This window comes from Chanodichthys erythropterus, chromosome 16, assembly GCF_024489055.1.
Source record: "Chanodichthys erythropterus isolate Z2021 chromosome 16, ASM2448905v1, whole genome shotgun sequence".
Taxonomy (NCBI): Eukaryota; Metazoa; Chordata; class Actinopteri; order Cypriniformes; family Xenocyprididae; genus Chanodichthys; species Chanodichthys erythropterus.
This window is the reverse complement of record NC_090236.1, coordinates 1464683-1536771: the sequence shown is the minus strand read 5'-3', so window position 1 is coordinate 1536771 and position 72089 is coordinate 1464683. Positions and strand designations below refer to the sequence as shown.

Sequence of the window (72089 nt, the reverse complement as noted above, 5' to 3'; positions counted from 1 at the left end):
AAGTCGTCTTAGTTGGGTAAAATTCTATAGCGGTGAATGAGAGAACACATTAAATATATTTTTTGTGTTTCCATTTGCTCAAATAGCAAAAGAAAAACTCTACAACAGTGTTTTCACAACTTTCAAGAAGAGAAAAAATATAGAGAGCGATTGACAACGGCAGTCAGAAGAGAGAAAGATGTCATTTTTACCATCACTCCCATAGCGCTGTATTAGAAACACCCTCAAAGCGGTGTTAACTAGTTTTTTGTAATTTGATGGTAATATAATAGTTTTATTAATGTACATAAGTTTTAAAAAAAAATAAAACATAAAACACTTTGCTGGATTTACGATATTGATGACCGTTAAAACATGTCATCACAGTCTGTGAAAAGGGTCCATAATAGTTAATAGCTGATAATAATAGTGTTAATAATAGTTAACTAAGGTAAACACATTTTCATATATATGTGCTAATTTAATGATTTGAAAGCATTATTTCCCCGTAACTAATTAATTAACCCATTAATTAACCTACATAGTTCAACTTACATTTCATAGTTGATTTGTGACAAACATTAAACAGGGCAACAATTGCTGTTGCAGCCTATATAACGCAGTTAGAATGCCCCTAAAATTCAAGATATCAGGGCAAATGCCCCTGTATGAGTTTTTGTCTCATATGTATATAAGTTAAGCAATATCATACGAGTAACAAGCAACAAGAGTGATGTTTTTGTCTAGAATAGGATGAATGTGATATTGATTTTATAGTTCAATATAAGAAGTTAATATTATGTAATATTTTAGAAACAATGTTGTCCGCTTTTGCTCAGTTTTGCAAATGAAAATATTACTCATAAAGCCAGAGCAGAATTGTTGTGCGTCTCAGAGTTTGAATGAATCCACGTTCTGAGTGTATCAGTCAGGTGAACCTATGGCCATCTCTTTGTAAAGAGAGCCATTTACTTAATTCCTGAATGAATCAGCCATTTGAACGAATGAATGAATGAACGAATGAATGACTCACATTTACGGCCACCCACTAGCAGTTTTAGTTTCTTATTCAGATATCATTTCATTAAAAAAAAAAAATAATAATAATCTATTAAAGGTATCATTCAGAAATGAAAATTCTGTCATCACTCACCCTCATGGCTGTTGAAGCCTAAAAGTTTGTGTAATAAATTATATTTGGAATCAAATTTTTTTTTTTTTTAAAGCTACTTTTTGTAATGTCTATTTGATGCTTTTCTCATTTAATACAATAATGACTTAATGGTAATTTTTCCCCAAAAGAAAACAAACTTTAGATGCAAGTCTGTCTGACATTTTTATTTTAAATGAGCATTTCAATATTGACTAATAACCTTTTCATTGCCATTAAAGTGAAATTAATGAACCTAAACATAGGAGCCTGATAAAAATGGTCATTTAAAAGAAAAATGTCAGATGGACTTAGAGGTTTTTGCATCTGAAGTCTTCATATATAAATTAATTTTAAGAAACTTAGCTTATTCAGAAGAATTACTCAGACATAAATATACACTCTAAAAAAATGCTGGGTTAAAAACAACCCAAGTTGGGTTGAAAATGGACAAACCCAACGATTGGGTTGTTTTAACCCAACTGTTGGGTTAAATGTTTGCCCAACCTGCTGGGTAGTTTTATTTAACCCAACTATTGTTTGAAAATGACTATACACTCTAAAAAATGCTGGGTTGTTTCAACCCAATTTTGGGTCAAATATGGACAAACCCAACCGTTGGGTTAAAAAACGCATTTAAAAATTTAACCCAATGGTTGGGTTTGTCCATTTTTGACCCAAACTTGGGTTGAAACAACCCAGCATTTTTTAGAGTGTATGGCTGACTTAAAATGAATCTAAAATTAAATTAAAATGTTAATTTATTAAACATAATAAATGTTAATTTTCAATATATTTTGGGTTCATTTTAAGTAAGCAATACTGTAATTTTTAAACAATAGTTGAGTTAAGTAAAACTACCCAGCAGGTTGGGCAAACATTTAACCCAACTGCTGGGTTAAAACAACCCAATCGCTGGGTTTGTCCATTTTCAACCCAACTTGGGTTGTTTTTAACCGAGCATTTTTTAGAGTGTATACTGCACTTTGATTAAAATGAATAAATACCAAAGGCAAATATCGGACTTTAATAGCATGATTCATATCTTTTGCTCTCTCACCCGTGTGCTGTCAGGCTATTAGCGCTGCGTTCATGTTGATGCTCACGGTTTCATCCCCTCATACTGAGGCATGAGTTATGGAGTTGCAGAGTCTTTGGTGGTCTGCATACATCCCTCCTGGAGCTCAGGATTTGAAATCTGGGGTGTAAACACGGGCCACAGCACGCTGGGATAGACCCTGACCGTGGATCAGTTGAAAGCTCACTAAACATCAAGATTTTATGCACTGAGGTTTATGGGTGGTCAACTCTGAAATGTTTTTTCTGTTTTCTTTTTCATATTCCCTGGCTGCATTAAATGACACAATGTGTTATGGCACCATATTTTCTGCTCAGTCTCCACAGCGCTGAGCTCCACTGCTGAGTTTGCTTGATATTTGACCAAACAGACATCTGTGCAATTTTAGCACCCTGAAAGGTTGAAAGGTTTGGTGAAAAAAATATCTAATATACTGATTTGCTTCTCAAAAGACATTTCTTCTTATAATTATTATGAATGTTGCTTTATGTTTAATAATATATTTGTGGAAACTGTGTTACATTTTTTTTTTTTTTTTTTTTTGGTGTGTATGTAGATAGATAGATAGATAGATAGATAGATAGATAGATAGATAGATAGATAGATAGATAGATAGATAGATAGATAGATAGATAGATAGATAGATAGATAGATAGATAGATAGATAGATAGATAGATAGATAGATAGAAGAATGCAGTATATTTTGACTCTCACAGAAACCTTCATTTATATTTCATACTGTTCATACTTGTCCCTGATCATTTATATTTCAGCTACTTCAAAGTATATTTTAGCCTCTTCTCTTCGTAGGACATTTCATGGCACATAAAGATGCAATGCTATATAAAATGTTGACTGACCTACAGGTTTTAGATATGACTCTGATGCGGCTTTGGTTTAGTTTAAATATTGCATTAAACTTCGCCACTGTCATGATATTTTGTGTATTACATTTTCCATCAGCTGAACATGAGAATCAAAATCATTGTTTCCCACAATTGTGATTCCTGTATAAATACATTTATGCCACATCTGTGCCTCGTTATAAAGTAAATGATTTTCATTACATGCAGCCTGACCCCAACACATTTTCACCTCACTAAGAACATATTTCTATCTATGAAGTGGCTCTTTTTTCAAGAAACGGACAATTAAGTAACAGTCTACTCATGGAAATTACATGAATACATCTTTATATCTAAAAATATTTTTTTAGGATGCTCAGAGAAAAATGGAGAAATTAAGACTTTATTCTATTCTTTACACCAAGAGGTAAAATCAGCCTTTGGTCACAATTTATTTTGATGGTCCACTTTAGACATTAAAGTAACTTTGCAACTACATGTCAACTAACTCTCATTAGAGTATAAGTAGATTGTTTGGTTAGAGTTTGGGTTTGTAGAATAAGTTGACATGTAGTTGCTATAATAACTTATAGTCAGTAGAATGTCTATTTGGGAGCATTAAAATAAAATGTCAGCAGATATTAAGCAAACAGTCTGCTACTCTAATGCTAGCTGACATGTAAGTTACTTATAGTTAGTTCCATCTAAAGAGGACTATCGAAATAAAGTGTTACCCAGTGGGACGCTGAACAGTCATCATTCGGCGTCTCCTCTCAGACATAATCAGATCATATTTCAGACATAAGCTTGGTATGATACTGTGATAATGACTGTTGTCTGTCAGTAGCTGTTCGTATTAATTACAGTGACCGGTCCGCCGTCATTTGCTGCAGACTGCAGTGACTCTGTCAGTCAAGAACAGAAAAAGAAAGACAGAAAGGAAAAAGATCCCATGCTGTCAACCAGATAAAACACAGAACTTGGATAATTCATCAGAGTCACAGTACTGTGAAATATTAGAGTAACAGGTGATGACAGGAAGAAATGGGATCTACGTGAAAATATTTTAATGTATTTATTTTTCCAGTCGCTTTTCTGCCATAGGTATGACCACTGAAGTGCTAATTATTTTTGATGTTTAAAACCTGTCAGTTGAATTATTTATTTATTCTTTTTTTTTTTTGTAAAACAAAAACAAATCTAATAAATAATACATTTAAATAAATAATAAATTAATAAATCATTCATATCATCTTTAAATGTTTGAGAATATTAAAACCAGGGCAGTGCTTGATATTTTGAATACTTTATGACCAGTCATCACTGCTCAAAAACCAAAATCTAAAGAACAGACACAATGAAACAAAAATATTAAGCAAAATAGTTTCACTGTTGCATTCTTATCTGCTGCAAATGTTTAAAAATGTAAATGCGTTGTTTCATTGCTGCAAATGGATGTGGCAAATAATAGGAACTTCTTAAAGACTTAAGACTTACTAATTATGTATTGCCTTTATTGCTGTATGCTGTATGTTTATCAAATAAAAAGGTTCCTTGGAAGCAAGTACACTATGAATAGCTTTGAAAATGCAAACTGCTAAACGACAAGCAAAAGTACAAGACAATAACCTTAGAAACTACCCAGTTTACTTACCCTACATGGTAATAATATGTGCCAGAGGAATTTTTTTTTACATTCAGTGTACATTTCTGCTAATTTTAAAACTGGCCTCTGTAGCTGACCTCAAATCCAGTTAATGCAAACTAAGCAGCAAAATCTGCTTCGGGCAGCTTTTATGGGAGCGAAGCCTTGGTTTACAGTGGGATTGCCGTGAGTTTGGTAAAATCCAGCATACATCAGCCCACCACAGCAAAGTGTGTCTCTCTGTCTTGCAGAAACATTAATATGTTTTCCATATTCAGATACTAACTGTATACCTATCAAAAATGCATTTCAGGAGCCAATATTCATGAGAAGAGCTTTGCAAAAGGAAGAGAGAAAGTTTGTGTGGGAATTGTTTTGCTGGGAATTTTTCATGAAAATAACTGTTTAGTCTGCTAACCTGAAATCTGAACTATCTCAGACAATCATGTGTTTTATAAAGAGGATTTTATATATGTGAACCCATTTACATTTTAAGTCACATACTTTATACTATACAGATAGGCAATAGTGTCATTATTCAGATCAATAATAATAATAATAATATATTTTAATCTAAATAATATATATGTATATATATATATATATATATATATATATATATATATATATATATATATATATATATATATATATATATATACAATTTAAAATAACTGTTTTCTATTTGAATATATTTCACAAAGTAATTTATTCCTTTGATGGCAAAGCTGAATTTTCAGCATCATTACTCCAGTCTTCAGTGTCACATGATCCTTCAGAAATCATTCTAATATGCTGATCTGCTGCTCAAGAAACATTTAATGTGTACAATTGTACAAAATATTTGTGTTCAATTTTTTTTCAGGATTATTTGATGAATAGAAAGTTCAAAAGAACAGTGTTTATCTGAAATCTAATCTTTTGTAACATTATAAATATCTTTACTGCCACTTTTGATTGATTTAATGCATCCTTGCTGAATAAAAGTATTCATTTCTTTAATTTATTTTCAAAAAAATAAAAATAAAAATTTGTACTGACCCCAAACTTTTGAACGGTAGTGTATAATGCTACAGAAGCTTTGTATTTCAGATAAATGCTGTTCTTTTGAACTTTCTATTCATCAAGGTGTCACAGATCCCTTGTCTTCCTGGACTCCATATCCCATGATCCTCCTGTTTCATCACCTGCACTCACTTCCCTCGTCAGCTCCTCATCATCACAGATCACCTGCACCTGGACTCTATCATCTGCACTCCCTTTATAATGCACTCACTCCCTGCACTCCTTGTCCGTTCTCTGTTGTGTTACCGTGTATGTTTGGTGTTCCTGCCCAGTTTCTATTAAAGAAGTATCTATATTGTGGAAATCCGTATCTGCCTCATCTCTCTACACCAGCAACCGTAACAGAAGAACGGACCCAAACCGACCGGATTTCCACAGAAAATATGGAAGCTTTCTTCAGCTCCCGGGCTTCAGCTTCTCCCATGCCTCCCAAGACGATGACAGCGGCTGAGAAAATCATCGGGCTTCTTCAGGTTGGTCGTTCACTGGAGAGGTATGTGGAGGAGTTCGTTGAGCTGGCTTATCTGACTGACTGGCCCGATGCTAATTTAATCGCCCTGTTTTTGGACGGTCTGGATGACAACACTCTCCGTCTCCATGAACCTGATTATCGTCTCTCCTTAAGTGAAACTATCAATTTTGTTTTGTTTTTGAATAATTCCAAATTCTATGTGGATGAGTGTTGGTCTCCAGTCCGTCCAGAAACACGGTCGGCTGGGCCAGTTAGTCAGCCTCCGTATTCCTCCGCTTACCCCTCCAGTGAACGTCCTTCCTGCCCCACGTTGGATCCAGACTCTCCTGCTGGGTCCGGAAAGCGGAAGAGGAGGAAAAACCTGCTCCAGGGCCCGCTCCAGTGTCTCCAAAGCCCGCTCCAGTGTCTCCAGAGCCCGCTCCAGTGTCTCCAGAGCCCGCTCCAGTGTCTCCAGAGCCCGCTCCAGTGTCTCCAGAGCCCGCTCCAGTGTCTCCAGAGCCCGCTCCAGTGTCTCCAGAGCCCGCTCCAGTGTCTCCAGAGCCCGCTCCAGTGTCTCCAGAGCCCGCTCCAGTGTCTCCAGAGCCCGCTCCAGTGTCTCCAGAGCCCGCTCCAGTATCTCCAGAGCCCGCTCCAGTATCTCCAGAGCCCGCTCCAGTATCTCCAGAGCCCGCTCCAGTATCTCCAGAGCCCGCTCCAGTATCTCCAGAGCCCGCTCCAGTATCTCCAGAGCCCGCTCCAGTATCTCCAGAGCCCGCTCCAGTATCTCCAGAGCCAGCTCCAGTATCTCCAGAGCCAGCTCCAGTCCCCACAGAGCCAGCTCCAGTGCCTGTGGGGATTTTAATTGTATTTGAGGGGATGAAATGGCCCTCAACCCCAGTCTCCGCCGCGCCAAGTTCTCCAGCCTCCGCCGCCGAGCCAAGTTCTCCAGCCTCCGCCGCCGAGCCAAGTTCTCCAGCCTCCGCCGCCGAGCCAAGTTCTCCAGCCTCCGCCGCCGAGCCAAGTTCTCCAGCCTCCGCCGCCGAGCCAAGTTCTCCAGCCTCCGCCGCCGAGCCAAGTTCTCCAGCCTCCGCCGCCGAGCCAAGTTCTCCAGCCTCCGCCGCCGAGCCAAGTTCTCCAGCCTCCGCCGCCGAGCCAAGTTCTCCAGCCTCCGCCGCCGAGCCAAGTTCTCCAGCCTCCGCCGCCGAGCCAAGTTCTCCAGCCTCCGCCGCCGAGCCAAGTTCTCCAGCCTCCGCCGCCGAGCCAAGTTCTCCAGCCTCCGCCGCCGAGCCAAGTTCTCCAGCCTCCGCCGCCGAGCCAAGTTCTCCAGCCTCCGCCGCCGAGCCAAGTTCTCCAGCCTCCGCCGCCGAGCCAAGTTCTCCAGCCTCCGCCGCCGAGCCAAGTTCTCCAGCCTCCGCCGCCGAGCCAAGTTCTCCAGCCTCCCGCCGCCGAGCCAAGTTCTCCAGCCTCCGCCGCCGAGCAAAGTTCTCCAGTCTCCGCCGCCGAGCACAGGACTCCATACTCCGCCGCCGAGCAACGGACTCCAGTCTCCGCCGCCGAGCAAAGGTCTCCAGTCTCCGCCGCCGAGCAAAGTTCTCCAGTCTCCGCCGCCGAGCAAAGTTCTCCAGTCTCCGCCGCCGAGCAAAGTTCTCCAGTCTCCGCCGCCGCCGAGCCAGCCGCTCCAGCCGCCGCCGCCGAGCCAAGTTCTCCAGCCGCCGCCGCCGAGCCAGCCGCTCCAGCCGCCGCCGCCGAGCCAGCCGCTCCAGCCGCCGCCGCCGAGCCAGCCGCTCCAGCCGCCGCCGCCGAACCACCTGCTCCTAAGAACTGTGTTTTTGAACTCTCCAGCCCAAAGACTGTTTCCCTCCCTGCCTCCCTCTCCCGCCTCCGTCCATATGTCTCAGCACTGTACCTCCACCTCAAGCCCCTTCGCCCAGATCTCCACCTCGGACCTCTGGGCGATTACCTACACCCTGGCTCCAACCTCCCTCGTCTCCACCATGGCCCATCAGTCCACTAGTCTCACCAGTCTCCATCCTGCCCCCATTCACACCTTGTTCCTTCGTCAGCCTGCCCTCACTTCTGGACTGCACTCCTCCGTCTCTGCTCCGTCCCTCCGTCCCTCAGTTCCAGTTGGCCTCCTCACTCTCCCCGGTGTTCACTTTGTTGTATGTCGTCTGCCTTCTACTGCGGCTTTCTGGAGCCCGGCTGCGCTTCGGTCGGCGGAGCCGTGGATTCCGCCATCTCCCGCCGGTCCTTCAGCGCCGCCTGGGCTCGACGGCTTCAAGGCTTCGGCTCCCTGACCCTCCATGGCCGCCTTCGGCTCCTGACCCTCCATGGCCGCCTTCGGCCCCTGACCCTCCATGGCTGCCCACGGCTCCTGACCCTCCATGGCTGCCCACGACTCCTGACCCGCCATGGCTGCCCACGGCTCCTGACCCGCCATGGCTGCCCACGGCTCCTGACCCGCCATGGCTGCCCACGGCTCCTGACCCGCCATGGCTGCCCACGGCTCCTGACCCGCCATGGCTGCCCACGGCTCCTGACCCGCCATGGCTGCCCACGGCTCCTGACCCGCCATGGTTTTTGAGCCTGCCCTGGAGACCTCCACACCAGTCTACTCCTCCCCCTGCTCCGGTTTGAGGTCTCCAGGGCGCCCACCCCCCTCCCGGTTGTTACATCTACGGCGCGAGGACGCGCCTACCGGGAGGGGGAGGTACTGTCACAGATCCCTTGTCTTCCTGGACTCCATATCCCATGATCCTCCTGTTTCATCACCTGCACTCACTTCCCTCGTCAGCTCCTCATCATCACAGATCACCTGCACCTGGACTCTATCATCTGCACTCCCTTTATAATGCACTCACTCCCTGCACTCCTTGTCCGTTCTCTGTTGTGTTACCGTGTATGTTTGGTGTTCCTGCCCAGTTTCTATTAAAGAAGTATCTATATTGTGGAAATCCGTATCTGCCTCATCTCTCTACACCAGCAACCGTAACACAAGGAATCCTGAAAAAAAAGTACACAACTGTTTTCAACATTGAAAATAATCATAAATGTTTATTGAGCAGCAGATCAGCATATTAGAATGATTTCTGAAGGATCATGTGACACCGAAGACTGGAGTAACGATGCTGAAAATTCAGCTTTGCATCACAGGAATAAATTACTTCGTCAAATATATTTAAATAGTACAGTTATTTTAAATTGTAATAATATTACACAATATTACTGTTTTTTACTGTATTTTTAATTAAATAAATGTAGCCTTGGTGAGCAGACGAAACTTCTTTTAAAAACATTAAAAATCTTAGTCGTTCCAAACTTTTGGACTGTACTGTATATATATATATATATATATATATATATATATATATATATATATATATATATATATATATATATATATATATATATATATATATATGTGTGTAAATTTGAATAATTTTAACAAAATAAGAGGATATTTTTTATTTAGTACTGTCCTGAGTAAGATATTTTACATAAAAGATGTTTACATATAGTCCACCAGACAAAAAAAAAAAAAAAAAAAGAATCTGAATTTATTAAAACCCTGTTCAAAAGTTTGGAACCATTGGTTCTTAATACTGTGTGTGGTTACCTGGATGATCTACGACTGTTGTTGTTGTTGTTGTTGTTGTTGTTGTTAATGGTTGTTCATGAGTCTCTTGTTTGTTCTGAGCAGTTAAACTGAGCTCTGTTCTTTAGAAAAATCCCCCAGGTCCTGCCGATTCTTTAGTCTTCCAGCATCTTTTGCATATTTGAACCCTTTCCAGCAGTGACTGTATGATTTTGAGATCCATCTTTTCACACTGAGCACAACTGAGGGACTCAAACTCAACTATTAAAAAAGGTTCAAACATTCACTGATGCTCCAGAAGGAAACACGGTGCATTAAAACCCGGTGGGGTGAAAACTTTTTGAATTTGAAGATCAAGGTAAATTGTACTTAATTTGTCTTCTGGGAAACATGCAAGTATCTTCCGTTGCTTCCGAAGGACAGTACGAAAAAAAAAGAAAAAAAAAAAAAAGAAAAATGTTGACATCTTCATCCTGTTCAAAAGTTTTCAACCCCTGACTCTTAATCCATAAACTTAATTCAAGGGGAAAATAAGATTATTTTTCTGACTCCCATTGGCAGATATTTTTTCTTGTTCTAAGCACAAACTCACTTAATTTTGATGATTGTTGTCAGAAAACAACACTTAATATCTTATGTATTTTGTACCTTGATTTAGAGATGTTTAGATATTTGTACTTTTATGTGCTTTGTTATACAGTATACAGTACAAAACTGGTATTGTAATTCCTGGTGTGGTGAATTCGGTTCATATAGTCTGAGAATTCATTAATGAGGCCTACAGTATATGTGTGGCCAAGTCTACACACATACATACACACACACACACACACACACACACACACACACACACACACACACACACACACACACACACACACACATGCAGCACCAAGCATGAAAGTAGTCTAAACTGGCTCTGCTCTCTTTCACTGGACCCTTGAGTGAGATTCAATCCTGTATCCCCTCAGAGAGTCTGAGAGCAGGGTCACTGCTTATTGTGTGAGTGAGTGAGTGTGTGTGTGTGTGTGTAGCGAGAGAGTGATCCTGAAACAAGACAGCCAATAAATTATATTTCACCATTTGTGGAAGCTTTCCAGCATATTCCCTGAAGCATGAATTATATGAATTATGGTTTGGATGTACTCCTTGGTCTCACTGTAAATTTACATTTTACGCATATCTCTTGTGCATTTCGAAGCGTCCGGTGCTCATTTGTTAATGGCTGTTATTTGACCGCCAGCGGAGAAATATCTGCAGTGGACAGAAACTGGACAGAAATGTGCCACAAACTGTTCCATATGTCATATCAAAAACTAATGGCTCGTTTAGACTCGTTTAATACTGGTGTGTGAAATGTGCTGGATTACATATGTATATGGTTCCATGGAGTAACTAGATGCTGTCCTAACAACATACATTTTTGATGGTCATTAGGTGTGAAACTGCAAAACTTAAAACAAACAAACAAACAAACAAACAAACACGACTGCTGTTTTTGAACCTTTTTAGACACTATAAAAATGTTTTGTATCTTAAAATGATGTGGTAACAACTAAATCAACTAGTTTTAATAAAGCCAAGAACAATATTTGATATGACTGAATCAACCTGACTAATGTAGTTTACACCAATGAAAGTCAAGCAGAAATGGCTCCTTAAAGTAACAAATGCATGTTTGGACTTTCACAGTGCCGTTCACAGTTTGAATATATAAAGACATTAAAGACATTATATATTGTCACTAAATATGGTAACACTTTAGAATAATGGTCCGTCATTAATAGATAACTATGCAGGAAGTGATGAATAGTAGGCCTACATTAACACTTCAGCTACTATTTACTAATATGGAAACAAGCTTACAGTAACTTATCATGTAATATTACATTTAGGACTGAGATAGTTTCCTATTAGGTAATCAATAATTACTAAATGAGATTATCCTCATTAAGAACTATTAACCAACTATACCAAATTATAAAGAATTATCATAGTTACTAATCACAACATTAATATGTGTCTGAGAAGTGAGCAGTTGTCTTTTTTTAATGTGAATATTGTCATAAAATTACTCAAACGATACTGTTAAGTTTCAAATAAATGCTGTTTTTTTACTTTCTCATCAAACAATCATGAAAAAAGTGTCAGAGTTTCCACAAAAATATGAAGCAGCATAAATGTTTCAACACTGATAAAAATCAGAAATGTTTCTTGAGCAACAAATCAGCATATTAGATTGATTTCTGAAGGATCATGTGACACTGAAGACTGGAGTAATGATGCTGAAAATTCAGCTTTGTCACAGGAATAAGTTACATTTTACCATATTCACTTATAAAACAGTTATTTTAAATTGTAATAATATTTCACAATATTACCGTTTTACTGTATTTTTGATCAAATAAATTAAGCCTTGGTGAGCAGAAGAGACTTCTTTCAAAAAACATTACAAAATCTTACCAACTCCAAACTTTTGAATGTCATGAATTTCATTTTGTGTCATGGTAATACAGTAGAGGTCTCAGCAGTGGCCTATGCATTATTAATGTATTGTAAATGTGTCTCTATTCATTTTTCTTCTGTGTATCACAGTGACATGTTCCCAGCGGGTGGTGCACTGGTGCTGCTTTACTCTTCATATCTGCAGAGAGATATGAGCATAGTTCTGCTTCTCTGCTCGACTGTGAACTTTTAGTTCTGTGATTCAGTTATAGCTACTTAAAACATAAAGCCTCAAATACTGTATTTTTGAGTGTCCATCACATTTAATCTCCTACTGAATATTACATTTGAGTGAATCATTTAAACTTGTGATGTTCCAAGAAACAGAAACAACTCAAAGCCTCTTGTGTGAGAATGGTCACCTGTCAACAACTGCTTTTCTTGATCTTTGTCTTCCATAAACTTATATCAAAATATAATTAAAAAAGGTTGATTTAAAGATCAACCTCAGAAGCAAATATATCTTGGAAACAGTTTGTTTTGTTTATACATTTATGTTTATTATATTTATATGTTATTTTATATTATTATTTAACAAAATATAAATTCATAAACCTCAGTTAATGTCTTACTTATTTAATATTTTCTAGATTTTAAATTATTAATTAATTTATTTGTAATTAAAATTAAATAAATATTTAATATATTATTATTATTATTATTGTTATTGTTTATAAAACATAAACCTCTATATTTTCTATATTTTAATTATATTAAATTTTATTTTGTAATTAGAATTATATAAACATTAAATATATTGTCAAGTGATTTTTTTTTTTGTTTTTTATCGAATTAATTACACAATGTGGTGATAATTAATCTCACATCAAATTTGGCGAAGAAATTACCCCCAAAAAATAATTTAAAGTCATTATTTTGTTAAATGAGAAAAGCATCAGATAAACATTACAAAATGTAGCTTTAGAAAAATTAATTTGATTTAACCCTTTGATGCACAACATGGGTTAAAAATGACCCGGCTGAGTTCTTATTTTCTATATCTTTGCAAGAAATTATTTTAATCATTCAGTATTCCAGGTATTCCTCAATTAACTTGTTTTTGATCATCACAAATCCTCATTTTAATTTTTTCTTTCTTACTTTTTTAATAAAAATCATTTTTGTATCACTACCCTTCTAATGCGCAACATGGGTCAAAAATGACCCGTATTCATTTCCTATGTAATTTCAATCATGGTTGAGTGTTTCTTTGCTGAATCTTTAAAAGAAATGTATTTTATCATTCATTTATTCCAGGTATTCCTTAAATATCTTGTTTTTGATTGTAAAAAATCATTATGTTCATTTTTTCTTTCTTACTTTATAAACAAACACAGTTTTTGTCTGTCTACATCAATTTTACACACATGGGTCAAAAATGACCCGTATTCATTTCCTATGTAATTTCAGTCATGACTGAGTGTTTCTTCGCTGAATCTTTGAAAGAAATTTATTTTATCATTTATTTATTTCAGGTATTACTTAAATATCTTGTTTTTGATTTTCTACAAATAATTATGTTTATTTTTCTTTCTTACTTTATAAACAAACACAGTTTCTACATCAATTTTACACACATGGGTCAAAAATGACCCATATAGAAATCTTTAAGATTTGCAAATTTTTGCAAGTAGGAACATATTTACTGCAGACAACTGTTCATCTGCCACACATTTTACATCTTAACAAGGCTACTTTTGTATATTTGATGGATGTAAGTCTTATTATATTTAATATATTAGGCTATATATTTCATAATTTTTAATTTTTTGTCATAAATCAATGCAATTGGTCATCCTTTATGTCTGTCAGCGTTCCTGAAATGTAACAGTTTTGGACAAATACAACATGAGTCAAAAGTGACCCGAATTAGTTATTTTCTATATCGCATATATTACAATAAATTAATTTTATCATTCATTATTCCATCTATTACTCAATAACCAAATCCTTATTTTAATTTTTCCTTTCTTTTTGAATGAATTTTTTTGAATGTGTGTGTCATTACCTTTCTAAAGGCCAACGAATACTTCACTTTTTATGTGTACGTGAGGGTCAGCATACAGATTTTTGTAACTTTTTATAATTTCTGCCGGATTTCTGTAACTGTGTATGTGCAACCCTGCACATACACATTTAAATTGCATTTGACTGTTCGCAAAGTACACTTTCAGCTTTTTTACAGTGATGTCATCATCCACCTCAGTTCTGTTGAGGACCAGCCATTAACACTCTAGATAAAGAAATTCAAAATCACTGTTGATCGATACACTTATTATATATTTTCACTGTTGGACAGAAACCTTGTTCAAAACTGTTACTTTTCAGGAACACTGATAGATGTAAAAGGTGACCAGTAGCATTGGTTTATGACAAAAAATACAAATTATGAAATATAATATGTCTTTCATCCATCAAATATACAAAAGCAGCCATGTTGAGACATGAAATGTGTGGCGGATGAACAGTTGTCTGCAGTAAATATGTTCCTTCTTGCGAAAATTTGCAAAGGTTTCTATATGGGTAATTTTTGACCCATGTGTGTAAAATTGATGTAGAAATACAAAACCTGTGTTTGTTTATGAAAAAAAGAAAGAAAAAATAAACACAATGATTTGTTAAAATCAAAAACAAGATATTTAAGGAATACCTGGAATAAATAAATGACAAAATACATTTCTTTCAAAGATTCAGCGAAGAAACACTTAGTCATGATTGAAATTACATAGGAAATGAATACGGGTCATTTTTGACCCATGTGTGTAAAATTGATGTAGAAACTGTGTTTGTTTATAAAGTAAGAAAGAAAAATAAACATAATTATTTGTAGAAAATCAAAAACAAGATATTTAAGTAATACCTGAAATAAATAAATGATAAAATAAATTTCTTTCAAAGATTCAGCGAAGAAACACTCAGTCATGACAGAAATTACATAGGAAATGAATACGGGTCATTTTTGACCCATGTGTGTAAAATTGATGTAGACAGACAAAAACTGTGTTTGTTTATAAAGTAAGAAAGAAAAAATGAACATAATGATTTTTGTCAATCAAAAACAAGATATTTAAGGAATACCTGGAATAAATGAATGATAAAATACATTTCTTTCAAAGATTTAGCAAAGAAACACTCAACCATGATTGAAATTACATAGGAAATGAATACGGGTCATTTTTGACCCATGTTGCGCATTAGAAGGGGTTTTCATAGCTTGTGCATCAAAGGGTTAACATAGAATTTATTACATACAAACTTTTAGGCTATATTCAGTTTCAGTTTTTTTATTTTTAATTAATATGTAAATATGATATATATAAACTAAAACTGAAGGTGGCGGTATAATTAATAATTTTAATGTGTTATTTTCCCCCATAACTAATTAATTAAATGAGTGCATTATATCGACAGCCCTAATATAGATATATAAAAGCATAAACCTCTACTAATGTATTTAATTTTATATTTTCTATTTTTCAGTTATTTGTCTTTTTGTTTTATTTTATTTCGTTCTTGGATAGATTTCTACCTTAAATGAAGATACTAGTTATCAATACTGCAGAGTGATTGGTAAATTATATAGCATTGTACGTATTTTCCTGAAAAACTCTTTAATAATCAGAACTGAAATGAGGAATTTTGCATATAAGTTCATAATGTCTTTAAAGATCTTCATAATCTGAAGAAATTCAGATGTGCAAAAACTCAAACTCACAGCCCATCTCTCTCCATCTCTCTCGCACACATGTTTATGTAGCAGTATGAGGTTCTCTACCACCCATGAGCTCTGGGGGAGGGATCGCGTCTGACCTTTTGTCCTGTTGTGCTTTGACTGATGGCTGGTGTGGGAAAACCACCCAAGACTTCTGAGATGTTCTCTCGGGGACGCAAGTGACAGACAACGACTCCAAATCATCTGCCTGCTTGTCAAAGTGGACAGCGACAACAAAAGCCTCAAAAACATCTTCTTTTATTGCTGATTATTGACCTGCACTCCCTCCATTTATTTCAAAACAAACACAACCCTTTCTGATTATGATACATTTACAGGTTACTGTACAGGTAATACTAAATGAGCATTGATATGGTGAATGATATGTTAATGAGCTCATGAGTGTGATGTTTTTTGGGTTTTTTTTTACAGCTTAAAGTCAATACATAGTCATTTTGGACATTTTGAGTTCTAAGGACATGATATAGTATGAAGGAAAGAAAATACGTAATATGAGTAACACAGTAACGCAAAGTGTTTCCAGTTTCATTTCCCTTGTATGTATCTCACTGTATACTACTCAAAATATTCATAGTCAAATCACTCTGCACTACATTTCACTTTATTCCCTCAGCTTTGTCCTCCAAACTCAAACATTTTTGTAACCATTATTTCCCTAACTGTCTATTTTGGGAACGTTCAGACATTTGACACGTGAAGCTTCAGGTTCCACCTTATAAACTCTCTTAAGTACTTTCTTTGGCAGGTTTCTCCAGTGTTCGGTTGTGGCAGTGAAGCTTCTCCAAATTAAAACCATGGACTGCTTTTACTGGAGGAATCTACATGAGTGTCATCGCAAAAATGATGGGCCAATCCGGCCAATCCCATCAGCCTCTGGAACCTATTTGCATTCCGGAACATATCTGCTGTATTCTTTTTCAATCCTATTGTCATTTTTTTTTTTTTTTTTTTTTTTTTGCAGTGTCAACACACTGCTTATAAACACCATTGTGAGCATGATTTAGTTTGAGACAGCGATCTTAGAATGCACTGCAGTGCACTGAATGAAATATATTAATTAATTAATTAATTAATCACCCATGGCGGACTGAGTTTACAGAAATTATAAATTATAATTTTAAGTTATGATTATACATGCTGTAGATTGTATTAAATACAAAAACACAGCAATATACAATTTTTATTTATATATTTATTAAATAATACATTGAATTAATTTATAAGGTGTTAGGATAGAGCTCTAAAGTCTATATGTATGAAAAATTTTCTAAGAAAGTACTTTATTGAAAAGTAATTGTAGGCTGAACACATGTGCTCAGTTCAGTTGTACACTTTCTTATTTCTTATCTCATTTTTTTTTTCTTGTTTTCCAGTACCAAGATACATTTACTTGAGAAGCAAAATTACATTACAAGATATTAAACCTTGTTTCCTGAAAAAAAAAAAAAAAAAAAATCTAATAAAAATTAAAATTAATAAATAAATCAACAAACAAACAAACAAACAAACAAACAAATATATACATGACATATGTATTTTTTTGTTTTAAACATTACTTTTATACGTGGGAACATATTCCTATACTTACGTCATTATACATCTCAAGCAAATCTCTTAACTTAATTAAGTTTAGGGTTTTGTACTGGAAAAAAAAGATACAAAATATAATAAGAAAGTGTATTACAAAGTGTTTTTCTAATAAAAATGTACTCTTTATTAAAATATCAAATTTTTTAAACGATTAACGCAGAAGAAAAAGTGATAATAATGACAATTAATTAAACAACCTCAAAATTTAACAGCAAAATTGAAATCAGAGAGCTTATTTTTATCTTTTCTCAACTGGAAGTTGCATACCTTACCATCAGAGGTGGGTAGAGTATCCAAAAACTGTACTCAAGTAAAAGTACAAGTACTTATAGAAATATTTACTCAAAGTAAAAGTGAAAGTAATAATCCTAATAGTTACTTGAGTAAGAGTAAAAAAGTATCCAATAAAAATCTTACTCAAGTAGCTCGTTACTAGTTACTTTAATGATATATATATATATATATATATATATATATATATATATATATATATATATATATATATATATATATATATATATATATATATATATATATACACACACACACACAATAGCATGTTATTATTTAATGTTTATTATTTAAATAGATATTTAATTTATTATCATAATTAGATATCTTTGCAACAAACAAACAAACATAGAAGAGACTAGCATTATTTCTAGCATCTGTAACCCGAATGTATCATTACTATATTAATAACGTATACAGCTAACGTTACATTTTAAAGAAGAGAGAAAACTCTTTACATGTGCTTGCGCTCATATCTGAACTTGACACAAACAATGATCAAATACATATTGACGGATCTTCTTCGGTCTGTTCTCCAAAATGTAATCAAATTCTGCAGGCGCGTGTAACTGCTTAACTGTATCAACGCAAAGCGTTAATTTTCAAGACGAACAGGTCGCTGGCGCCGCCATTGCGCAATGGTATATGTATAAATTAATGTATAAATTAAGAAATATGCCCATAAAAACGCTAAAGAAATACTACATACTTTTGTTATAGTGACGTAATAATCTGTTTGGTTGTAAAATGTCGGCTATTGGCTGTATCATAAAGTAAAATCAAACGAAATTGATAGGCCTACCTGTGGAATTGTTAACAGACAGCATACGCAGCTCAACTAATAAAGGTCTTCATCGCTGGCAAACAATTTGATGCATTTGCAGATTTGCTTTTAATTGACTGTATGTCCACTGCCACTTCATCCGCTCCGAGTGAGAAACCGCTTCAGACGATTCAGCGCGTGCAGGAACTGAACAAATCATTCAAACTGATTCGCGAATCAATTTAGACAGATTTACCAACTTGTTTGAAGTCTTTGAAAAGAATCGACTCAAAAGAATGATTCATTTGTGAATGGGGCATCGTTCATGAAAAAGAGACAGCGCGCTTGGAACTACGCATTTCTTAACATTTACAGTATTGAATTAAAATAAAGTAACGAGAGGAACGTTGCCCATTGTAGCGAAGTAAAAGTACAGATTTTTCATTACAAATGTACTCAAGTTAAAGTAAAAGTACCCATATTTTAATCTACTCTAAAAAGTACAAATTTTCCAAAAAACTACTCAAGTACATGTAACGAAGTAAATGTACTTCGTTACTACCCACCTCTGCTTACCATAACACAGTGAACAAGAGAAAGATGTTTGGAACAGAACGTATACGTTGATGATGAACTGGCCTACTTAGCTCTCTGCTGGCCTAAATCGACTCATTCATATCAGATCTTTGATTTAGTCACTTTGTAAATCTTTCTTTTGTTTATCTCTCATCACATATATCCTCATCTGTAAATATGCCTTTTGCACAGTTTCTATGACTGGATAGAGGAGTATGCATCACTCCGGTCCCACTGAAGGCCGATTCTCCATGCGCTCCAAGTTCACTGAGCAGTCATATAAATCTCCTGCTGGGATCAGGGTTCGCTGTGTGGGCTGGAAACGACCAGGTTCCACAAGTAGAGAAAAGTGCACTGCAGTAGTTCTCCAGCCTCTGGTCCAGCTGGCCACAAGACCTGAAAGATGTGTTTGTTGTACAGTCGGTGTGGCCATCTGGGTATAGACCTCTGGTCACCGCTTTGCAGAAGTGAGCGTGGCGTCAGCTGCCAGAAAAAACACTAATAAAGCAAAAAGACCGTTCTATGGTCGCCTCTCCCCCTCAAAGATGGATTTCCTCGCTGTAATGATATTCGGGAGGGTGTGGGAGGGATTTGGAAGCAGTGGACATTCTCTCTTTTTAAATCTCTTGTCATGGTTTGTATGGCCATCTCCATAAAAGCAATATGTCCAAAGAGGCAGGGAGAAGAAAACGGAACGAAAACGAAAATAGGCTAATATGGAAGTTTGGGTCACACACAGGCAGTGGCACAGCGTATTCAATACCATCAACTGCCAATTTACCAGTCCAACTCTGCTATAACCCTCAAAAACGTAGGATTATTATTATTATTGCCTGACAGGGCTACCAGTAAACTCAAGACTTTCATTCAGTGTTTTAAAATTCATTAATAAGGTGTTCATGTGGAACATGATTTGACCCCCCTGGTCCACATACTGTACACATTTGAGCTATATATCCACCTTGCAAAAACAAAACATAAACAACACTGCAAAGTGCATGTTTACACATTTATAAACATAATCAACACTGTAAAATAAGTGAGTGAACAAACAAACAAACAAAACAAATAAAACAACATTTATTGGTGTACATTTTACAATAAAACATGGTCCCACTTTATATTAAAGAGGTGGTTGATCATGATTTTACTTTTTTTAACTTTAGTTAGTGTGTAATGTTGCTGTTAGAGCAAAAACAACATCTGCAAAGTTACTACACTCAAAGTTCAAAGCAAAGGGAGACATTTTCTTTTGAAGTGCCCCTATTATGCCTTTTTTAAGGTTCCTGATATTGTTTTGGGAGTCTCCTACAACAGGCTTACATGCATTCAAGTTCAAAAAACACTTTCATTTTCTCATAATATATATTTAATTTCACCTCAGTTCACCAAAGATTGGTAAACGATTCGTTTGAAGCAGTTCAATGAATCAGTCTTTCTAAATCCCTCCTTTCCATGAGCCTACACTGCTCTGATTGGCCAGATGGCCCAATCCTTTGTGGTTGGTCTACTGTGTGCACCGCACACCCATTGATATAACTGAATGACAGCTATCAATTCGCAAGACATTGTGTACAATTTACGAACAGAAAAAAAAAATAGCATTGATTTTACTATATCAATTCGAGTCCGACGATGAAACGTCTGAAGTAGTCGACCAACCACAAACTGATTCGCATTCACAACTGGAGTACGACTTTTGTCTATGGTAAGTGTAGTTATTCATAAGACGTGATAGCAGCGTTACCATTATACTTTATGTGGGTGCACCTCTGGGAACTATATCGGAAAGCCAAGTGCCACTTGCCATTTCATTGTAATTATTTCTAAAAATTACTAGCAATTTCTGAGAGAAAATTCTTTCAAATGAAACACTATTTTTTTTTTTTTTTTTCAGTGAAGGACCCCAGACACTGTGAATAATATTATTAACTGATATTTTGTATCTGATTTATGTACCTGCAGCATTAACCTCAGAATGACTACTGTTACGTTGTTTCTATAAAAGCTACATGTTACTTGAACTTATAGCTTGTAACTTGCCCTACATTAATTGTATGAGCAGGATGTCTGGCTTATGCTGTTGCTAAACGTGTTTCTCAAGAGGACGTCATAGCCAATTTTCCATTGTTGACCTAGTGTGAGCCAGGGCTAACAACGTATTGGGCAGTGCCAATAGCTCAGACCTTGAGCCGCGAGGCCAAAATCCAACTGTATTTTCACTGTCGGGCCAGTAACCCTCCAGTGCTACCCTAAAACCTGTCCTTAACATGCCTCCATAGAACAACAACACACAACTAGCTGACTTAAGCTGACTGAAAAACTAAATAGAAAGAGAACATAAAAAGAACACACATACATATTCAGTCACGCCTGTTTCCATTTATTTGTGATCACAGGAATGCACAAAACATCTCGGTTACAACTGTAACACTGCATCGATGTTAGACTCTGTGTCAGATATTGACGCTATGGTAATGCCTCTGCATGATTGTATCTTGAAGCATGTGTGAAATCGGTCTAATGGCATGGCAGGACATCATCCCACAGCGTGTGACGTCATAAACAGGAAGCTATAAAACACACCTTGACCAAACAATGACAGCTTCTGATTGGCCAAAGCAAGTCGATCACAGCCATGTAGGAAGTATAGCAGGGTGACTCAGTGTCTCATTCCCTTCTCAGGGAATGTCTTGGTTACTATTGTACTATTGTAATGTCAAAACTGAACTGAAAAAGTGGATTCTCGCCTGAGAGCCAAATCACCTTCGAGTATAAACTAAACGAGCCAATGGACATTGGTGTGCGAGATTTGCACACGTGCAAGTTTTACTCTGAGGAGCCGAGACAGTATGCATTCAGTAGTTGTACAGTAAATGTGGCGTCGGGACATAATGTCAAGGAGGGAACGGAGGTTACAATAGTAACTGAAACATTCCCTTTCAGTCAGTCACGTTCAACATTACGTCAGAACTTAACTGACGAATTGGGATCCCTACCAAAGTGCCATAATTGCTGCCCTTTCCAGTGCCCCGTGACAGCCACCTGATTCCCCCACACCTACTGAGGCGGAAGACAGGACAGGGCTTGACGCAGAGGAGGTCGATCACTGCTGTTCCTTCTGACCCATACAGAGAGACTATTGGATAACACTGGAAAAAGTATACCTATGGAAAGGAACATTACGGAGACTACATGCATCCTGCAGGGAGGTTATATGTGGAGTTACGTATATTGACTGGCCAACAGTGCAGTGCTATGTATGGAAGGTCTCTGTGGTAAATCAAGCCTAGCTAGGGTTAAGTCAATACCGGCAGAGACGGAAAGACATCGGTTTGCTGTCAGGGAAACAGTACGTGGAAGAATACACATGTGGGATCACCCATGGGAGAATCACAACATATGGGCACCTAGCCTAGCACAGGGGCTGACCTTCTGGGCACACACATGAGTGCTAGACCTAGCGTCTGATAGACCTAGCCTCTGCCACGTCTGACTGTTGAGGGTTCTGGAGGAACTCCACCGAGGGTTCACCAAATGTGGAACTCACATGAGGAGCAAAATAAACATTCGTATTCGGTCCATAGAGGGAATGGCTCTGCAAGCCAGATCGACACAGAGCAGGTCCTCATATTTACTGGCTACCTGAGGCAAGTACATGGGAGGACCTGGGCTCTACACAGAGATTATAAAATCTTGCAAACGTGTTAGGTGATGCCAAGCCCGCAGCTCTACAAATGTCCATCAGCGAGGCGCCAGCGCCCAGGAGCTTGATAAGCTAAGGTTATGGCCTCCACTATCTAGTGGCCCAACCTCTGCTTGGAGACAGCCTTTCCCTTCTGCTGGCCTCAATAACAGACAAAGAGCTGATTTGAGGTCCTAAAGCACTGTGTTTGGTCCACATACAAGCGCAGACCGTGAACTGGATAATGCAGCACAAGGGCTGGGTCTGCCTCCTCCAAGGGCAGCACTTGCAGGTTCACCACCTGATCCCTGAAGGTGATGGTCGGAACCTTGGGCACATATTCAGGCCAGGGTCACATGATTACATGAGAGTTGGACGCCCCAAATTCCAGGCATGATTCATTGACCAAAAATGCCTGCAGGTTCTGTACTCTCTTAACAGAAGCCAATGTGGTCAGGAGCACTGTCTTAAGAGACATAATTTTAAGCTCTACTGACTGCAGTGGTTCAAGGGGCGCTTTCTGTAAGGATGCTAAGACCAAGGAGAGGTCACAGGAGGATTCAAGGTGAGGGTGGGGAGGATTAAACCTCCTTGCACACCTCAGGAACCAGATGATCAGGTCATACCTTCCGACAGACCTACCATCTATTGCATCGTGATGTGCGGCGATAGCGGCAACATACACTTTCAGAGTGGAGGGAGGCAGCCTTCACTCCAGTCCTTCTTGCAGGAAGGAAAGCACAGTTCTGATCTTCCCGGCCAGGTTTGGGTCCAGCTTTCAAATAACGGGTCTGCTTCGGTTCCGAAGTAAATTTATGGGTCTCTTTGGGTTCGGGTAAAAAATTTTTGACTCGTGAAGACCTCTAGGCTCTGGTATTTTTCATAATCATATATGTGTATTTATTATCGCAATGGTTAGCATAAGTAGCCTTTAGCATCACATATTTATAAACACTCTGCCTCATACAGTGATCAGAATCCCCATCGGATTGCAATCGAAAGTCATTTCAAGCACTCACTATTGTTGATAGTGAGTTTTGAGCTGAAAATTGTTTTAAATGTCTTAAATGTTTGTTAGCTGGTTAGCACAATATTATTTATATTAATAATATTACATGCTGCATGTCTCCACAAACGTAATTTCTTTTGTGTGAGTACATGGATAGGGAACGCAAATACAACCAGATGGTGTAGTTCCAATGCCTACCAATAGGGGCTAACATACCATGCTAACCAGTAAAAATAGAAGTTGAAATTGTCCATGATGAACCAAACTCAAGATCAATATGAAACTCAAGCTCAATGTGAAACTCATAAATTTCTTTTTAAATCTAAAATCTTTAAAGAGCATTGAGTACAATTTCAAAAGAATGCATGAGAAAAGCACTTGACTCACATGCAATCTTAAAGCTCATTGTTTTTATTTCTATGCTCTCACTTCCCTCTCACTTTTTTTTTTTTTTTTTTTGAACCATGTTTTTAACTTGTGGCTTTTGATGCCATCTGTAGTATTGTACTGGGCATCCGTGACTCTAAACTGCGTTTATCAGTACCAGCGTGTGTGTGTGTGTATGTGAGCGAGAGAAACATAGAGAAAGAGAAAAAAGACCCCTGCTGTGTCAACCAGGCATGCAGGGAACAGATAACCAAATCTGCAAAAGAAAAAAACAAGACCTAAAGGTAGACAGAAAAAAAAAAAAAAAAAAAAAAAAAAAAACCTAACAGGGTGAAAATAATAGGTTGAGTAATCTTACTTCAGAGCAGAATTCCAGCAGGGTGTAAAGAAAAAACACTGTTTTGTGTAATTGAGCACAGATTCCTGACTGTGAACATGAGAAAAAGCAGACCAGACACACTTTGACTACTTATGTGATCATTTTACATTTTCTACATTATAATATATGGTGAAACTGACAATGTTAATTGAGCCTAAACATCATTTTTGATAAGGGAAATTTTCATAAGTAGCTAGAAATTAGCAGCATACAGTATAAAAGTTTCATTTGAATATTTACACCTTTAAAAATATAACATTTACAAATATGTAAAAAAGGAACTTTAATGCGGTTTCACATAAAGTACACTTTGTGTTCTATGGCATGATTTGAGGTATTCCAAAGAGGATCTTTTGTGCTTTATTGAAAACAAGGAAATCTCACAATAGGTATGTTTACATGCACTAATTTTCCGTCAATTTGAATGAATCAATATGATTCTGAAAGGGCTCTCGTAATGTAACAGGCACTGCGCATGTGCACAAGGTATTTTTGAATCCGATTGAGAAGATTCAGGCATTTACATCAGAGGTTCTCGAGGTCCACTTTCCTGCACAGTTTTGCTCCAAGCCTAATCAAACACACCTGAACAAGTTAAGTACAGACTTTAAGATTACTAGAAATTTATAGGCAGGTGAGTTTGATCAAGGTTGGAGCTAAACTCTGCAGGAAAATGGGGAGTTGAGAACCCCTGATTTACATGCATTGTTTTTTTCCCCTATTGATCAGAATATTTTAGGTCTACATGACCCCTTCTGATCTGATCAAACATTAATTCAAGCTCAGTTGGCTTGATTGAGCTGCTTTATAGCTGAATTTGTAAAAAAAAAAAAAAAAACTGCAACATCGACACTGTTATTGCTAACATTTCTATAAGCTAACATAACGGTCTGCACTGACAACGAGAGTTAGAAGAAAGCAAATACATATTTGGGTGGTGTAATATTATAATTAATTATATATTAAGATAACCTATGTTATTGAAATTGCTAAAATAGCCTATAGGACAATAATGAACAATATTCACCTTAATTATTTATATCTAAGTTATATATAATATATAACTATATATATACAAGTTTATTGACGCTGATCTGTAACTATTAGCAATCCTGTCCTGAAGAACAGACTCAGTCTAATTTTCCCCGGAGGCTCTGGATCGCTGTCAGATGAGCCGTCAGATGAGCCGTCAGATGACAGCGCGAAAATACAGGCATTATATAGCGGGTAAATTTGACCCGCTCTGCGCTTATAGGTATAAATGCCCCGTTTTTTTGATCTGGTTTTATCTAAACCATTTTTAACACCAAGGGATTGTAAATTACACAATTTTAGTAAAAGTCAATGAGTGGGAGACTTGAATGTTTTATTGAAAACCTGTTATGTACATTTGAAAAATGTTCTAGTGTTAAACACTTGCAGTCTGTATAATTCATAAACACAACTTCATTCTTTATAAATCTCTCCAACAGTGTAGCATTAGCCCCGTTAGCCACGGATCACTATCAAACTCATTCAGAATCAAATGGTAACATCAAAATAAATACTATACTTACATGATCTGATCTGCTGCATGAAGAACACTTTGTAAAGATCCATTTTGAGGGTTATATTAGCTGTGTGAACGTTGTTTATGCAATATATTATAGAGTTGCGAGCTTGGGGGCGGGGATTGCGAACATTTAAAGGGGACACGCACAGAAATGGCCCAAATTATGCCCCAAAATAGGCAGATAAAAAAATATTTTGAGCTGAAACTTCACAGACACATTCAGGGGACACCTTAAGGCTGGTTCACACTGTGCGATTTTGGCCAAGATATGGTCGTCTGAGACAAATTTTGCAAATCCTAAAAGATTCCTAGAATCCTAGCCTTAAATCTGTTGTCTTTGATCGCTAGTTTGACATGTTCACCGACAGCCGGTTAATGACCGTTGCGATCAAATTTTACCTCCGACGAAATTCTGGCAGTCTCAGAAGATTTGACGCACAATCCTCCAGTGTGACTTCTCCTACGACGAACGTCAAATTGTCTTCGTTTTTCAAGACAAGCCGTGATCAAAATTAATGATAGAGATGTCGTTGTTAGCCACCATTTCAGTCCTGTGTGTAACGCAGCTCACTGTCAATGAATGTGTATGTTTTGATGATGTAAAACTCCAGACAAGTTTTCATGTGCGCGTCCGTTTTTAACGCGTTGTGACTGTCATGCAGTCTGACATTAATGACAGCTGAGATCCCAAAGTGTGACATGAGGATCATGTTCGTACAGTCTGACAAGTAACCATCGCAAAGGACTATTATAAATCGCACAGTGTGAACCCGGCTTTAGACTTATATTACATCTTGTGAAAAAGGGTTCTAGGGCACCTTTAATTAAACAGGCATGGGGGCTGTTGAGGTCTGCCACTAGGAAACAATTCATTGAAGTGTCCACTTTAGTGACACCACAGCAAGCAACATGAATCATCTACAGACAGCATTGATAGACCTGCCAGGATGCAGTCTTGCAAAGAAACTGTTTGTTATTGCCGGGTCTGAGGTGAGGAGATAAGATATGAAGTGGCAACAAGAAGATGGGTTTTGACCTCTTAGCTATATATGAAGTGGAAAAGGACATGTTGTAGGGTCATTATGAAAGATTAATGGGAAATGAAAGTACAGTGGATATGAACGATTGTGTTGCAAAGTCAAAACTGTAAACACTGGGGCGGGGGGTAGTGGATCGTGTGCCCCTCCAGTGTTTTAGTTGCAAAGTCGCAAATCAGCCTGAAATCTATACTTCTACATCGAGTTAGTCGTTGTTGACTAGACAGTCTGAGAATCTCAAGCTCTGAAATGAAAACTTGTTTGAGTCCCAATTTAGTAATTTTGCTATTTATTTGATCTCTTTAGTATGTTCATAACCTGTCAGTGTGTTAGGTAACCTTATCAGCCAGAAAGAAAATGTGAAAGTATCTGCACTAGTTTGGTGGAATTCCACTGAATCCCCGCTTGCACTCCCCCTTCCTGCCTGCTAATGTAATCAGAGGGAAACAGAGGTGCTTCCCAAAGCTACGGCTTCCAGATAACACTCGTTTATCACACGTTGTTCCACTCGCTGGCCTATTCAGACCTCCGGCGACTTTCAACCCCAGCTCCCTGCACCCCCAGTCAGGATATGATAGCATAGTGGTTGATTACGTTTGCGTTGATATTGAGCCATTTTTATTATCATTTTAAATGTTGTCAACATTATGAGTCACTTATTATCTGAATCATTACAAAGAGACTTTTATGCTGTTAATGGAAACAGATTTTTCAAACCTTGTGAAGAGGGTTTGCCAGCTTTGGTTTAACATTTGAGTCTTACCAATTCTATTGCAGTTTATCTTTGTTTGAGGCAACTTTAATGCTATAAACAAGGCAATTAATAGATCTTATACTAGTGAAACCTAACTCAGAAATGTAATTGTCTTTCAATCTAACAAGTAAAAAAAAAAAAAAAAGTGCTAGTGTCATAGAAAGGCCCCCTAATCTTATAAGTGAAATGCCTTGAGCTAACAAATGAGACTCTTTGCCTGCCATTTGTCAAAGTGCACCAGGGGAAAAATATGCTGGAGCTGAGCTGATTTGTCTTCTCAGCCAGTCGACAGTGGTGGCAAAAAGCCAGAAAATTTAGTCCACACACACACACACACACACACACACACACACACACACACACACACACACACACACACACACACACACACACACACACACACACACACACACACTCACTCTCTTTCTCTCTCTCTCTCTCTATCTCTCTATCCAGGAGGTTCCCATCTAGATTTCTTGCTCAGGCCTGGGTTTTTGGCATCCTGGATTGTAGCAAACAAGCTCCTCAGAGGGCAAACCCTACAGCCTTGTCGTCTCCTCAATCCCATAGAAAACATCTACAGTATGAGAGCACTGGTTTCAGAGCAGTCAGTGAGGTGTGAGTCCAGTAAGTCCAGAGCCCTGGCAGTATCAAAAGAGGTCTTGTGTTTGAGGCTCTTGACTCAGCTGGACCCGCTCTCTCTCTCTCTCTTTTTTTTTTTCTCAACCTGCTTCCATGGAAATAATGAAGATCTTGGCACAACATCAGGAAAATATTACCTGTGGATTGACTTCTCTTTGGTGGGTTAAGGGATGCCAATCTTCATTGGTGGGCAATGCTTCAGGAAAGCCTGGTTAAAGCTGCCCATAGTTCTGGAGCTTCCTGTCAGATCCAGTTCTCTTAAATAGGGCTGAAGAGCTGAAAATAGATACTTTAACCTCATAAATGTTTGAAAAACAACTCTGCTGTATGTGCAGTCACTTCACTTGGTGAAATCATAAGCCAGAAAGACCGAATAACCAGGGGACATGCCTTTTGAAAAATACATTGCTTTGCTCAATACGACAGCTCTAGGAAAGAACTCCTACTTTTCAATTAAAAGAGAGCAATTCTATAGCATCCCCATTCATCTCAGTGGCAATTGCTCAGCTGGTGGAAGCAGACATTGAAGTATGCAACCTAATTAGCACCAACTTTACTCTGTTCTCCCAGTTCTGCTCAATTTTATTTATTTAATCATGAGCTATAAATGTCATGATCAATTTAAATTACAAATCCGGTCCTACTTTATATTAGGTGGCATTTACTACTATGTACTTACATCAGAAAATAAGTACAATGTATTTATTGTGTTCATATTGTATTGCAAAAAACTTTTGCTGCTATTGAGGTGGGATACAGGTAAGGTTAGGGCCAGATTTGGTGGTATGGGTAGGTTTAAGGGTGGGTTAAGGTGTAAGGAATGGGTCAACACTAATTATAATGCAAAGGTCATTTGCTCCTAGTAGTGAATTGCATTTTGTCAGTCAGAGAGTCAGGATGCTTTCTGGTGTGGGAAGTTCCATAACTTTAACAGAGGGGTTTGGCTTATGGTGTAAACATCCATTCTCTAAAACCTGCTTTGAACTCAGTGTGATGATAAGCCATAAGTATGGATGTTGTCATCACAGAAACTTGATTATAAGTAGTAGGGATGTAACAATATCAAAATCTTTCTCAAATGTATTGCTCATGGTTAGTTCATGCTAGTTAAGACATTAAGTGTTACAAATTCAACACAAATAAGATCCTGCAAGATCCAGACAGGTGAAACAGAACATTTTTGTAAGTTGGATTCATAAAGACTTCACTTGTTTCTGAAAGAATGATTCAGTAATTTATACATTTTTAACAGTAATTTGTTGGCACCTAGTGGCAACAATCGATACAGTCGTTATTTGAAGAACCCAGTTACTTTCAAAAGGTGATCGGTAATGTAGACATCAGCGTTTATATCAGAATAATAAAATTTTGTATACCTTCTATGATAATTGGGATATTTGTAACACAGAAATAATGATACTGCATAATTGAAAATACCCCACACAGCAAAAGAACTCCGCGACGGAGTTATCGCGGTTTCCGGACTGTATCCGCGAACGGACCCGTATCGGCGTCTACTTGCGCATAGTGACAGATCCGCAACGAAGGCGGATCGAGGACCCCCGTGGCTCCGCACTGCATCCGCGATTAAAACCTTACCTCCGCAAATTGATACAACCGTTACAGTAAAGGCGCGTGCGTGTCCACGGATCCGACATGGGTCCGCTCAGGATCCGCTGATTAACAGTAGAATTTACGGAGCAGTTTACGGAGCAGTGTTTTGAAATCGCCCATCACTAGATATTGTCATAAAATCATAATTTATTTTTTTTGCCGCACAAAACGTATTCTCGTCACTTCATAACATTAAGGTTGAACCACTGTAGTCACATGAACTGTTTTAAATACGTCTTTAGTAGCTTTCTGGACATTGACAGTGTTAATTGTCTTGCAGGCAACGGAGGCCTCACTGAGCCATTGGATTTTATGAAAAATATCTTAATTTGTGTTCTGAAGATGAACTAAGGTCTTATGGGTGTGGAACGACATGAGGGTGAGTAATTAAAGACAGAATTTTCATTTTTTGGGTAAACTAACTCTTTAAAGATTAATCAAGCAGCTTTGTGTATATCTCTTTCTGCATTCATTGCTATATTCATGAGATGAGACATCTCTATTAAAGGATACGCTCCTCGTACTTCGCCCACCCATCACACCAGAACCATTTTCGGAACCGGAAGACCTATCGTTTCATACAGTCATGTGACCACGATAATATCGAGACAATTTTGCTATCGTGATACCACGGAATTGATAATACCATTAATTGATAATACATCCCTATTAAGTAGTAAAATCAATTTTCCAGTAAAACTGTACATTGTAACTAAAGTAAAGGAATAGTTCTCGGTCAAAAAATTACGCTGACATTACGTCATTTTCTTTGTGTGAATTACACTGTTGTTTAAGTTTGGCATCCCTAATTTCCATAATTGTCAAATCTTGTGAACTGATGCTGTTGCATGCACAAACACCCATAAACACATACAATATGTATAAACATACATCATTTGTTGTTCTTAAGGCAATATGCTTACTATATTAATAGAAGATAAATTAAATGACTGTACCTTTAAGGGTTTTGTGTAACATGATATTTTGTGTAACATGTTTCTACAAGAGTCTTTCTGTCCCTGTGGCTGTGAATCCACAGTAAATTGCCAAAAAGATAAGCTCATGTTTGAATAATTCTTAAGAACATAAATATTTTGAATTGAACACTTTGAGAATGATTCAGAGAAATTTGTGCTTCAGTGGAAGCAATAAAATCTGAGCGTCTTTACAAAGAATTAACATGATAAATGTTTTTGATTAGTGATTTAGAAATAAGGCAGAATCTTATTTTTACATTTTTCAAAATCCTAAAACTATTTCCAGGATGAAGGTAGGATTTCAATGTCGTCTCAGACGTTTGAACTCCAATGTATGTGACATTCAGGAATTCAGGCCTTTCCAGATTTGATTTCACCATAGCTCTCACATGAGAAAAGGAAAGAGTGATGAAAATACTTTCCAGAAGAAAGAGATCGGTCTCTGTTTCACCTCAAGGCCACTGCATGCACTAAAACCGAGCGCAGAAGGCCCAGAGTTCACTGCACAAGCCCAAACAAACAGAGGAAGAGCGCAGAAGAACAAAGAGAGACAAGAGGAACGCCAGTAGCCTGATGTGGGTTGATCGGTGTCAGTGGCGAGTCAGTCATCCAGACCTCTGTTTCATTTAATGTGGGAATTTGGAGGGACAGGGATAAAGAGAAACAAGGGAGAGAGGAAGAGGTGAAAGAGTGCAGTCTGATGAGAGCTTCCTCTGGGACGCTGCGTGTTTTCCAAAGGAAGCACATGAGGGCTAATCTCTGGCCCCTGGAGAAGACAGCAGCTCCTGCCGGCCCTCGGCACATTGTTCCGTTATCATCAGGCATGGCGGATGAGTCTCGACTCATTCAACCTCTTGCTTATCATGAGTTTTGGTCAACAACACCCAAATGAACACATGCAGTTTACAATTTTGAGATGACACACACACTTGTGCATTGTACCCACGCATATAGGCTAAAATCTTGTTCTATTCTCAGCTGCTCAGTGTACGGTCCACTTCCTTCCTACTCTTCCTACACTCTTGTGTGTGTGTTCAACTAGAGGAAGTGCTGAAGAAGACAAGGATTCCATGTGGTCAATATATACTCGCTCATGGCTTTCCTCAGGGACTCCTTCATTTTCCACTGAGTGTCCGCTGGAAGTTACATCTGCAGTGTCACAATGACCAGAACGACCTGGACCTGCTGCTGTAATTATCTGTAATTAATGCAATCACTCGTAGTCAGCAGCTGCAGAGCACAGACAGCGGTGCGCTATTCTAGTTTCTTTGACTGAGTGATGTGTGTAAGGAAAGGGAGGGTTATTCATAGGGGTGTTGTTACGGCATTATTGTTTTTCAATATGTTGAGCAGCACAGTAGGTTACGACTTAAGGAATGTGCTTAAGGAATTTCCAGATTGATACTTTGATGAATGTATGTAATTATGTAATTAAAGTTAATGAGTAACTAAAGTAATTATATAAACTAGTTTTCTAAATTTTTAAGACTTGAAAAACACATGCAAAACATGTCATCGCAATGTTAAAGGGTGTTGTTGGGGTTGCATTGCATTGCAGGGGTGTCCAATCCTGCTCCTACTGGGCCACTTACCTGCAGAGTTTAGCTCCAACACACTTGCCTGGAAGTGTCTAGAAATCCTGAGGACCTTGATTAACTGGTCCAGGTGTGTTTAATTAAAGTTGGAGCTAAACTTTGCTGAAAGGAACAAGATTGGACACCCCTGGAGTAAGGTGTACTGAAAGTTTTTAGCATATTGCTGTGTGGCTTCTAGGGTGTTCTGGTGAACTCCCACAAGGAGGTTTATAGCCTATCCATCATTTTCCTGAACATGGAAGTCTTTACATTTCTGGTCTCCAGTGCTTTAAATTTTCATAGCTGATAATGCAATGCTAATGAAAATTTTAATGGCTCCATAATGACTTTTGGCATTATGATTGTGAGTTGCAAGATGTCCCAGGTTCCAGATGAGTCCCCATTTGTCTCGGCCAGGTCTAGCTGCAGTAAAGGAGACAACAAATTTTATTAACATACGAAAAAAAAAAAAGGAAATAAAAAACAAACATGAAAACAACTGAAAAAAAAAACATGGTGTGAGGAGAGGAGAAAAACCCCTCAAAGAATGAAGGAAAACTGCTTAAATCACCGGCATCAGCTCCATTGGTCGCCTTGATTTTGCCAAGTAAGATATGTTCCTGGATCAACATTTTTTGTTGATATAGGAACAACATCCATGTCCAAAAACATAGTCCTAACCCTATCTCTACCCCTAAACCTAACCCTACCCACAACTTCAGATCAACCCACAAAATCAGAAGCCCCTAACCCTCTTTATAAGCCTTAAAGGGATAGTTCACCCAAAAATGAAAATTTGATGTTTATCTGCTTACCCCCAGTGCATCCAAGATGTAGGTGACTTTTTATCTTCAGTTGAACGCAAATTATGATTTTTAACTGCAACCGCTGCCGTCTGTCAGTCAAATAATAGCAGTAGATGGGAACTTTAACTATAACAGTAAATAAAACTTGCTTAGACAAATCAAAATTAAAACCTGCGGCTCGTGACGACACATTAATGCCCTAAGACACGAAACGATCGGTTTGTGCGAGAAACCGAACATTATTTATATAATTTTTACCTCTAATACACCACTATGTCCAACTTCGTTCAGCTTCCTGTTAGTGAGGTCAAAGAACACCCTCTGAAGACGGAAGTGATATATATACCCATATACTTCAATGAGCGCGAGACATCACTTCCGTTGTCAGAGCGCGATCAGACCTCACTAGCCGGAAGCTGAACGAAGTTGGACATAGTGGTGTATTAGAGGTAAAAAATGATATAAATACTGTTCGGTTTCTCGCACAAACCGATCGTTTCGTGTCTTAGGACATCAATGTGCCGTCACGAGCCGCAGGGTGTAATTTGGATTTGTCTATGGAAGTTTTTTCGACTCTTATTGTTCAAGTTCCCAATCACTGCTATTATTTGACTGACAGACGGCAGCGGTTGCAGTTAAAAATCATAATTTGCGTTCGACTGAAGAAAAAAAGTCATCTACATCTTGGATGCCCTGGGGGTAATCAGATAAACATCAAATTTTCATTTTTGGGTGAACTATCCCTTTAACTTGACGTTAACTGTAAAACTTTCCCTCAAATTCTGATTGGTTGGTTGGAATGTTGTTCCAGGATCAACAGGGGTTCACCCAGCTCCAACACAGACAGGACCCCTCAATAATAATGACAAATAATAAAAACAAAGCACAAATATGACCCACACAGGGTTCATAACAAAGACATGAAGCAGTCCGACATCAACTACGTTGATAACAGGTGGTTGTTCGTATTCTATGTACATCTCCGGATCGCATTGAAGTTCAGATGGATTTTCATCTTTAAAACAACAGCACAACAGTTCAATGTAAGTTAGAATCTTTCCTGACAATTCTTATTTGTTGCTCAAGAAAAATTGGATATATCTCTTCAATTATATATGCAGGTTGCAAACAACTACTCATGAGTTAGCTATACAGTTAGCACACATTTTATTTTCACTTTTTTTAGGTACATTTCTTCATGGTGTAGCTGCTGCAGTTGAAACAAACTGATTCACTTATTTTTGGTTGTTTTGTGGGTTTACATGTCAAATAGTGTTGAAAGGGTGCTTCCTAGATTTAAACTGGATGACATCAGGTTTTTATGCAACACAGGCTCATTGGAAAAACATGGCTAAATTGTAAAAATGTGCAAAACTCAAGCTGTAATAACTGACATAATCACTAGTGGCAGTAAAACACCAACAAATTGTATTCCTTTTCAAACAAATTATGATTACAGGTGAAGATTATCAATTACTCAAGACTTATTTTTGCACTGTTCCTTGCAAAATACTATGTTATGACCTCAAAACACTTTTATTATTGTGCAGGATATGTTTATTAGTACATTTTGACATTTTCATCACATAATCAGCTCCATATGTTTAGCTTTTCTGACAGTGTAAACTTGTGTGGTTGCTCACCTGATACAGCAATGCACTTTCAATGCGAAGCGTTTGGGTACGAGTTGCATGAACCATGAGTCACGATAAAAGAGCTCAAAGACTTGTAGAAGCAAGCTAAAAAGGTTCACTTTTTAGCTCATGTTTGCTACATTATTTTCAAATACAAATATAACAATCGTTTATCTGCTTTGGATAAAACGTAGAGCACATTTAGCACCACACAATGAACAATTCTCTTCGAAAGTGTCACAAAATATGCAAAAACAAATATAATATTATTTTGCAAAAATTTTGCCACAGGTATTTTTTTTTTTTTAGTGAGCCATGATATATTTAACAACATAGGTTAATTTCACTGTAAATTCATTTTAATTTTTTTGCATTTTTCTTATACTTCAGGCCCTGATTGAGCTCCCCCCACCCTCTTCTATGAGATCAAAACAGCACATTTTTATCCTCTTTCATCCGGCTATTAATATATACCAACACAAGTTTGCAATGTGTCAGTCAGTCCAGAACTGCAGTGTGATTACAAATTAGGAATGCATTAGGGAGTGTCAGGACGTGCCTGGTTAAGCTTGTATACACAGCTAGGGTTAGTTACGCTCCCTGAAAGTCAATGTTGGCACCTGCACCTGATCACTGGAGTGAAATGTTACCATACGATCATTCTATTCCTTCAATCAACTCCTCATTGAGGAAATCTGGAAAGGAAACTGGATTTGGAGTTCTGACAGGTATGTTGGGATAATCCGGTCAGTGGGGCAGACCTTCAGAGCCTTTTATCAGACATTCCTTACCAGATTAGCAAGTAGTGTCAGCCAACAAGAGAGAAAATCTCAGCTGTCAACAGACTAAATGGAGAACACGGGATCAGACCCCCACTTGAGTGTATGGGTAATATTTTTATATTGGGAACATGTCCTAATGCATGCCGTATGCATCCATTTAACTTGTGTATAAATGTGTATAAATATCCAAACAAACATGAACAGTTTTAGGAGCAGCACGTTGCGTCATCAGATTACTTTGTGTGTGTGTGTTTGTGTCTGTTTTAGTGATCCATTAGTTGTTAAATTTCCACCATAAAATCAGAGTTACTTAATAGAGAAATAAGTAACATTACTTTTCTATTAATTTACTTAATTTACTGAGAAATACAGCACGTAAGTAGAAATAGGCACCATATTTCAGATTCAGAAGCATTGTAGGAGTTGTTGTAGTATGATCATGATGGATACTCTTGTAAAAGAGTACTCATTAAACAAACTAATATACTTTAAAAGAATATACTGAAGTGTGAACTGAATTTAAGGTCTTCTAAGACTTAATTGGAAGTTAATTACAAGTAGGTAAAATATATATTTAGCTGGATTTAAGATCGCTTTTAGATCCACTTATATAGGACTTAAGTCCATCTTTACATGTAATTTCATTGTTCTTTTATCTCTGAAATATGGTTATAGTGTACTGCCGAATGTACTGACATAATTTATGGTAAACTAAAATATATTTTAATGTAATTTATATTGAAACTTGATGAAGGTCAATGATAAGTCAATTTAGTACATTTAAAATATATTACCTCTAAATGTAATATTGAATAACTCACTACAATTATTATACTCAAGTATTTTATGTGTGCTTTAGTATCTTAGTCAACACAATAAAGTAAGTGTTCTTCTTTAAAATGTGTAACCCTTTGGATTCTACTCTCACCGCATTGAGAATTCGAATAGGTGTGATGGCAGACGGGTGCCCTAACAAGGACTCTAAAGACTTTGACTCTTGGGGCCAGGGGTGTAGAGTGAGGTACACTAGCACAGCTCTTACTAGCTGGCCTCTGTTACACTCACCCCCTAAATCTAACTACCATATGGGTCACGGCACCAATTTAACCCCTCCGGTTCTACTTGCACCACTGCAAGAAGGATTTGAACCAGAGTTTCCGGCATGGTAGGCGAGTGTTCTTACAAGGACACTAAAGACTGTGACTTTTGAGGCCAGGGGAGTAAGGTGTACTTGCACAATTCTCATTAGCTGGCCCCTGTTACACTCATCTCCAAATATTACTCCCATTTGGGTCACGGCACCAATGTAACCCCTCAGATTTGAACCAGCGCTTCTGGCATAGGAGGCGGGTGCGCTATCAAGCGTCAGTCGCTAGTCCACCTCTTGAGGCCAGGGGAGTGAGGTTTGCTCGCACAGCTCTTACTAGCTGGCCTCCATTACATGCGACAAAAGATTATTAAAACATAATGAGGTCACACTTTATATTAGGTGTCCTTAACTACTATGTACTTACATCAAAAGATAAGTATACAATGTACATATTGTGTTTATATTGTATTGCAAAACACTTTTGCTGCTATTGAGGTGGGATACGGGTGAGGCTAAGGACACTCTTGGATTTGTATTTGTAGATTCTAAGGTATACTCATATAATTTGTAGTGAATGTTTGGTGTTGACTCAGAGCTCAGAGGTGTGATCACCATAAACTTTGTCGTTGACAACCAACGATCATCATGCGGCTTGTTTTCTGTTGGTTGAGAAAGAAATTTATTTCGATAGTCCAATTTAGATTCTATGAGTAGCGTTGCACCTACCTACATGTCAACTAATTCTCATTAGAGTAGTAGATTGTTAGGTTAGGTTTAGGGTTAGTAGAATACTTTTACATTTAGTAAATGTCGGGAAGCATCATAATAAAGTGTTAGCTGATATTAAGCATACAATGCTAATACTCTAATGACTGCTAGTTGACATGCAAATGCAAATTTATTAATAGCTAGAATGTCTAAAGTGGACTATTAAAATAAAGTGTTACAGAAAATAATAATAATAATAAAAGTACTAAGACAATTCTTGGCCAAAATGTAACTTTCAGATGTTCCTCAAAACTGAAACTAAAGAAACTAGTGATCCTGGAAAAGGTTTAATTAATTGTGATCAACATAACAGTGAAAGTGGCTGTGGTCTTTTTTCCCACAGAGGTGACAGGTGAAGATTGAGTAGATTTGTGTTTGTGGTGGTGTGGCGTCCTCTGAGACGTGTGAGAGCAGGAAATCAGGACGGCTGCTGTCTCATTAAACGCCACTGCACAGACAGGATATGGCAGTGAATACAGGAAGTGAGGGCAGAGTCCTATCGCTCAAACAACACATACACACACTCATACTCAATCTCTCATCTTCTCTTTTGGACTGTCTTTATTACACACACAAACACACACTCACACTACTGTTGGTGCTGTTATCTTCTTTTCGCAGGGTTTCCTATGGATTCACGCCCAGCCAAGGTCTCGGATCATCATCGTGGATCACAGCGGTACAGGATACACAGCCTACATGTTAACTCCCATTATAATTATGGTCATTGACTATAGTTTAGCATACATGTACAAATACATTACTTTTTAGCTAGAAAAAAAAAAAAGTTTATCATCCAACAGGCAAGTTTCTTTTACGCCTCTGCTCTTTGCAAGCACCATTAAAAATGCATCTGTGACCATCAGATTTCCATGAAATTTCCATGAACAACATGATTTGTAATCAAATTAGTGCTGATTCTCCACTACCAAGATTGGCTTTTAATAAAACCTGGCTGTTGTTTTCCCTTTTCCTGAAAAAAGTATAGGAAAAATTCAACACCCATAATGAACTGGGCTTGATCCAACTGTCTGTAAATGTAGATACAAAAATGCACAAGTATAATATGTAATTTTTACAAAAGCCCTAGAGCTGTCAAAAGTTCTACGTCATCCGGCAGACTTTTGCTGACAAATAAACAGGTATATCTTGTGCGGGTAACACAGATAAAGACTACACATTGTTCATTAACATACAGACATTGTAATAATACAAAGCTAGTTGGAAACTGGAATAATTACCCTTTAAGTACTATTTACAAGTGTCTTTTAATATACATGCAGGTAATTTCAGCTATGTTGTCCTAAACGGGATCGAGCCCATCTAATCTTCCAATCAACAGCCAGAGTATATAAGCAGCTGCTTACCTCTCTTCAGTCTCAGCTGTTCCAGCATCCCTCCACCCTTCCCAAACTCCACCTTCATCTCAGGTACCTTGCCCTATGTAATCATATCCTATATTTATTCACTCTGGGGGGTATATCAGAGCTCAAATTGAAGCTGCTTCATCGATCAGTGGACAACAAGCCAAATTAGCTAACCTAATACCCTAAAGATTATATGGGCAAACAAACTCATTAATAGAAAACACGTATTTGTCGACTTTACCTGTACTGTACTGACATTCACCATAGTATGCCTCACTTTCAGAACATTTAAATTCACTGCTTCTCTGGTGGAATGATCTTCCAAACTCCACCAGTCACTCACAATCATCAGAAATGCTTAAAAATCTTCTGAGCATGTAATTCTTAAATGCATGAATGTTTCGCCAATCATTCTTACATATTCGGGTCTTTAGCGACCCAGATCTATATCTAACACAGATGGATCTCCACCTGTTGCGATAATAATATCCCTAATATTAGAATAACTGTTACAGAAGAATAAATTAAGCATATTTAGTTAACTTTTGGAGCTTGGAAGGGTTTTGTTTGAGTAAATCTTTTATGACATCCTCACTGTCCTCATCAGTGCTCATTTCCCAGTATATATATATATATATATATATATATATATATATATATATATATATATATATATATATATATATATATATAGGTATTATTTTATAATTTTATGATTTTTTTCTTTCTTGTTATATTCTTTATAATGAATTGATCAACAATTGATTGAGGAATACTAAGAAGGTTGATGTCTAACTTTGAAAAATGAATGAGGAAGATGGTAGTGAATGATGTCCCGGGTCGATAAAGACCCGAGGTATGCATGGGTTAACATTAAATAATTGTATCATTTTTATATATATTTTCTAGCTCATCTTCTAGACTAAAATCTACTCTCTACTATTCCACTGTTTATTTAGTTATTTATTTATTTGACAGGGACAATGTACATTAATTAACATTGCTGTAAATGTAATAGAATTAGCCAAAAGGCTATTTTTCATCCATAGTCCCAGTTATGTCATCTCTCCATCTATGGTTATTTAATCTGCATCAAGGTCATTTAAATTAGGTTTAAAGTGTCCATTGTGAAAATAGAAAGGGGTGTGGTGTCCTCACTGAGCTGGGGAAGTGAACTTTGGGTCATGTAGAGGGCCATTTGGTACAGAGGCGAAGGGCTGGGCAGCCATTGTCTTGGTGGTCCTTCCTGCACCTCAACGACACCTTGTGAATGGGTGATACAGGTCTTTTCTAGGATATGCTGTGTTTATGACTACAGTGATGACATACAGTGCAACAACTTTGCAGTATGTGCAGGTACTTTATGTCCTATAAAGTACTGTTTGAGAATGAATTTGTGCACCACAAGTGTAAGCCATCATGACACAGCCAGTGTCACAATACTGCATGGACTACAAATATATTACCAAACAAATAAAAACACATATTCTTGCTGTTGTCGCGAGTCACTCTCTCACTGTTACACCTGATGACTTTGGAGTTAATTACTTAAAATGCTATTTATCATCATGCAAAAAAAACAAAACAAAAAACAAAACAAAACAAACAAAAAAACAGAAAGATCAAGCTTTTGTGTCAGGTTATGTTGTAGTGCTAAATTTAACCATAGGATTGTGCATTACAACCCGCCGGGAACCAATATGCGATCCACCAATGAGAGAGGTTACATTTCAACTGATTTTTTGATTGGTTAAAATTAATGGAGAATATCTCATTTTTTTTTTTTTTTTTTTTTTTTTTTGTGGGTGCTCAGCTATGGTGTCTATGCTGTAGTTAGAGCCTGTAGTTAACCTATTGTTAGAAATATAGTTTCTTGTTAGTATGACATGTGGACCAACATCAAAGAAATAGTGCTGATAAAAGCTGACTGTGGTGTCAGCTCTCGTCGTCTGTGTCTGGGCCAAAAAGTTGCGCTTGAACCAACAACAAAGACTATCTAGCACTTATTTTCTCCACCTGTGGAAAAAAAAAAAAAATCTCCATACCAACAGGTGGCAGTAGTCTGTATTTGCCATTCAATAAGGGAAACTGAAACAAAGATGAGCTCACTTATCTTTTGACTTTGTTGTTTGCTGGCTTTCGTAGCTTGCGTTTTCTTCTTGTGCACTGGTAGTTCACTAAGCTGAACATCCAATCAGAGGGTTCTCTCACACCAACATGCTCTGTCATTGATTCAAAATGCTCAATTGGCCAAAAAGCTGCTGACGGTTGTCTGACTTGTGCTAATGGTTGGAATCACAAACATTTAGCCGACAGACATTCATTGTCAATTATGACAGATCTATTGGTGAACTAACATGGTTCGAACAAATGTGCTACATTTTGTGAAACAGTCATGACTGTGGTTAATTTTTCCAACAATATATCATACTAGGGTGGTTATGCAGTGAGTTATGTCATTTTATGGGAAACACACACCAGAACAAATGCCTTCATGTGCTATCAGAATTATCACAAAGGTGAGTTTAGTCTGAAACATGAACAGCCTCTCAAGTCGTATTTACGACTCAGAAACTCTGAGGTAATTGTGTGTGTATTTTGGGTGGGTTGGGTGGCCAATAAACTTTGAACATGGTGGAGGAGATATATCAAAGTTTTAAGTTTTATTTGTTTTTCCAACAGCATCTACATATTTTTTTTTTTTTTTTTTTTTTTTTTACAAAAAAAACAGCATTTATTTGACTGAAATGCCAGAATTGTCAGTGAGCTTATGAATATGTAGTGCATGTAATGTTTATACAATTGTCAACTAATGGAACACTAATAAGGCAAACATGAACCTGGTGTCCTCCATGATTCCTATTCTTTTCTAACGACAAATCACTTGAATGTGACAATATCAAATCAAATTTTATAGATGATCCAGATTGCAAAAGAGCAAGGAAGAATGAGAGATACAGCCAGAGAAAGCTTTTTTTTTTTTTTCAGCTACAGTATGCTGGTGTTTAAGGTCATGGCACAATAAACCTCACTCATTTATCAATTCATGTTCATGACCCCTTTGTTGAGGACTTTGTGTGTCCTCAGTTTCCCTGGGGACAATGGGGATGGTTTGACTCATATTCCTGCAGTGGAAGCCATTTCACGGCCTGCTCCCCACTACAAAGCCACTGCCACTACATCTCCAGCCAAGAATAAGCCTGTTATTACCATATAAAAGTCTAATGTAATTGATCCCACATTCAGTTCCGCTGTTTCTCAGTGAATCTGGTAGCAGATATCAAGGCAGGATAGCAGTTATGCATTTATCTTTATTATTTATTCGTGTTGCAGTGTTAGTGGAGACTTGCAAAGACAGAAGTTATTTTGTGCTGATATGGATGGACCTTTTAGAGTGATGACCAAGCCTAAATACCGCAAAGACCTCCGCAAAGGAAGTTAGATGCTTGCTCTGCTGTGTTCTCACTGAGGAAGACTTTTGGAGTTCAGAAAGTTGCAGTATGTTTTCATAATACAACAAACTAGATATATTTGCCTTGTTATGTGAATATGGCTTCAGAAACAAAGATAGCTGACCACTTATTATGCGTCTTATAAAACAACATGTATATGGCTATCTAACTGATTTGTTTATTATGTTAGTATTTGAAAATGTAAATGAATTATTGGCTAAATGAGTCATTTTGCATTTAGTGAATGGTCAAATTTAAAATGGCTGTATTCACAAAATATCTTAAGGCTAAAAGTAGCTCCTAACTTGCAGATTTCGGAGAAACTCTTAAAAATAATGCACGTGTCAGTCCTAAATTTAGGACTATTTATTTATTTATTTTTTGCTCTAAGAGTATTTCACAAAGCATTTTAGTGCTAAAATAGCCCCTAAATCTGTGAAAAATTAGGAGTAGTCAAGTGGACTCCTAAGTCACTAAGACCAAATCACAAACAACTCTAAAATGGCTGTTGCTGGCAATCCACCTCAGTAATCTGCCCAAAGACACTGTACACCATTGAGGCAATAGATGATAGAGCCTTGAGTGCTGAGCCTTTTCTTCATGAATGCAAAAACTATTTTGATTTATAGATTTCAATTTGCAATGACATAACATAAATGTTCACTTATGTACAGGCAAAATGTATTGAATGATGGAGAATAAAACAAGTTGAAAATAATGTCCTATTGTCAGCGCTGATAGCCTTGTGTGCTGATAGACAGCTCAGGTAATCAGAGTTTGAGCTCCTGACCTTTCCCGATCCCGTCCCCCCTTTCTCTCTTCCACTTCATTTTCTGTCTACTCACTGTCTTATCATAATAAAAGGGCAAAAACGTCAAAAAAAAAAAATATTTGAAAATAAATAAATAAGTAAGAAAATAATATGCGAACACCTGTTGCATTTGTTTTCATGAGTTCACACTTACAAATATTTGATTAGGGTAAAAGAGTAAAAGAAGTGTATTTGGCATGCTGTCCAAGGGGATTGAGGGCTCCAAGCTTGAAATTTAGCCCCAACCCAGAGTACTATGGAGTGAGAAGTCAGGGTGGCGGAGGGACGGAGAAAACTGTTGAGGTAACTAGGTGAGTTGGCTGTGTATATATGCATGCCTCCTCTCAAGCTGATTATAGACCATTTGAATGTGCTCCTTTCGATCTTTGTTTATAAAACATCATCTGTCACTTGAATTCTGCAGTCTCTCAAGATGCAGACATTTAAGATCACATTTCGAATCATGTGTTGTGTTTAATAGCATTCAGTGGTGGAAATGACAGTGACTGAAATAATACACAACAGTGACAATGTATTTTTGTAGGCTAACATGTAAGTGTAACGTGTAGTACAACACACACGAATCACAGTAGTTTCAAAAGTTCTTTTTAATAAACAAGGAGAAAATGTCAGAAAATGCAACTACACTTTAACACGAACTGAGAAAACCAAGGGCTTGTAAACACAGGAAATAATAAAAGGAAAACAGAACAGGTGTGTAACTAATGATTAACCATGAAAAACAAAGTAGCAGAACTAACTCAGGCAAAGCGAAACAGGGAACAGAATGAAAATGAAACCAAAATGGAACAATGAACCAAACATACTCCCGACATTAGTCCCCCCCTCCTGGAGAGAAGAATCTTGCTGGCCAATGCCGCCGATTTTACATTTTAACGTTTTAACCATAAATGATTTAACGTTTTAACCATAAACGTTCATCTTGTACTAGCTCTCTTCTTCTTCTCTATAAGAATTCCGGCAGTGTAGACACTGCTAAGTGTATTACTGCCCTCCACAGGTCAAAGTTTGAACTAATTGTTATATACTTGCACTAGCAAATTGAATATGACAATTTAGTTCAAACTTTGACCTGTTGAGGGCAGTAATACACTTAGCAGCATCTACACTGTTGGAATTCAAATGGAGTAGAAGAGGAGAGCTAGTTCAAGATGAGCATTTATGGTTAAAACATATAAAATTTTAATTTGTTTTAGAAAATGAGTGATGGTTTCTCTAGATAAGACACTTATTTCTCATCAGGGATCGCGTAGAACGCTTTGAAGCTTCACTGAAACTGTAATTTTGACCTTCAACCGTTTGGGGTCCATTGAAGTCTACTATATGGAGAAAAATGAAAAATGGAGAAAAATGTTTTCATCAAAAACCTTAATTTCTTTTCGACTGAAGAAAGAAGGACATGGACATCTTGGATGACATGGGGGTGAGTAAATTATTAGAAAATTTTAATTTGAAAGTTAACTAATCCTTTAACCCTCACACCTAATTCTTTATCGTTTACTTATCATATTTGTCTTTTTTGACAGACCGCCCTGAAGGCCCCCTAAAACCTACCTTTACGCCTGAAATACACCTAAAGCCTACCTGAAACACTCAAAACCTACTATTACACTTAAAAACCCTTTCAATCGGAAACCTTCATACAACAAATAGGGGTTTCTGGGGCGACACAGGAATGGGTTACCACACTTATACTTATCTATCATGTCACGGGATTAAGGAACTGCTCAGACAGGGAGGTGAGGTAAACTAACAGACTGCATAGCCTGAAGACCCAGCAATGAATTAACTTAATTGTTTCTGTTTCTCATTATTTGTCCTTCATTGTAGTTTTTTTCTTTTCTTATTATATATGTGATAAACATTAAGTAAGTTGATGTGTTGGGGAATTTGGCTATTATCATGTAACATTTTAATCATATTCTGCTAAAATAAACAAAATTACTTGAAAAAAGATTAGTTCATTTTGATGAACGAGATTCAAAGATCCGATTCAGTAAAATGATCTGAATTTCCCATCACGGCTGTGGCTTCTGACGTCACCCTTGGTTGTCCACCGCAGGCTGCAGCGAGCCCTACCTGCTCCCGGAAGATGCGTCTTCACATCGCAGATAATAATGGATAATAGTGGTGGATTAACGGGCTCGGTGGCTGGAGGCAGAGGCAAGGGATCCCCTTTCCAAGGCGGAAATGGAGACCGGAAGACCCGAGGTAGATCCATGCAACAGAATGGAGAGAACAGAGGGGGGCTGAGGGACTGAATGGAGCCCGCAGAGGTGGGAGAAGGAGGCTGGGTGGGATCATTGGAGATGCAGGAAACTTGGAGCTGGGCAGGACCAGTGGAGACACAAGACACTTGGAGCTCGGCTGGACCAGCGGTGACGGGAGAGTCAGTGGAACATCCTCTTCCAAATCATAACAATGCAGAGGCCAGACACAGCTCAATTTCATCAGCAAGAGAATGGGTGGGGCTCCACTCCATCCTCTCGTACTCCATGAGGACACCCACTGGCATAGGCAAAATTGTTGGTCCTCGCACCTGGTTGCACCTTTGGCTTTTGCTTGGGCTCAGGCTCCATGGCAGAGATGGGCTCGGGGTCTGTGGTAGGCTCAGGCAGTATGTCTGTATTATGAATTGTGGATGACTAGCTGGGCTCTTGACCTGGAGTGGGGCTGACAGGGTCTTTTTCCGCTGGGCAGACGGTGAAGAGCAATCCACAATTCACATGCACCCACTCCACATAAGCAGTGAAAATTCCCAGAGGACTGCCTACGAGCAGGCAAATAGTGGGTGAAAAATTTCCCTCGTGTGGTCCTCGAGGTTTTACTCTTTCTGCTCCAGACAGAGCAACTGGATGGCAGGTAAGTCCATAAATAATCACCATAATAATCCACTCTAGGTTCTGCATTCTGTAACATGTAGCACAACACCCATGAATCACAATAGTTTTAAAAGTTATTTTTAATAAACAAGGATAAAACAAAGGAGAGTGGGAATACAGCAGCTACACATTAACATAATAACTGACAATACTGAACTGAGAAAACCAAGGGCTTATAAACACACAGAGTAATCAAGGGAAAACAGAACAGGTGTGGAACTAATGATTAACCATGGAAACAAACTAACACAACGAACCAAACATACTTTTGATAGTAAGTTAACATCAGCCTGGTTCCCTCAAGAAAAACACAACAGGATTTTTCTATTGGTTTTTGGATTCAGAAAATGAACTCTGTGACCAACAAAAAGTTTATGATTCTTTTTGACACGTTTTGTTCATCATGATAATCTTCAAAAATTGAACACAACTTTCATGAATTTTGAAGCCTAAACACTCATCAGATGTGAAAAGCTAAACGTAGGCTAAACAAACTACACCATAGTCACATGACTTCAACGTCACTCACCACAATTAAGCTTCAGTCAACTCTTAGTCTTTATTTAAAAAAAAAAAAAAAAATCCCTGAAAGTTTGCAAGGACACATTTATTAAAACAATGAGGTTGTGAAAGCAGACTAGTGCATAGAGTTTATCTGTTCGGTGTGATGTCCCTGACAACATCTGTAGTCACATTTAGCCACTTGTTAACTGCTGCCATTTTCAAAACAAGTAAAAGCTTTAAAAATATCACCAGGTGGGATTTCTGATGTATTTTATGCCGTAAAATAAAACATTAAAAATATCTTGAGCCTGTGTTCACCACAGACCTTATTTCAGGCATTTAACCAAAAACCAACTCAAAAAATCCCACTGACTTGAGGACGATGAAAACGGAAGTTCTAAAATGTTAACTCATTTCCAGGTTTTGGCCTAAAAATATGCCATCCCTGCAGCACAACAAATATCACCTTTTGGATTAAACTTGGTAGACTAAATAAAGTTGTCTTGCTAAGGCTAATTTCATAAATTGTATTTTTAATGTACACTACTGATTTCTTTGAAACTTTACAAGTCATTGATACCAACTCATGCACTCTTAAAATGGTTTCAAAAGGGGTTTAACAGCATGATGTCATAAAAGAAAAGGATTGCTGATTCTAAAAGCAAATTTTCAAAGAAATTCAAAACAATTCCAACCTGCTATGTTGTCACTGCGAATCTTCCTGAGAAGTTGCAACCCAGTCTCATATGAAAACGTATCCTGACTACGTTGGTCCAAAGTGCAAAATGTAGAGGGGTTACAATAATGGCCCTTAAATTGTATGACTGTTACATTTTTTTTTTGCCTATTGTTTTGCGTCCAAGTCACGTGACTTTAGAGAGCCCGGCCGTGAGAACAAAAAACATGGCGGACATTTCTCTACTTTTTAGTGAAAAAACAATATTTGGAGTTAGTTTCTGCATAAAAATAAGTTTTGATTACATTTTTAGCGAGAAATATATATTCTATTTTCATAATATTCACTCAGTGAATGTACATAATCACTCGCTTGCGCGTTGTTGCAAAGATTTTTCTGATCTCGCCAGAATAATGTGAAACTGCTACGTTTTGGTTGCTATGAACAATATTTTATTTTCTGCATCAAAATAAGGTTTGATTACATTTTAAGCAAAAAATATATATTATTTATTTTCATAATATTCACTCAGTGAATGTACATAATCACTCGCTTGCGCGTTGTTGCAAAGATTTATCTGATCTCGCCAGAATAATGTGAAACTGCTACGTTTTGGTTGCTATGAACAATATTTTGAGTTAGTTTCTGCATAAAAATAAGGTTTGATTACATTTTTAGCGAGAAATATATATTCTATTTTCATAATATTCACTCAGTGAATGTCAACCCGTTCTCACTCCTGACCGTTCTCACGCTGAAGAAGTCTCCTTCAGAACACATCGCGATATTTGGCATCAGTTCGCGTGTGCTGGATGTTGGTAAGTAGTCGTAAATACGCTGTTCTAATGTTTGATATAATGTCTTTTCTGTTTGCAGATATTAATCAGATTAACGTTAGCTCCCTCATGTTCAGTCACTGCATTATATCTGTCACCTCCGCTGAGGTTTTGCTTTTCATTGCTTTCTATATTAAATACTAAACTAGGGTGATTAAACACTGTCACGTGACGTGCAATATATTGCACAATATATATAACATATTCATATCAGTTTCAAAGTAGTACAAGTGTAGTTTCAAAATGGTATTTGTTGTAGAAGCACGGTAAAAAACAACACTTACCATGCTTTTTACCACAGTATTGGTCGTTTTAATGTGATTTTTGTTGTAAATACAGAGTGACCACAACACTTATCATGCTTTTAATGCCTAATAATGTTAAATCCAAAAACTGTAAGGTCAATAAGAACTTCTTTCCTATATATATTTATATATAAACCTATATATTATAAATAATGATATTTTCTTTTCTCTTGTTTTAGCTGAAAAGACAAAAAGGGCCTTTCGGAAATGGATGAAGGAGACAGAAAGCTGCAAAGGCAAATAATTGCAATGGTATGTGTGTGTTGCTTTTAACCCTTTATCAAACATTTTATCAAGCATTTGTTAAATAGTCTCACAGTAAATTAAAATTAAAGTCAAATCCTGTACATATTTATCACCTTATTTGTAAATCAGTTGTGCCCCTTCTTGGACAGTTGGACGTCCCACACATAAAAGTTTATATTAATTCCATTGAATTCTTTAAAATGATTACAGATTGGGCCCAAAATGTTCCAATGATACATGATGTCTCTCTGCACCTCATAACTACCTCTGTTTGCAAGAGTGGAAATTATCATTTGACTTGTCACATGACATCAGATATTCGATTATTTTGTCATAATCAAAATAATTGAATATCTGATGTCTATTCAATATCTAATCAGTTACACTGCTGATAATGTCCTGCTTGCATGTGAAACATGTTATTTTTTTATTTTTATTTTTTATTTTTTAAAATATGAATATAGCTTGCTATACTTTTAATCATGGAAATGCCCACACATCAGTGAACTTATTACATAAATGCATTTAACATTTAATTGTGCAACACTCTTTACAGAAGGAAATCCTACGGTTATGTATGAACTCACAAGTGCAAGATCATCATCAAGTGCTGTGCTAGGCACATTGGGTAACAAGTGTCCTCCAACGTATCCAATCTGTGACCACATTCTCCACATCTTCCCATGGGACACCAACATTCTTCAGGCCTTCGTTTCCATGTCTTCCCCTGCATTCTCCTGGTGGTGTCCACTTCATATCTGTCTTTGGGTGTTGTTGTTTGGTCATGCTTAGGGTGTGTCCAGGGAGGTGCACCCTTCACTCTGTCACAGTTTTTAAAAGTCTTCACGTGGACTCCTCCTTATGATCTCCTTGAAACGTGCAGAACCAATATTGAAAATAGTAATTTATCTTTTTCCATATTCTTGCCTTTACCAAAGAAGCACCAGTGCTCATCCGGAGTTTTGGTAAAAGTTCTAGTAATGCTGCGACTATAGTCAAATATGTATTTCTGCATGTGTGTATAGCAGGTGTTTGTCCGAACAATTGAAGTTAGTGAGAGTGTTCAGGAAAACCCTCTGAGAACAATCAATATTTATTTAATTCTGTTTGGTGCTGATATAGAGTATTACAGAAATGACACATTGACATTCTGGACATTATTCTGTGAGTTTGTTACCTCTTCATTTAGATGGACTTGAAAATGTCTTGCATTTTGTTTCATTAAACCTTTTTTTACAGTGTCACTATAGTAAATGTCCACCTTAACTACATCTATGGTATCATTATATCAGTACCTGGATAATGTAAATGTAACATACCCATGAATGTATTTTATAGAAGCATTTTATTGCTGAAAATATTTAACATTTATAAAATGCATTAACTATTTGAATTTGCCTTTCATTTAGTTACAGTAAAAGTGAACAATAAACACAATATTATATTGTATTAAAGTTGAGAATGTAAAATGTTATTTTTTCCCCCCTATTCTTTAAAGAAACATATTTTCACATGGAATTTTATCTCATCTCTTGGTTTGTAAAAATAATACTTCATCATATCGATTTGTGTAGTTATATTTCACTATAATAGATTGCGTCTGTAACTGGATATATTTTTTCTCACAATTAACTGATTTTTATACTGTTGTGCAGTAGTTTGGGGCCTACATTTGTCTTTGACACTACATATTGGAATATGATTACAAAATCGAGTACATTCATTATGCTTTTATTTATATTTATTTTAATTCCAAGAGTTCAAATGGTGAAGAATGGTATAAATAAGTGATTAAATGTATACCTTTAATATACTACATATCTACTGTAAATGTTAGAAGCACTTTAGTAGATGCAATTATATCTCTTTCAAATATATTTATGCATCAGTTTAAAACACAAAGGAGTCTTTCGTTGTAAAATGTGATTTTTATCATATTTAATTAGATTAATTATATATTTAAGGAATCTTTCTCGTCAGCCGGAACCGAAGGAGATCTGTCGTCATTTACCATAAATGGACAAGTAAGCGTGACGCATCTGTTCAGCTGTGTTGTGATTGGCTGTGACTCTATCGCAGAACTCGCTGTGATTGGACTACCTTTCAACCCATATAAAACGGCGCTTTATCTTACAAAGTTTGTTTTAGTGTGAATATTACGTTACTCATACATTAAGTTAACTATAAAGTGTTTCCATGTTGTGAGAAATTACTCCTTTACCGAGATCCCAACCCTAACCCTAGCTTCTCAATGAACTACAGCGCCATGTTTCCCGTTCATTGATAGAATGACAGAGACATATGGGTAATGTAGTTTAAAACGTTTAGTAAAGAAATGATAAATGTTAAAATAATAAGATCTTTAATGGACAACTCGATATTTAAATATGTTTATTGTGCAAACATTTATTACATATATGAGGGACAGGCTGAAATGTAATATTTTACTGTAATCACTATTAAAAAACCTTTATGCCAGCTTTCCATGTATGTCTGAAAACTGTGCCCAACATTATTTAGTAATCATAGCATAAGCAGTTGTCCTGTTGATTTTCTCTTTGATACGCTAACCGGACTTTGAGTTACAGCCATTTGAAATGTGCATTTTTTTGCTCTTCCAGGGGCCGGTACTGGCCCCTTGGGGGTGGAAGGGCATTAAAATCTACACAGGTGTGTACTCCTCATCATGGATAACAAACTTTGTTGAATCACATTTAAATATTGGAGTATTTTATCATTTCCTCATTTTCCATTCTAACATCATGCTTGTATAGGTTTTTGATGGGTATTGTGAGACCATCTGATGAAATATGGAAATATTATAACAAAATGTTGTAATACAATAATAATAATAATAATAATAATAATAATTGATTAATTGAATAGTAGTTGATTATTTCTTTGCTTTTTTTTTTGTATGAACACCAATAAATATAATGGATGAACCCACAACTTGCCATTATCCAGCTGCCAGTGTTGGCAGTAAACTAAAAACTATTTATATTTACACTTCACTATTACTGTTACACAAGGATAATGCACTATTCAGTAAAATAAGAAACTGTGCCAAAATGTCATTATCACCCCCTCTTCTTGCTCCTCACATGCCTGACATCAGTAATGTCCAGCTGTCATTTTGAATGCAGTAGTAGATGTACCAGAATGATCAACATCGATCTTCTTCAACTCTGCTTGAAGTGTTTGTATCAGTATAACCCACTGCAGCCTCTCTTTATTCACATTCCTTCCCTTTATTTATCTGGAAACTGCCATCCTTGTCACAACATGAAAGTATATGCAACTTTTGGTGCATTGTTGTCCCAAATATCATGAATTAGATCGAAAATATTTATGTAATATATATTTATGTATTAATAAGTAAAACAATCATGGAAATTATATGTCATTTTTTTAAATTATGAAATAAACTCAGCTTAGTTAAATTGTATTTACTCTACCAAACACCACGTTCATCATAATTTATTACACAACACTTTATTGGAGGATACAGCATAAGGTTGAAATTTGCATAAAGACAAATGAGATTCAAGATAAATAAAAACGTGTCTTCAAAAATACGTTAACGTCATAATAATCCATTCACAGACTTTACTCCTATTGCACAAATGAGCGCCACAGAATCCCATCCAGTCAACTATGATCCAGAAAACAGATTTGATATTGAGTTTAAAATAAAGATTCATTATCACAGCTGAACTGGGTTCTTGCTCTTCCCTGTACATGTCTCTATCATGTTCATGTTCTTCTTCTTCTAAACAGTTTGTTCAGTTGTACTCTACAGTACAACTAATGACCAGAAGATGTGATCACTGATGTGCTGTAGCTTTTTCTCAACCAGAGGAAGAAGTCTTAACATCCCATTGTCAGGCGTTCTTCAGTCCTGGTCTAAAAAGTAAAACAAAAAAACACAGACAATTCAAGTTAAGTAGTTTAATGGACAGCCAGGTCAGCTTATGTTCTGCATGATTTAAACAGTGGTGGGCTACTCTGGCCCTCAGCGTCCACGGTCCTGTAGATTTAGCCTCAACCTCAAACCCAACTGCCTATAACTGTCTATAAGTACACCTGAAGACTTTGGTTAAAATTTTCAGGTGTGCTCAATTATGGTTGGAGGTAAACTCTCCACCTCAAAAGGAGACAGCAAAAGGGCTAGAGTTGCCTGTTCCTGATTTAACTTTACAAAACAGCAGTACATAATATATATATTATAATAAAAATGCAGCACAGACTGTAAGCTAAGTACTGAACAAAAACTGTTTTACCCATATTAACAGCAACCTGTTTTAAAAGATCTTTTAGAAAGGCATGCTCTCTTTTGAGCCTTGATTTCTTTCAGGACAACATACTCTTCTGTTTCTTGTTTCAAGAGCATAATTTGGTCAAAAACCAAGTGATAACCTGTACAATGTAAAATTGTTAAAATACTGCAATAAAAACTTTAAGGCAAGAATTAAGAATAGGCACAGGACTTACCGTACTCATGAAGAAGCCATGGCCATGCATAGTTTCTGCCTCTTGTGTTCCTCCGTAGCTGCACATCAGTCGTTTTTCCTCTAGGATCTTCTGTTAGTGACTTCACTTGCTATCTGTTTTAAAACACAAATACAATGTTTTAGGTCTGTGCAGTATAAGGCCTTATTTCAAGCCAAAAAAAGTATTACACATAATTTAAAGAACATTTACTATTTAATTCCTATTATACTATATTATATTATATTAACTCATTATCTTCCAAAGCTTCCCTGTCTGCTTTTATCTAAAAAAACAAACAAACAAACAGACAAAAAAAAACAGAAGGAACAGTTTTTAAGAACTTTTTAAGAACTTAATAGTCCTTTGAGAGAACAACATTAAATTCTGTACTACATATTACAGCATTGCCTCAACACAAGACATACCAATGGACTTCTGTCTTCTTTGGGCATGAGATGGTCATGTTCCTTCCTCACCCTAAACAAAGGACTTCGATGAGCTTGCTTTGATATAAGGACTGGTCTTCCTTCTCTGCACAGAAAAACAAGAAAGTCTCTACTTACTCTGTGTGCAATTACTCTTGTTCTTAAAACATACAAATTGAGACAGTTATAAATAAGTTAATTTACCATACCATCCAGGAGAGCATTTGATGAGTAAATACTGATTTAAATATCTAGAAACTTTACCTGGAAAGGGCTGATCACGGCAGGTTTGCAGCGACTCACTAGTAGCTCTTGTGAGGGTCGGCTCTTAAAAGAGCTGTTGAGTTTGATGTTGTAGAGATCCTAAAAAGAAGGACTAAGTAATCTGCAAGTAATCCTGCAAGACAGAAAGGAAGGTAAATTTATTACATCACATTCAAGTTGTCAATTTACACATAACTGTAGGATTTCCTTCTGTAAAGAGTGTTGCATAATTAAATGTTAAATGCATTTATGTAATAAGTTCACTGATATGTGGGCATTTCCATGATTAAACATATGTCTTTAATGCAAGCTATATTTATATTTAAAAGAATAAATAAATAAATAACATGTTTCACATGCAAGCAGGACATTATCAGCAGTGTAACTGATTAGATATTGAATAGACATCAGATATTCAATTATTTTGATTATGACAAAATAATCGAATATCTGATGTCATGTGACAAGTCAAATGATAATTTCCACTCTTGCAAACAGAGGTAGTTATGAGGTGCAGAGAGACATCATGTATCATTGGAACATTTTGGGCCCAATCTGTAATCATTTTAAAGAATTCAATGGAATTAATATAAACTTTTATGTGTGGGACGTCCAACTGTCCAAGAAGGGGCACAACTGATTTACAAATAAGGTGATAAATATGTACAGGATTTGACTTTAATTTTAATTTACTGTGAGACTATTTAACAAATGCTTGATAAAATGTTTGATAAAGGGTTAAAAGCAACACACACATACCATTGCAATTATTTGCCTTTGCAGCTTTCTGTCTCCTTCATCCATTTCCGAAAGGCCCTTTTTGTCTTTTCAGCTAAAACAAGAGAAAAGAAAATATCATTATTTATAATATATAGGTTTATATATAAATATATATAGGAAAGAAGTTCTTATTGACCTTACAGTTTTTGGATTTAACATTATTAGGCATTAAAAGCATGATAAGTGTTGTGGTCACTCTGTATTTACAACAAAAATCACATTAAAACGACCAATACTGTGGTAAAAAGCATGGTAAGTGTTGTTTTTTACCGTGCTTCTACAACAAATACCATTTTGAAACTACACTTGTACTACTTTGAAACTGATATGAATATGTTATATATATTGTGCAATATATTGCACGTCACGTGACAGTGTTTAATCACCCTAGTTTAGTATTTAATATAGAAAGCAATGAAAAGCAAAACCTCAGCGGAGGTGACAGATATAATGCAGTGACTGAACATGAGGGAGCTAACGTTAATCTGATTAATATCTGCAAACAGAAAAGACATTATATCAAACATTAGAACAGCGTATTTACGACTACTTACCAACATCCAGCACACGCGAACTGATGCCAAATATCGCGATGTGTTCTGAAGGAGACTTCTTCAGCGTGAGAACGGTCAGGAGTGAGAACGGGTTGACATTCACTGAGTGAATATTATGAAAATAGAATATATATTTCTCGCTAAAAATGTAATCAAACCTTATTTTTATGCAGAAACTAACTCAAAATATTGTTCATAGCAACCAAAACGTAGCAGTTTCACATTATTCTGGCGAGATCAGATAAATCTTTGCAACAACGCGCAAGCGAGTGATTATGTACATTCACTGAGTGAATATTATGAAAATAAAATATATATATTTTGCTTAAAATGTAATCAAACCTTATTTTGATGCAGAAAATAAAATATTGTTCATAGCAACCAAAACGTAGCAGTTTCACATTATTCTGGCGAGATCAGATAAATCTTTGCAACAACGCGCAAGCGAGTGATTATGTACATTCACTGAGTGAATATTATGAAAATAAATAATATATATTTTTTGCTTAAAATGTAATCAAACCTTATTTTGATGCAGAAACTAACTCAAAATATTGTTCATAGCAACCAAAACGTAGCAGTTTCACATTATTCTGGCGAGATCAGATAAATCTTTGCAACAACGCGCAAGCGCAGTGATTATGTACATTCACTGAGTGAATATTATGAAAATAAATAATATATATTTTTTGCTTAAAAATGTAATCAAACCTTATTTTGATGCAGAAACTAACTCAAAATATTGTTCATAGCAACCAAAACGTAGCAGTTTCACATTATTCTGGCGAGATCAGATAAATCTTTGCAACAACGCGCAAGCGAGTGATTATGTACATTCACTGAGTGAATATTATGAAAATAAAATATATATATTTTGCTTAAAATGTAATCAAACCTTATTTTGATGCAGAAAATAAAATATTGTTCATAGCAACCAAAACGTAGCAGTTTCACATTATTCTGGCGAGATCAGAAAAATCTTTGCAACAACGCGCAAGCGAGTGATTATGTACATTCACTGAGTGAATATTATGAAAATAGAATATATATTTCTCGCTAAAAATGTAATCAAAACTTATTTTTATGCAGAAACTAACTCCAAATATTGTTTTTTCACTAAAAAGTAGAGAAACGTCCGCCATGTTTTTTGTTCTCACGGCCGGGCTCTCTAAAGTCACGTGACTTGGACGCAAAACAATAGGCAAAAAAAAATGTAACAGTCATACAATTTAAGGGCCATTATTGTAACCCCTCTACGTTTTGCACTTTGGACCAACGTAGTCAGGATACATTTTCATATGAGACTGGGTTGGAAGTTGCTGTGACTCTACAGGATAACTGTTTTATTATTTACTCACACTTATGTTGTTTCATTGCATCTTTCTTTCTTCTGTGGAGACGATACAGTATGAATGTCTGATCCACACAGATATCACAGATGTGTGTGAGAAGCAGAATGAAACTCAATCGTAGCTGAAATTTAAGCTGGAAAAAACATGGTCATAATTCAAGTTTATTGTTAGGAAAAGAGCCGTTTTGGATATTTTGCTATGAATAAAACCAAAAGGCTTTTAGGTGAGTAAATGACCATGAATTATTTAATTTACACTTTACATAACATCATAATGTTTCAGGTCTCACCTCTCCTAACCGGTTTTGGAAAAATGTTCATACCTGTTAGCTTTAAAACGCTACAGGACAGGCCTACTGAAGAATCAAGGATAGCCATTAAACAATGGATTCATAGACTCATCATTTGCTATGGAAAGCTGCCATTTTTCATAAAATGGAACCCATTTGTAAACATTTTGAACAGAAAGATGTGCATGCAGGTATGAGCTAATATACAGTAGGCCTAGTAAATTACAGTTAATATATTTATTAATATAATTAATTCATTCGTACATACCTTTTAAATGTAAATATTCGTTTATATTTGGTTTATTATTGCTGTCATTTCAACACTATTGTTTTGATCATTATTATTATTAATTTGGACAGTCAGTGTTTATAGAAAAAAAAATACAGTAAACATCACTTTTCAGCACCAGTTTTACTGAGTTTTGTCAAGCATAAAACTCCTAATTATGTTAACTACTCTATAATATGTAGCATTGATGACTGCAACATGTACAGTAGGCCTACCTGAAACACAGGCTAAATAGTTTCAGCTTGTTGAAAGTCTGCCCTGCCAGAGAGGGTCTGGGATTCATTTGAGTAAAACAAACTGCAAATTGTCCATAACGTGCTGTGAGAAGTGCCTTGATTCGCCTCGTTAAAATGCACGGAAATCCATCCACTAATTGATTGCTGCATATTCAGTAACAAAGCTGCTGATTGGTTTACTTGTGCTCTGATTGCTATTTATGTTTAGCTTTGATGCATTTCCTGTCAAGCGTTTCTGAGAGTCAGGTTTCACTGTGAGTTACTGCAGACAACGATACTGGAGTTCCAGTAGTAAACTGAAGAAAAAAAAAAAAAAAAGAAAAAAAAAAACGTGGTCACTTTGTAGAAGACTATAGAAAGACGTCAGAAGACTTCAGAAGAAAGAAGATCAATATTGTTGGAATTCATCGACTTTTGGGCTAGTTGGACATTTGTTGTCAGTAACTAAAATAATGTGATGTATTTTAAAAAATACAATCTCAAGAATGTAATACTGAATATTGTAGAATTACAGATATACACAGAAACTATGATTAAAAGTAGTGATTGGCAACAGAATGACTGCGCTAGATATGAGGACTGCAATACTGCTCTCTGCGGTTAGATGGCAGCAGTCAGCTGTCATGCTGCACATCAACACTTCCACAGTTACTACAGAGAGTCTGACTTTGCTGCTGCACACTTCATTGTCTTTTATTCACTAGATTGTGAGGAAAAAGTCATTTAGAAAGCAACGAGAAATAACATTTGCGAAAAGGAAACCCCGCAATAATGGACATGAAAACAAGCGTGTGTCTTTTAGAGCGCCGTATGGAAGAGGAGGAGAGATCACACAGGTGAGATCATAGATTACTGACAATACTGACATGATTGAAGGTGTTTCTTTAACTATGGCCATTTTGGCTCTGTGGACAGAGAATTCTGTCATTTCTTCTGAACATTTCCACCACAGTGTCACTTCTGTCACATTTCAAATTATGTGTTGTGTTTAGTAGTCTTCTGAGACGGAAATGACAAAACATTTTTGGATTAAACTTGGTAAATACAGTTGCCTTTCTAAAGCTAATTCCATATGCAGCGTTTTAATATATAGGCTACTATAAAAGCAAATATCATTTTTTTTTTATATACTTTTGCATAATTTTACAAAATTACTGTTTTCAAAAGTGAAATTTATTTATATTTTTCTTTGCTTTCTTCACATGATTTTGTGTCATATTTCAGTTTTTAAGTGACTGCAGTCTCTTTGCTAAACAAGGACACTGATGTTGACATTTTTATCAGTGGCAACATTGTTTTGGGGAGGAAATAACTGCACAGCTATTTTTCATTCTTTATCATATAAATATTGAAATATTTTGTGGTTATTTCACTATTTGTTTAGATCATCATGGATTTTTTTATTATTATGTAAACATTCTAGTTTTTAAAATGGATTTGTGGGTCTGAGACAAGGATAAAACAATTAAAAATATTACATAAAATACATCTGAAAAATAAATAATGCATGGAAAAGTTAAAATATTTTTGTTTTGTTTTTTATACACAAACTTTCCGAAGTGAACAAAACACCTGGCAATAATTAAATTAAAGGAGAGACACAAACTTTTATTATTCATATTTACTGTTACTGAGTCAGTTTCAAAATCCTACATTTGCATGATTTTTTTTTATTATTATTTTTTTTTTACATAAAATGGGAAACTAATCACAGATTATTTTATTAATCACAATTATAATTAATTTTCAGCGCAAGTCATTTATAAATCTATTATTATGTAAAATGTATGCCAAAACACCAACACACACAAAATGTAAAAAAAAAAAGAGGAAAATGGGATCCTGAACACTGAAAATTAATAGTAGTTACAATAATAATGTATAATTACAAAAAAAAAAAAAATAAAAACTTGAGAACACATTAATAATATTACTGTATGAATACTCTTATTACAAAATTACAGATATACACAGACTCTATGATGATTAAAGAAGCGATTATTTTGCTGCAACAGGCGCATGACTGTCCTTTCTCAGTAACACTTGCATTTGATTTTTTTCTGGTAATCTTGATTTTCTCTCTCTCTCTCTGGGAATGTTTAGTCAGGGTTTCTCCCCTGCATCAGCATTTCAGTGCTGAGGAGTGATTTAAAGGGGCACAGGGCTGCCCGACGGGCCCGGCAGTGGAAATAAACACAGCCCCCACCTGACTTTTTAATTAGCCCGAGGTTTGGGCTGACAACTCCTCCTGACACCACGAGCGCAGTAACTAGCTATTACACTAAATATTTGGAGTGTCGCACAGCTGAGGCTGACAGCGTCGGCTTCCTAGGGGGCCAACAAGAAACGAAATGCTGAAAGAAATATTACAGAAATCAGGGGCAATAAGAATGCGTGCAATGATCATGTGCCAGTGGATTCATCAACGCATGGAGTTTTAAAAGGCCGGTGGTATTTCTAGTCGTGTGAGGGGTGGGGGGTGCTTCTTGCTTGATTGCATGTTAACAATTTTAATGAAAGTCTTGAGGGATGTTGACTTGGCACCGCTTTTAGAATGTATTGTGGGAGGGAGATGTACGTCGGGCTATTTGTAGGGTCATGACTTTACTAAGAATTGCGTCTGCCCACCTGGATTCTGTTGTTTGGCGACTCATTAGGAGGTCTAACTTTATTCTGTGCTGCTATTATAAGTTTTAACAGTGTCAGTTGAATATGAATGCTAGCATTGCTTTGTCAGGTACTTTTTGTTGCTTTGAAGGTTCCTCTTTCATCAGGACACATAATAACATTCTCACGTATAAATATCTCCTTTTTAAAAAATAATGATGTTACTAATTTTTCATTTGAACGAATATCATCTGTCCTTATCTTTTCCTCCTTTACTGATACCTCTGTCTCAAACTGACAAACCGACATCATATGATCCATGATGAACGTCTACACTGGTTATCATCAAATTTTGTGTATTGTTAATCTCTGTCTGTGCGCAATGGTGATAACCTGTGGTTGCATTACCGAAACGTTAATTTCATAATTCGCACCCACACACCACTAAAATAATTTCTAAATGAGGTGTTTCAAATATCCACACGCTATAGCTGGTGAAAGACAGGTGAGACAAGTGTGTTGTGCCGTTTCTATAAACAGACGTGTTTTTTGGGTTGTGAGCAGACCTGCTGGAGTCACAATTAAAAATTTAAAAAAAAAAAAAAAAAAAACCTCACTACAATCATTATTTTGCACTGGTTTTGTTGTTGTTTTCTAATTGCTGGTTGCCATTGGAGCTTGCACACCTGATGATAGATATTGCCAAGCATTCTGGGATTGATCCAGGTCAGTGGCAGATACTGAGAGAGGGAGAGATCGAGAGAGAAAGTGGTATTCTCTTGGCATAAATAAAAGCCTAATTGTGTCTAGGTTTGTGCATTCTTCAAGTTTTACGGAACCATAATAACAGATGCATAACAGGTATAAAGCAAAAGTAACATTTTCAGGATATATGACTGGAGCAGCCATCATTGCCTGATTTGAGTAAGTTTAGTCAAAATCTAATAAGGATAAATAACACAATCTGTGTTTATTGTGTTTAATTAATGAATCCGAGACTGTTTTTATGGCAACAAAGGCAACAAATTCTCCATGACAGCTTCATGTTTAGTTCATTGCTCTGTTGAACTGTTTCAAACCCACTTGATTCACTCTTCATGTTCAAGGACTGTAAAAGCTCTCGTGTTCTTGAACGTTTGGTTCAACGTGTCTGTCTATAGATGTTTATCAGTGTTGGGCAAGTTACTCTTAAAGAAGGTAATTCATTACTAGAAACAAATCACAGATTCATCAGTGTAATTATATTACTGTACTAATTACTCTCTCCAAAAAGTATTGCATTACTTATTACTTTCTAAATCCCAAATCAACCTCAAACAGTTGAACAATAAAAAGATAGACAAATAAATAATATAAAAATGCATAAATCATTCTTTAACTGACAGTGTTTAAACAGTATTTAAAGGGAGAAGTTTACATTAAAAACATATATTTTAATGTTAAATCCACTGGCGTTTTATATATAATTATTCTATAGTCCATACAGTATTTAATGCAATTATATCAGAAGTAACTGTAATAAAATTACAGAAAAATTAAGAGTAATCCCTTACTTTACTTTTTCAAACGCATTACACCTAACACTTATCCTTACATGAAAATCAAAACAAATGAAAGCACTAATATGGATGTAAAACAATTGACTGCAAAAGTTCAAATGAAGTAGAAACTAGAATCAGTATGCTTTTTTTACCAGGTTATGTATTTAGCGCATTATCATCTGTAAGTATTAAATAATATTACATAAGAATTATTCCCTATTATTAAATAATGCTACATCTAGTCACATCTCTCAGTCAATACCCCCCCACCCCCCATATTGCAAACACTAGTGAGTATTGGACCTGGATAATATTATAGTCAGCATGTGAAGTGTTGCTTTCAGTAGTACATGCATAGATGGTGAGAGCAGGCAGCCATTTTTCACCACAGTGCTCAGGCTTTCGTCCTCCCCGGCGACTCTCCCTGAAAGAGGGGGAGTGATCCGCCGCTCGGACCTCCAGCGTCTGGAAAACATGCCCGCCGCAGGAGAGCTGATTCCAGCGCTGCCATTAGTGGGCTGGAGACCTCAGGCCTCAAACCGGCCTTTCTTTTTTTATTCCTCCCTGATGTACTCAGTTTCTCTCCTGACTGGAACGGCTGGTAAAATGTGATTCAAAACAGCAAGAGATGTGATTATAGTGACCAGTGAAGCGTTGCTTGTTCTTTAATTGTTTTAACACTGAGCTAATATCAAGACGAAATGGGGGAGGGGAGTTTGTGATTAATTACTTTGTAGACAGACTTATTTAAAGAATGTTGCACTTAATTGATTGATCCCATAAGTTTGGCAGTTGGAGCGGAAAGGGTGTGTGTGTGTTTAACCATTTACTAAATTTACACTGGAAGTTCTGGCAGGTTAGCATATTAAAACAGATCTTTTGTGTTCTGTAGCTTCTTTGCTAAAGAATAAGTGATTTGTGTTTGTTTTTGTAAAAAGTAAGTTTGTGTGAGAAAGTATACTTTTTTTTTCAAATTTAAAAAAAATGTTATATGCATACCACATCGCAGCAGTTTAAATCAATACAGTGTATTTTTCATTCCATACTTGTATATTGTATGATACACAAATAGTAAAAAAAAAAAAAAAAAAAATTTTACCTTTACTGAACATAAATAAACATGTACTATATATTTAATCTCAGGATCATTTCAAAAACAAATGGAGCTTTTGTCCATATTCATTTAATTAGCTTGAAAGGCAGTTGATGTATTTTGATTTGAAAGTGTAAAATAATCAGACTTTTAAAGACATTTGCAAATGTAACTCTTTCAACATCATTTATATATGAAAAAAAAAAATAAAAAATCTCACATGGGAAAACCGTTTTATAATTTTCAGTATTTGCTGAAGTAACATAGATGAACTCAGATGGGTTTATTTTGATTGTGTTTTCGGTTTTGTTGATGGAAATACTACTTGAACAGTTTTCCTGGAAAAATCGCAGACTTTCCAAACAATTCCTGGATTAAACAGTACTGATGCAGATTTCTCTTTGATTTTATTGTTTTATTCTATTCTATGTGATTGTATATTAATTACTTTCTCATGCAATATGATTTCATGATATTAGCATAAAATTACAACATTATTGTGTAATACCATTATGATCACGACATTTAACGTGTAATTTAAAATGTCAAAAAAATATTTTTCTATATTAAATGTTATTCTTGTAATACAATTTTGAAAGGTCACCACTTTTTGTATATTTTATGCATGTTTTGATTCTATTTAAATTGTTTAAAAAATGTAATGTTGAATACATGTATTCCAACTGTAGTGTGTGCGTGTGTGTGGAGACAAAATGTCCCTTTTTTTGGTCTCCATGAGGAAAACAGAATGATGTTTTTTGAAAGTATAAAAATGCAGAAAGTTTTCTGTGATGGTAGGTTTAGGATTAGGGTTAGGGGATAGAATATACAGTTTGTAGAGTATAAACAATCATTATGTTTATGTAAACTCCCCATAAAACATAACCCAACATTATTTCTTATTTCTTTTCTTTCTGTTCTCTTCTTATATTACCACAAATTTCAGCTAATGTAGTCAAGTCAAAATGGTAATATTATTTATATTTTTCTTAAATTACTACTATTTATTAAATTACAAAGGAAAACCTGAACTATTATGTAATATAATACGTTTTTGTCTACTAGACTTGGACTTGTTGATGATTTTAAATTAAATTTCTCAGCAGATGATTGCAGAAGATCTCTCTCCTCTACCTCCATCTGTCCATCTCTTTCACCCCCATGTTTGCTCCTGATCTATTAATAACCTCAGTGGCTGTGAGCAATCGCTCAGTGTCTACATCTCCTTTCATTCAAGCATTTACAAGAATTAAAAACAAAAGCAAACAGCCATCACAGCACAGAAGAGAAATGCTCGCAAAGACTCTAACTGACAGAAAGTTAAATACTGGAGACTTGCAAGGGAAAGACAGAGGTCTGCATTCCCCATTAATGTGATATTTATTTACAGACATTCTTTTTTTTTTAAAAAAAAAAAAAAAAAAAATATATATATATATATATATATATATATATATATATATAGTTTTGTCTTTGCATCAAACAGCATCTTTTAAACATATTTAGCACGTCAGATATTTGCATTGTGACACAGACACGCCAAACACACACGTGGGTCTGGTTAAGTGATTGTGTAATAGTGGTGCGGATTTGGCAGTCGGAGGTTGAAGTGTTTCTGAATTCAGTGGCCAGACCATGAAGACCAAAAATATACACCCAACCAATGTGAGACACATGTCAGCAAACAGAGCAGATGACAATCATGTCAAAAGCTGCACGGCAGTGAGAGATCTAATATTGGACAATTTATATTACTAATGTACTGTATAAATCCAGGGGGGAAATCATAATACTAATAAAAATTAATAAATCTATCTATCTATCTATCTATCTATCTATCTATCTATCTATCTATCTATCTATCTATCTATCTATCTATCTATCTATCTATCTATCTATCTATCTATCTATCTATCTATCTATCTATCTATCTATCTATCTATCTATCTATCTATGCAAATGGCTTTTATATAAAGGTTAATATCTTTTCTAACGTTTTTAGGGAATTTTAAGTCATAAATGTTGTATGCGTGCACACACACATACACACAAATAGTCATGGACAGTAACTAATTAATTGGGATATTAATGTGGATATTTACTGTATCAAGTATGTATCAATACATCAGGCTTTGATATTTTCTGTTCTGGTTTAACTGGTTACTGTTATTATCATTATTGCAGTGGCGTGCGGTCCATATAAGCTGCGAATACTCTGCATACCCAAGCCATTCCTGGACTTGGCAACTAATATTAACATTATAAATTACTATCAAATCCCTTGTTTGAGGTGTACCATAAAGCCTGCATGATTGGTAATGCCTGTGTAACTGTCCGTAATTTATTTATATGCCAAACAACGGTAATTTTCTGTAAATCTGCCAGTTACGGAGACTTCCGGGTAAGCTGATCTACAGCAGCTTTTGCGCCTTCGCGCTTTTGTTATGGAGCGTCATCATTGTCCCGCGTTCTCATTGGTTTGCTGGTCTATGGGAGTTTTCATGGCGGGATAATCTCTGAGTGGACCGCTCTCCCAAGAGGAAAAATGATGATGCTGCCAGATCTCTGTCACTGAAAATCACATTGTATTTGATACAAAACTAAATAGACTTAGCCAAATGGGGGATTATTATTTTTTTATATATATATAACAAACTATTTTCATAGTATTTCATTTTCTCCACAGATAATTTTTATATGAAAACTTGTCAAAATTCCCACTGTAACTAGGCCTATCAGAGGATGTTAATTGATAGTCTTTGCGTTTGTTAAAAGTCATCAGTTTGCACAACTTATTTTTTAAAGAATACTAATATTTTTATCTATTATAGCCTACTTATATTTATTATAATTACATTTTATTTTATTTATTTATAATAGGCTGCTTATACTTATGTACGGAAGAGGATTAGGGCTAAGCAATAATAAAAAAAAATAAAACCATCTTGAGATTAAAGCTGTTAAATTTCGAGAAAAAAATAAAAAATAAATTTCGAGAAAAAAGTCCAAATAAAATGTTGAGAATAAACTCGTTAAATTACGAGAAAAAAACTTGTTAAATTTCGAGAAAAAAGTCGAGATAAAATGTTGAGAATAAAGTCATTAAATTACGAGAAAAAAGTCATTAAATTACGAGAACAAATTAGTTAAAATATGAGAAAAATTTTGTTAAATTTCGAGAAAAAAGAAGAGATAAAATGTTGAGAATAAACTCATTAAATTATGAGAAAAACGTTGTTAAATTACGAGAACAAATTCGTTAAATTACGAATTTGTTCTCATAATTTAATGACTTTTTTCTCGAAATTTAACAAGTTTTTTTCTCATAATTTAACGAGTTTTTAATTAAAGTTTAAAGTTTTTAACAACTTTAATCTTGACATGGTTTTATTTTTTTTTATTATTGCTTGGCCCTAATCCTCTTCTGTAATTATGTTTTACTTACTTTTAATTATTAGTTTAAAAAAATACTTCTGGCATAGATTAAAAAAATTGACACAATGGTGTTTTTTATTTGTCGTGTCTGATCTGTGTCCTAAACTGATACTTTTAAAGGTGAAGTATGTTGTTTGTGTGACACTAGCGGCACCTAGCAGATTACAAAAATACAGCATATTTTGCAAATGCACCTTTCGCATGTCGCGCCTCCGTCGACTCAAACATCACAAAAGCTCTTACTTTACACAGAAAAGCTTTTACTTTACTTACACATTGCTTGTGAAGACGTTTCAACAGGCAAATATGGGCTACTCTCAATAAAAGGTCCAACATATTAGAAATACTTTTCGCTGTGTTGCTATTTGTCATGAGCGAGCAAAAGAGTAAACTAACACTGAGATCGTGAGTGTCTCACATATTAGCTATAAACCCATTCAACGTAACTGCATTGGCCACATTTTTTTTACATGACGAACCACCCAGCATACCCGGTTAAAAAAAATCACTGCTCGACACTGCATTATCGCTGTAGTAAAAATGCAGAGAATGTAATTTTTCACAGAACATACTGAGCTAAAACCTTGAAGACATTAAATAAATATTCATGTTATATATGTCTGTAACTCGTCTGTTATGGGCTAGCAACAATCTCCAGCGATCACATCTTAAGTGCACTGTCCCTTTGGAAACATTTGTCTGCCTAATTCATGTTGTCAGTTCCCACTGTAAATATTCTCCCTTAGTTTAATACAGTAATGCTCATCAGTGGGGGAACTTATCATGATTGTCCCAAAGACTTTTGTAAGTCCAGTGTAAGTGTATTTCTGTCGACTCATATATTTGTTTGTTTTATGTAACCTAGAAAATAAAAAAATAAAAAAATGTTAGCATCATTTAATTTGTGATACTTGAACAAACTTTGAAGTCGTTTCCCTTAGTTTATTGAAGGGAAAAGAAAGGTGGTGTGTTTGGTGAAAAGCATTGTTGCCAGTGATATTAGAGGTTAGTTAGGCCTGTGAGTGTGAGAAGAGCCCTCTGTTTTCTCCATTTGACCAAATGGAGTGAACGTTTGAAATGTCTGAGAAACCACTGAAGATAAGGAGGGAGGAAAGAGACACTGATGACAAATGAGTTTATCAGTCATTTTTAAAGGTCATGACACTCCAAACCAACGTCAAAGAACTAATGGTGACGAAAGCCGAATGTGTCATGTCGGCTGTGTCTGGGACAAAAGGCTGCACTTAAACACTCCGCAAAGACTACAGTCGACTGCCAACTAACGTGTGTGTTCTGAGCCTGTGTGAAAGGAAATAACTGTCTATCTGCAGGTATCAGTAGTCTATATTCGTCATTCAAAAACTAGGAATACAGATATACAAACTGTAAACAAAGCTGCATTTGCTGACCATTTTGAATGTCAATCATGCTGACCACTTTCTTCATTCCTGGTGGCTCATGTTACGAAAATATTTGCGTACTGGAATTCTCAGATACGATGACCTAAAACTATAACAGCCTTCTGTCTGTGCCGTCTTGACTTCGTTGCTCGCCTGCATCACTTTTGCTTTTATTCTTGTGAACTGACTTGTTTGCATTGACACCATTTTCTTTAAGAGCAGAGACATGACTACACTGTACAGCCAGTCAGAGTTGTGAATCGCTGAGACATTGTTCACTATTCAGTATAACTCTTGGAATATAATGCACAAGTCATTCAATATGAAGGTGAGTAAATAATGACAGAATTTCATTGTTCATTCTCAGAATCGGATCATAGAAAGAGTTTGAGAGGATATTTCAACAATGTGCAATCAAAAGTCAGAGATCTCAGTTTGACTCCAAAATGTCTTTCAGGAACAAATGATCTCTATATAGTTTTTATATATATATATATTTTAGTAAACTTATTTTAACAAATGATCTAAGCTATGCCATCTGCATCCATTTTTATAGAATCCCAGCCAATAAAAAATATGTTATAAGAAAGTTTTGCTAAAATGCTATTTCTAAACATTCAAAACATCCAGTTTATTATTTATTTATTTATTTTTAATTCTTGGTTATACGAACATTAAGGGATAGTTCACCCAAAAATGAAAATTCTGTCATTAATTGAAGATGAAATTAAGATCTTTTTGATGAAATCTGAGAGCTTACTGTCCCTTCATAGACAGACTATGTAACTACCACTGTCAAAAAGTTTGTCCAATTTTTTTGGAGACTTTTATATGATGACCAGATTTAATCTAGGCTTTTATTCACATAACATTGATCAGCGAACATAAACAGAAGCTCAGCCGAACCTGCTTGATGTGCGAGAACAAGCCTCTTCCAGAAGCTCAAACTTGCTGTGTAACACACGTGAATTAACCTCATTGGTTCTCGCAGGCCAAGCAAACATGCTTGAGCTTCCCTTAACCACACCTGCTGTGTGAGTTGATTAATGTTTAAGTTAATGTAAGCCTAAATTCAATCTGTTATGAAAATTTGTACTAAATTGCTCAATACATAAGGATTAGTTTTACAATCTTATATGAACTTTTTGAAGTGTCAAAGTTTCAGTTCCATAGCTGTCTATGGAGAGCAGAAAGCTCTCAGATTTCATCAAAAAGATCTTCATTTGATTTCTGAAGAAGAATGAAAGTCTTACTGGTTTGGAATGGCATGAGGGTGAGTAATTAATGACAGAATTTTCATTTTTGGGTGAACTATCCCTTTAAGGGAACATTCCATTTTATTATTTTGCAAACAAAATGGGAATGCAACTTTTTGAGTGTTCTGAAAAAAGTAGTAACAAGTAGTAAACAAGTAGTAGTATGGTTGTTATAATTGTTAATGGTAGGGTATAGGTCATTTTCATTTTTGGAGAGGCTAGCAATAGCAAGCTAGCTTTGAAAGCATAAGATCCCACCCTCCCTTCAGAGCGTTTCCAAAGCCACGCCTCCTCCAAAACACATGTACGCGTACAGCAGGGAGAAAACAAAAGCTTCATGAGAGACAGTGTTAAACTACCTCATGTCTCAAAGCACACAACATTACAATAATAATGAACATAAACATCTTAAAGAGCACTGACCTATAACACCTGACTGCAGCAGATTCATTAAAGGTGCCCTAGATTGTTTTTTTTACAAGATGTAATATAAGTCCTAGGTGTCCCCTGAATGTGTCTGTGAAGTTTCAACTCAAAATACCCCATAGATTTTTTTAAATACATTTTTTAACTGCCTATTTTGGGGCATCATTAAAGGGATAGTTCACCCAAAAATGAAAATTTGATGTTTATCTGCTTACCCCCAGTGCATCCAAGATGTAGGTGACTTTCTTTCTTCAGTCGAACGCAAATTATGATTTTTAACTGTAACCGCTGCCGTCTGTCAGTCAAATAATAGCAGTAGATGGGAACTTCAACTATAACAGTAAATAAAACTTGCTTAGACAAATCAAAATTAAAACCTGCGGCTCGTGACGACACATTAATGTCCTAAGACACGAAACGATCGGTTTGTGCGAGAAACCGAACATTATTTATATAATTTTTACCTCTAATACACCACTATGTCCAACTTCGTTCAGCTTCCTGTTAGTGAGGTCAAATAACGCGTTCTGAAGACAGAAGTGATGTCTCGCCCATATACTTCAATGAGCGCGAGACATCACTTCCGTTGTCAGAGTGCGATCAGACCTCACTAGCCGGAAGCTGAACGAAGTTGGACATAGTGGTGTATTAGAGGTAAAAAATTATATAAATACTTTTCGGTTTCTCGCACAAACCGATCGTTTCGTGTCTTAGGACATCAATGTGCCGTCACGAGCCGCAGGGTGTAATTTGGATTTGTCTATGGAAGTTTTTTCGACTCTTATTGTTCAAGTTCCCAATCACTGCTATTATTTGACTGACAGACGGCAGCGGTTGCAGTTAAAAATCATAATTTGCGTTCGACTGAAGAAAAAAAGTCACCTACATCTTGGACAGGCAGGTAGGACATCCTATCGTGTCCCATCATACCGAGGGATATGATTGGATGAACATTTTATGGTCCTACACCTTCTACATATTAATACATTTAGACCACTCAACTTAGTGATTGTCATTGGGATGTGAAGAGATTTTGTTAAGAAACCACCATAACAATTTTTTTTTTTTTTTTTGAAGCAAATCACATACCCTGCCTTTAAGAACAGGTTGTATCAAAAATGTTTTATGTCCTTTTTTTTTTTTTTTGTAGGTGAAAAAATCAAGTCAGTAGTTAAAATACAACATACCCATTAAGTTTTGTGATTTATGTAAGAGGAATCTATAGCAATAACATTTTCTTCTGGGTATAGAGATGTTAGTCCTGATGTCCTTTTAGCCACATTGATTCTTTCATGTAAATGATGAAAACTACAGGACAAATGTTACAGTGTCAGTGATCACAGTTACTATAAAAATTCCCTTGTTGCCTTTGATAATGAAAATACATAAACACAGAATGACTGAAAAGGAAGCCGTCATTTCGAAACCACCTCAGCAAAGCTGATTCATATTGCTAGAAAACAGCCAAAGCCCATTACAAAAGTTTATGTGCATTCCACCGAACCAATACATGTGACTAAGAATAATAAAGCAAAATACTATGAGTCAGGTGTGAGTCTGTCCGACCGACACAGTCCTGCTCCTTATTGTTTTGCTGGGAGGTTCCTCTGGACAGGAAACGAGCAGGTTGTTCCAGACGGAGGCTGAGAGTGGAACAGTTCTTTATTCAAGGGCGGGAAGTCATTCCATCAATGCAGAAAAACACCAAAGAAACGTTTCCTTCCCCATCCGTTTCCCAGTGCGATTTAGTTGAAAAGGCACAATTCTTTACACTGGAGTTGCATGTTTATGCAGAGATCGCAAGATCAACACACGCTAGACGTCTAAATATCCATGGACAGTGCTCATGTCTGATCAATGTCTTATTTAGACGTTGTTCTCCTTACTGACAATGATGATGATGATGACATGGCATGAAAAACAGAATGTTTATGGTCACTACATTGAAGACATAAAACATATTAACTATATTAATAATTAATAAACATTAATGTTCATGAAACATTAACATTAGAATTTTTAGCTCTGTATTTTAGCTTTAAAATACTTGCACAAATTTCACAACCTGGCACACATATAAGTCATGAGGTTCCACTGATATGTTTCAACACTTGGTGTCCATTGGACTGGTCATTAAACTTGGGGGAAAAAAAATAAATAAATACAAAATCCTGTGTTCTACAACTCTCAAAAAAATATCAAATTAACTTGTATTGAATATTATGACTTGATACTATTAAGACTATAATAGATATAAGTTGATGATGCTATACCATGAACATAAATGAGCAAATAAAAGGTACAAAAAGGAGCTCCTCCTTCTTCTCCTGACTAGTGATGCCTGAATCTCAAAAAGATTAGGTTAGGGGTCATGTCTTCATTGTGATTGGTTGATCATGGACCAATCAGTGACCAGTGACATAAAATTGTATTGGTTTGAACCAAAAATCATGTGATGTTCTTTCCAATGGGTGCAGGGTTCAAAGGGGTTTTAATGTCAACATAAAATGGCATTTGCATCCCATTTTACTTCTGAAATGTGACGTGTTTTTGAGTGAAACAGGAAATTCCACAGAAATACTGTATAGTAT

At 36.5% G+C, this 72089-nt stretch overlaps 2 long non-coding RNA genes across 2 annotated transcripts; one reads left to right on the top strand and one right to left on the bottom strand.

The window, feature by feature from the left end:
- The first annotated feature begins 35923 nt into the window (after nucleotides 1-35923).
- On the top strand, nucleotides 35924-38645 carry LOC137003041 (uncharacterized). Its single transcript, XR_010891932.1, has 3 exons — nucleotides 35924-36045; nucleotides 38301-38439; nucleotides 38579-38645. It is a non-coding gene; the product is annotated as an uncharacterized lncRNA (long non-coding RNA).
- A 13883-nt stretch (nucleotides 38646-52528) lies between these two features.
- LOC137003592 (uncharacterized) lies at nucleotides 52529-55557 on the bottom strand. Its single transcript, XR_010892000.1, has 5 exons — nucleotides 55000-55557; nucleotides 54241-54373; nucleotides 53977-54082; nucleotides 53552-53664; nucleotides 52529-52963 (listed from the first exon to the last, which is right to left on the bottom strand). It is a non-coding gene; the product is annotated as an uncharacterized lncRNA (long non-coding RNA).
- Nucleotides 55558-72089: the final 16532 nt, after the last annotated feature.